The sequence below is a fragment of the Humulus lupulus genome, chromosome 2 (assembly GCF_963169125.1).
Source record: "Humulus lupulus chromosome 2, drHumLupu1.1, whole genome shotgun sequence".
NCBI classification, from domain to species: domain Eukaryota; kingdom Viridiplantae; phylum Streptophyta; class Magnoliopsida; order Rosales; family Cannabaceae; genus Humulus; species Humulus lupulus.
Window position 1 is genome coordinate 93,876,573 of NC_084794.1, and position 72,089 is coordinate 93,948,661.

The 72,089-nt window shown below is 39.0% G+C and overlaps 2 protein-coding genes across 2 annotated transcripts; both read right to left on the reverse strand.

Moving 5' to 3' along the window:
• Nucleotides 1–42,841: 42,841 nt before the first annotated feature.
• Nucleotides 42,842–46,201, reverse strand: LOC133816193 (protein EXPORTIN 1B-like). The gene is made up of 9 exons (XM_062248825.1): nt 46,165–46,201; nt 44,865–44,946; nt 44,689–44,771; nt 44,127–44,265; nt 43,940–44,008; nt 43,783–43,860; nt 43,578–43,640; nt 43,420–43,464; nt 42,842–43,057 (listed from the first exon to the last, which is right to left on the reverse strand). The coding sequence occupies exons 2-9, from the start codon at nt 44,934–44,936 to the stop codon at nt 42,956–42,958; spliced, it is 651 nt and encodes a 216-aa protein (XP_062104809.1). The 5' UTR covers nt 44,937–44,946; nt 46,165–46,201; the 3' UTR covers nt 42,842–42,955.
• A 37-nt stretch (nt 46,202–46,238) lies between these two features.
• LOC133816194 (large ribosomal subunit protein eL21x/eL21w-like) lies at nt 46,239–46,909 on the reverse strand. Its single transcript, XM_062248826.1, has 2 exons — nt 46,566–46,909; nt 46,239–46,354 (listed from the first exon to the last, which is right to left on the reverse strand). Exons 1-2 carry the CDS (start codon nt 46,894–46,896, stop codon nt 46,320–46,322), a joined length of 366 nt encoding a protein of 121 aa, XP_062104810.1. The 5' UTR covers nt 46,897–46,909; the 3' UTR covers nt 46,239–46,319.
• Nucleotides 46,910–72,089: the final 25,180 nt, after the last annotated feature.

A 72,089-nucleotide genomic window follows, 5' to 3' on the forward strand; every position in this document is an offset into this window, starting at 1 on the left:
GTTCAAGCAGTGTTCAACTGTTCGAATATTTTCCATATATTCTATGTGTTTCACGAGTAATTAACTGCTTGAACAGATTCGGTCAAGTAGCAAGTGACTAAGGATCTTTCAACCCTCGATCACCTGGGGGGCACATGGGGTATACTAGTATATAATTTAACACAGGCAATAAGAGCACGAGTTAATATATATGTTTTTAGGCTGACTTGTAAATTTTCGAAGTCCAAAAAGGCCAGTAAGCTAACTTGTTTGACAAAGCTTAAGTAACTTGGAATTTTTTAAAATTTCAAGTTAGAAGCAGATATTCGTGTGACAATAAACATTATGCTCATAAAATATTAGAGCAATAAGAGTGTGAGAAAGTATACTTAATATGGACTTATGAAATTTCTAGAATTTCTAAGTTAGAAAACTAAGTACTCATGCGAAGATATAAGGCATACACCAGAGTGACTTTACTATTCACAAAAAACTTATAAATTTTTAAGTCTAAAAAAGACTTGGAATGTTTTAAATTAACAAAGAAAAGTAAAGTATAAATGCCAACAACTCAGCTGTAAGAGAGAAATATCAATGCTGCTAAGCAACAATTGTCTTCACAATAATAAAGAGCAAACTACTAGCCGGGTACAAGGTTTAGCTGATCAGGTGCAAAGTTTTCCTGGTTGGGAGAGCAGATACAACTTCCCTGGTCGGCTAAGCATGTATGACCGATCGAGTAGGAAACTCTGTTGTTTAGCATGAATAACATCGATGAGTCTCTGTAGTGAATCAAACAAACACGAGCAAATGAATGCAAAGTAAAAATATTTACTACACAGTGAAAAATTTTCTTTGAGAAGAGAAGTCAATTTTTCCCAAGATTGATTGAGAGAAATCAATCTCTCAAAACATTTTTGGGAGATTCGAACAAGGTTCTTTGATGGTTTTTGGTAAGGAAAGTTTTAGGCATAGGCTTAAATGGCTATGCCATATGCCCAAGCAGATGCCGAGTGTGCCGAAGTAGGCCCCCGCGCGCGTCTGAGGGCTGCATCTGAGTAGCTGGTTTGCTTCCCCGCGTACGTCCGATCGGCTGGGGGGCTGCATCCGAAGGTTGGTGTCCGAAGGCTGGTGTCTGAATGGCGCGTGTCTGAGGGCTGGTGTCTGAAGCTGCATCCGATCGGATGTGGCTGTGTCCGAGCAGCATTCGTCCGAGTGGCTGGGGTGCACCTTCAAGGAACTGCCGCACGCATTCGAGGAGCTAGGACTTGGGCATCCGAGCGGATGCTGAGGCATCTGACCAGCCAGCGCCGAGGTGTCCGAGTGCATGTCCGAGGAGCATCAAGGTGTCTGAGGGGCATCAAGGTGACCGATCGGTGGGCATAAAAATTCAAGACTAAATCTTTTGCGTTTGAGCAGCTTGGGGCGTACCCATTGTCCGAGTGGTTAGAAAAAATAATGACCAACTGGCTATAAGGTCCAAAAGGACAAAAAATCTCAAGGGCATGGGGCACAAACATGTTTTCTTACTCATGGGATACTACGACAAGATCAAAAAATAGAATTTGAAGAAATCAAAAGACAAGTTCAATCGTGGGTTTACGTGAAAGTTATCGGTCGAATGGAAGCTTTTGGATGACCTCAAAAGCATTTTGCTATAAGAAAAGTTTATCATACGAGAAAATCGTATAATAAACTTGGGGGGCAAATGTTATCCCCAAAATTTGAAGACGATGATGTGGCAATAGAAATGACAAATGGCAAGGAATGGTGGGGTGGTCTAGCTTAGGAGTGACCCGATAAACAAGTGAAGAATTTTGAGTGGCCAGTCACATGTTTGTCTGCCCAGGCATGACCTTGTCCGACTAGTCACATGTTTGTCTGCCCAGGCATGACCTTGGCCGACCGGTCATGACCATGTCCGACCAGCCAAGTGCATGTCTGCCCAGCCAAGTGCATTTCTCCCTAGTTGGGTGCGTGTCTGCCCAGTGAAGGTTTGGCCGACCAGCCTGAATGTGATATGGATCGACTAGACAAAGCAGGGCTATGCAAGAGATCCCAGAAACGGCTTCAACAAGAATCGATCTTGGCTTGTGCGCGAATCTCTCAGTTTATCCCACGAATATAGTATATTGTTATATTTTGAATATTATTGTAAATTAAATATAATGAGAATAACAAAATATCCTGATTATGGGGGATATCATCTGTACGATCCTGAGCCTATAAATACAAGCCTTATGGCATCATAATGGGGACTTTTGATTCGACTTCTAATTTTCTAGAGAGAGAGTACTTGTATTTGAGAGAATTCTTGTATTCTTGTAATCTGCACTGAAGAAATTCAGTTGACTCAGGTTCATCTGATCTTGAGTGTAGATCTATAATCACAAATTTAAGTGGATTAGGCTATTACCAACACATTGGGGCTGAACCACTATAAAAATCGTCTGTGTCGTTTATTTCTCTTGAAGGTTTTTTTCATTTTTGACGTCTACACGTCGTTGGCCAAAAACGCGGTCAACACCAGCCAATCCAACCCATTCCCAACCCTACCTCTTGTAGGCATTCTGGAGTTGGCGGATAACGATGGGTACACAGAGATGGTGAAGATAGCGACTCTTCACGTTTAACTCAGCCCGAACAGCCACCTGAAGTGGTAGTTCTCAGGAACCAAGTTACCTCCCAACAGAGAAAGATGGAGGCACAAACAAGTAACATCATCACCTTATAAGAGGTGGTCAATACCATGAGGGCCACCTTGGTAGCCTAAGGATTGCAGGTGGACCCCCAAGTCAAAGTACCACCTATACAGCTAGCTGGTGTGCCATATGTACAACCAGAAGGAGTGCCACCTGTCCACCCAACCCATGTGGGGGAAGAAAGACCTAAGGCCACCCACAAGCAGAAGAGAGCTCGCCAAGCCTACGAGCGTCTTGAAATTCCTCCTCCGAGGGTGCATGATCCGGATGTAGTCTTTGGGGCCCGAGGAGATCCCAAGTCCCGCTTTGTTCACGGAGCCCAGGGCATCCCACTTAGGAGCGTTACGATAGACCGTGTTAGGCCACAGGAAAGAGAGCATGTAAGAACCATGTTTTGAGAAATTTAGTTTGGAAAGATTATTCATGTAGTTGTGTCTGGTTTTGTGTTTGTCGTGTCTATCTCATTTTGTAATTGAATAGTTTCAACACGTGTTTTTTTTTCCATCTAATTAGTTATACTGTTAGTTGTTAAACTTTGGGATATTAAGCCTGTTAATTTGCTCAGCTGTTAGTTTGTTAGAGAGCCAGTTAGCTGCTTTCCTTTATACAACCCTAATGCAAATATTGACTCTTATCTTTTTCTACTCGATATTCTCTTGTTTGTTTTCTGTGTATTGTTGCTCTGTTTTTCAGGTTGAAAAAGAAGAGCTTAGTCATTCATCAATGGAGTTTGAAATTCTGATATTGGAGGAGATTGTTAATTGAATCTAAAGAGAGTTCAGAAATACTTGAAGGGAGTTCAAAGTGAAGAATGCGTGGGATACTCAATAGTTGAAAAGCTAAGAATGTATCAATTTAGCAAATTGTATAATTTTACTTTCTATTTTGAGAGAAAGTTGTAATAACATTGTGTAAATTGATTCTTGATACTTAGTGATTTCCTCTAGACTTGGTACTAATGATTAGCCACCTTTGTGGTGGTGAACCTTGTAAAAATTTATTTTGTCGTTTAGTTTTATGTTATTAGTTTTGAATCAACTTAGCCAAACCAATCAAGAGTTTAACTGATCACTTAAGATAGTTAAGCCATTTTCAGAGCCCTTTGTGATCTAGCAGTCTCGGGGAAACCCAGGGTTGGGAGCAAATAGGAGAGAAGTATTTATGGAACGAGGACGCAATCTCAACATCTCAGTGAACAATGACTACATCGATTTTGATTTAAAAACAAAAGTAGGATTCCCCAAGGAAGGTTGCCATGGGCGTTCGCAGCCTAAATTGTGAGTAATCTCAATGCTCGCAAGAACAAGGTCGTGTTAGAGGACCTCCATGGAAGATACCCACAACTGGACATTCGGGATAACCTCAATGCTCGAAGAAAAGAAACAATGCTCAATCACGGGGCATATCCGGCACAAAGTTCCAACAACGACCCTCTCCAGTCAGAACTGGAGAGTTTGAAGAAAATAATGCTCAAAATGGCCAAGAGGCAGGGCAATAATTTAGACTCCAAGAACGAGGATGGAGAGCCATGTACCCAGCACATAGTAGAAGCCCCACTACCTAGAGGCTTCAAGATGCCCAACATCACCCCATATAGTTGGATGACGAATCCGTTCGACCATCTCTCTAAGTTCAACCAGTTGATGTCTATGTACCGCGTCTCCAAGGATGCCAGATGTTACTACTTCCTATTCACTATGATGGGAGCAGTCGATGAGTGGTTCAAAAAGCATAGGCCAGATTCAATCTATTCCTAGTCTTGATTTCCAGAGACAATTCATAGTGTAGTGCCCCAATTTCTTGAAACATTACATGGATGCATTTTTATAAAGTATTTAAATAAGAAGACGTGTCTTGAACTAAATAGCATAGACTTTACTAAAAATTCGATAACTAATACCCTTTAAAAACAAAAGAAACTCTAGAGTCTCATCTTTGAAAGTAAAAAAAAACTAGTCGCTCAATTTTTTGTACCAAAAACCTTAAGAAACTAAACAGAACGCCTCTTAAAAATAATAAAAGAAAACTGAAATAATAACATAATCCAAATAGGACCCACCCCTAAGGTCGTTAAATTCTGAACATGTATGCCATGCACTGGAGCTCTCCAACTCATTGTTGGACAACTAACTCTTTACATTTACCTACAACACAGAGTACTCATGAGCTAACGCCCAGTAAGAAGAGCTATGTAGGACACAACCCTTCAACCCAGACTAAAACAACTTATAAGCAAAACATTCTTATTCATGGAAACAATAATCATACATCATCTATTCATAAAACAAGACGTAACATAATTTGACATAATCACAATCAGAAAAATCATATCAAAACAAACTAACATAACATAACATAACATACCATACCGGAATCACTCTAGCCATAGACCAATACTATTCTAGTCAAGTGTGCAACCAAGCATGAAAATGCAAGCATGCATTTCAACATAGCACAAGCATGCAATTAATCGTAACGTAAACACAGAAATTACCATAGCATAAGCATGTCACGCAAAACATACAACTGTTGGTTTTTGATCATGTGATTGACAGTGCAGCAGAAGCATGAGATAACATTTAAATTAAATAATAACAATTATTAAAGTATAAGAACGAATCACTCTAAGAACCATAACTAGAATGAGATCTTTCTCATGCAACATGAATCTGAACAAAAAGAAAATTACAAATACCTTTTTGATGTAGAACATGCGTAGATCAAATAACGTCTTAGCCTCCTAACCCACCATCTTCCATACTATGGCTCGCACAAAGAGAAGGAGACCGGTGGATGTCTATAATATTTGGTAGGATACACAAGAACACACTTTTGAATCTCAACACATGAGAGAGTGTTCTTCTCACAATTCAGAGAGAACAAAGTTTTTTATTTTTTTTCTTTTGGAAAATAACGTGAAATGCATCTAATGTCTCATCTTCTCTCTTGATGTTATGTTCTATTTATATAACAATATAAAGATGACCTAGCCCTAATCTCACTGAAACTATGCGTGGGCCAAAGTCCATTTGGACTGTGGTTGGCACCAACTACAGGGCAATGGGCCCTGTGGTATTTTATCTCTATAAAATGCTATTTGTTGGGCATTTATGATATTATTTTATGAAGTATACAATTATAACACAAGATTAAATATGATTAAATTAATTTTCAATATAAAATAAAAAATAAAATTTCACAAAAGTATCAATATAATTTTATTTAAGATAAACATTATTTATAAATAATATTTTAAATATTATTTTACAAATGATATTAATTTGAGAGATTAAAAATAATAATATATTATATTTAATTATTTCCTTTTATTACCAAAATCTTACCTCTGTGTTATCGAGCTAGTACATGGACAGTATGGACCCGTAGTTCTTAGCTCCAATAATTTAATTAATTTCTCTAACTCTTAGTTCCATTAATTAATTTATTAACTATGAATTATTCCACTAGAATTTCATGGTTGAACTCTCAAAACTACAATTTTATATTATTAGAAGCTACAACTATAAAGTTGTCCATTGATTTAGTCATTTGCATGATTTATGACCCTCTGCTAGTTGTTCATAATTAAAGCTAGGTCTTAATATTGTGCCCTTATAGAATGAAATTTCTGTTCTCTAACAAAAATTGAGCGCTCTATGTGCAACCTCCTTATCAACACTAAAATGAACAACTAATATGCTTTCATTTAAGTAAAGAGCGGATTCCATATCTGTGAAGTATGTTCCCAGCCACTTGTAGTTCTATGACTCCAAGATATCAGGAATTTGGTTGTAGGAATATTGAACCTTACCCGATAAGCCAAAAGTCATAAAAGCACAAATAGGAGTTCATTACTCACTTCAGGATTGAGGTCAAGTCTCAAATGACCATCGATTGATGAATGTTGAACTTCTATACTTTAGCGGAGATTATCAAAAGTTATTTCTTTCATCGTGTCCCAGTCCAATAGAATCTATATTGTATACAGTACCTCTATCTTTTTGTGTCACTACACTTAACAGACTGGATAAACTGTCTTAAACAAAAGATAAACCGTACTCATAATCTTTATTAAATAAAACTCCAACTTTATTTAGCGATTACGAACAATTTTTATATTATTATCTTGAATTAAATCCCCTTGTATATATATCATTATACATATGCTTAATTCAAGAACACATCAATAATACTGGATCTTCATGATAAATGACATGTATAACTAAATATAAATATGAGCGCAAAATAGTAACTTTATCTAATAAACAGTAATCCTTCATACAAAAATACACTTTAAGGGCACAAATCCCAACAACAACATACATATACATATCACCAATACACATATCTCGTATAACTTAAAACATAATTATACTCGTGATATATAATCAACTATTCTTAAGTACGTCAATCGTACACCCTATGTGAAGGTGTCCATTATTCATACCTTAGGTCCAAGTAACAACAATAATTCTGTTCCCTTCTAGTTCTCTTACCGAGCCCTAGTCACAACATAGAGTGTCAAAATCTTAATTTTCATAACAAAACCAAAACTATATCACAAATACAGCCACACCCTTCCTAATGTTGATTCATACTCAAACTGTCCTCATAAAAGTCCCAAAACTATTCTACACAGAACCCATAACCAAAGACACCGAAATTAAAATCGAAATTTAAAACTAAACCAAACTCCCTTTCCTGGGTGAGTAGCGCGGTCGTGCCAGGGCTTGGGCGCAATTGTGCTCACTGAAAGTTTTGGCTTTCGGTACTTTTAGTGTAGTCGTGCTGGCCATGGGGGCAGTCGTGCTCGACGATTTCTTAAAAATTGCAAGTTGCGATTTTAACCCCAAATTTTCCAAAAACTCGAACTTAAACATCACCAAACCCAGATTTCAATATATAATAACTCCAGAATTGATAAACAACATTCCCAAACATATTTAATCAATAATTTATCATCAATTCATGCATTCATTCAAAGTTATCATAAATGCATGGTTAGGGTTCAAGAACCCTAACTTTATCTTCAACCTTTAGACAACCTACTCGCCATAACCCATATCTCATTACACAAGAATCAATCCCTAGCATGTTTCTATCATTGAATTACTATCTATATCTTCCCAAAAGCAATGATATTAATCATGATTTCTAGATCAAATTAAAAAAATAATTAATATCCCCAACCTAATTCTATAGAATAATTAAGTATTACCTTCAAGTTGATTCCTAGTCCTTCAACCTTCTAGACCTTAACTTCAGAGAGAATCCTTGGTTTGTTCTATGCATCGGTTGACAATAATATGATAGAGTTAACCTAATTTTCATCTTAGTTTGCATATATTAACCCTAAAACCAAAAGACTAATTTGCTCCTAATTCTAACCCTCTCATAATTAGGATCAAGTCCTTTTAGTAATTTCACACAAAACTAATAGTTTTTAATTTTCTTAATTAACTTATGACCCAAAAGTCATTTAAATTACACTATGCCCCCTAACTACACAATTTGTGACACTTTTGCCCTTACTACTTGAATGAATGATTGTTGTTGCTCATAAACATACACAATTTCATAAATTGCTCACATAGTATATTTCAAATCATAAACATAGTCAAATAAACACATAATCCTATAATCACATAAAATTACAAAAACACCCCTAATGGTTACCATATTACGAAAATGACCCTTTTAAATGAAACAAATATTACACACAACGACAAGGAAAGTTAGCTTTGAGGTCAACGCCTTGGCTAACATCAAAAAATGGCTGTTTGAAACCCTAAAAGCATATATTAAGCGCTTCAAGGAAGAGGATGCGAGGACTAAGAGAGTAGACGATGGTCAAAATCTTATGGCTTTACAAGCCGTTATCCGACCAGGTTTCGAACTATGGGACGACCTACAGAGACACGAATGCCATAGTAAGTTGTCTAGATAGGAGCTTTTGGAGGACCAGTCTCCATCCGAGCTCCTACCATGTTGTCAGCTACAAAGCCAAATTCCTTCCATTTATAGCATCTATAATGCCTCGAATTCTCCGATGTGGTTTAATGGCGGGATTACTAGGCCGGGAGGGCCATACCTGTTTAATTATGCCATTAAATGATGATATGCATGTATATGTGAATTATATTATAATATGATGTTAAATGCATGCATGTGGGTCCACATTATTATTACAGGGGTGTGATGGTAATTTGGTCCGTTTAGGGCATAATTGTATATTTGTATGCATGTCGGTGATATATTGTTGAGGCCACATTATAATGTGGGTTTGTTCGAGCTATTCAACATGAGACGATCTTGGAATATTGATTAGCAGTCTAGTCATAACAGGTTTAAGTTCGGGGCTCGGGATGAGTCTCGGGGTGATTTTAATGATTAGAGCGTTACTGGGAATTAAAGGGTAACGGGATATAAATTATTGGTGTTTGAGACTATCGAGAATAACGAGAATTGGAGAGCGTTAATTATGATTAACGAGATAGGTGGAGAATACCAATTTTGCCCTTGGAAGCCTTTGGAAACCCTTAATTGACAAAGGGGTATAATGGTCTTTTTACCCCTAGGATAAATATTAACTATTTTAGGTTGTGAAACAGAGGGAAAACAGAGTAAGTTCTTGAAGCTTTCCCGTACCTCTTTCTCCTTCATTTCCTTTGTGATTTTTGAGCCATTGTTGAGGATTCAAGCTTGGGAAGTAAGTCTTGGGAGTTTGGAAAAGTGTTCTACCATTCAATAGCATCCCAACCTGAGTTCGAGGTAATTTTTTAGCCACTAGTTCCCTGGTTTGCTCTGTTTTGGTTAAAGTTTTCAGCTTGTGATTTTGTTGTAGATAGTTGGAATTAATGGAAGTTTTGGTTGGGGTTTAACTTGGGTTTTGATGAGGGTATGATGTAGATCAAGTTTAGGGGTTGTATTGGATGTTTGGGTGGTGTTTTGGCTTGGTTTGGAAGGTTGGTTCCAAGGAAAATCGCAAGGGAGGAAAAACCAGGTATTGGCTGAACTGTAGGTTGGGCCGCGACATGGCCAGGGAGGGCCGCGGCTCATGATGGGTGCTGAAGGAGGCTGCCTCTATTTGAGGGGAAGGCCGCGGCATGGATAGGGAGGGTCGCGGCATGGATAGGGAGGGTCGTGGCCCTTAGTGGCATTTTGGCCAGAAATGAGTTTTTGGCTTGGGGATTCTAGCCTTAGGCCTCGGGATCGATCCTACTACCCAGTTTGGTAGGATTCAATGTCTCAGAGGCTAGGTTTTGGTTTGGGAACCCTTGTTATTCATTTTATTGATGGAATCCCATAATTTGTTATGACCAGGTAACCGCTAAGGGGCAAAAAGACAAGTCGTTCTTATATTAATTCTCGCTCGAACCTGAGGTAAGAAAACTGCATCCCAAATGTGACATGCATGGTTGTTCGTGAGGCACGTTGATTGTGTAAATGTGGACATGGATTGATTATTGAATGCTTAGCCAATCTTGCTCACTTGTGCATGGTACTGACTAATTAGTCAGATTTGGCAAGGGTGTCGGTATTAACTGTGAAGCTAGGAGTAATTAGTCAAGTTCGGCAGTGGTACTGGGCACTGGTCACACAGTGCTGACTTATAAGTCAGGAACGGCCTTTGCGTGATCAACGCAAGCCAATAAAGATTAGATCTAATTGATATCTGCATTGGATGACTCAAAGAGCATTAATTCTGGACCGACCTCAAGTTCGATGAATACTATAAGTGCTTGTGTGACTTACCCATCAGTCACTCATCTGTTAAGTAGAGACTTACCCATCAGTCTCTCATCTGTTAAAGCTAGTGACTTACCCAACAGTCACTCAACTGTTTAAGCTAGTGACTTATCCAGCAGTCACTCATCTGTTTAAATTAGTGACTTGCTTGTCGGCCACTCAATATGGTTTATCAGAACCTCAAGTGATATTCACTCATCTATTTGAGAGCTATAAGCTCTGTGTGATTATAATTATAATCAATTGTTAATATCTTTATACATTACTGTGTTTTCTTGCTGGGCCTCGGCTCATGGGTGATATGTGGTGTAGGTAAAGGGAAAGAAAAGCTCACCCAGCCTTGAGTGGAGAGCTTAGGTGGTGATGTGTACATATGCGGCCGCTTGACCACCACGGCCAAGGAGTTCTCAGAGGAAGTAGGGGGTTTACCCTATTTTTGCCGCTTAGGTCAGCGGGTTTGTAATTTTGAAACAGTAATGACCATTTTGAGTTGTAAATAACTTGTAAATGTTCTTGTGGGCCCATGAACAGTTTTATGTATTTAATAAAATATATCCTATCCTTTTTGTTGATTTTCCACCTTAGCCTGTTAATAACACCTAGATGCACGTTTTTAACTAAAGGACTCGAGTAGCGAGTCAAATTTCTGGTTCACCATAACTGTTCTGGGGTAACCAGGGCATTACAAATTGGTATCAGAGCATGCCAAGGTTAAGGTTCCTATAGACTGGCTGGGCATGTACACACATTACAGAAGTCAAGCTCGACTCATGGTTTGGTAACTATTTATGTAGTTATATGTATAGTTGCTTAAATATGGTATAAATGCTTTACCTGTATGCATGAGACACCATGTTAAACCTGTGCCCTAAAATATTATATCCTGAGAAAATGTGTGCTAATTAGTACTGAGATTGCTAGAACATACTCATTAGTATGGTTGATTGTGAATTATTATGTGATACATGCTAAGTGCTAAATGCTATAAACATGTATCTGCCTGTATAATTGAATGACTATGGAATATGATAATTATCTGCTTGATCTTGGACCGTAAGGCGGCAAGTGGTTTAGTTATTACTACCTGACTGGCCTTATTGATCATTGTTTCAGCAAGGTAACAGATAAGAATGAATCCAGGGCAGACATATACTTCAGCTGGCCAGAGTGATCATGTCCAGAATAATAATAGTCAGGGTCAGGAGAATGACCAGTCACAGATTCCACAGCCAGCTCCTGCAAACTGGCAGCAGTTGTTTAATGATTTACAGGCTACTGTGTTAAGACAGTGAGAGGAGCTTCGTCTCCTGAGACAGCAGCAAGCCCCTGCAGTGGCTAGTGTATCAAAGGCACCTCCTGTGTTGGTGCCAGCAGCAGAGCATCTGTCTGAGGTTGGGAATAAATGGGAACCTCTCTATGAAAGGTTCAGGAAGCAACAACCTCCAGTTTTTTAGGGCAGTGCAGATCCTGCCAAGGCAGAACAATGGATGAGTAGGATTACCACTATCCTTGACTTTATGAGGGTAACTGGTAATGAGAGGGTGGCATGTGCCACTTATATATTTCCAGAGGATGCCCGGATTTGGTGAGAAGTGATTACCCAGACCAAGAATGTAAATGCCCTGAGTTGGGAGGAGTTTCAAACTCTGTTTAATGAAAAATATTATAATGATGCTATCAGGGCGGCGAAGGCCGAGGAGTTTATTAGGCTACTTCAGGGAAGTTTGTCAGTCACTGAGTATGCCTTGAAATTTGATCGTTTGGCAAAGTTTGCCATGGAGCTGGTGCCCACTGATGGGACCAGAAGAGAGAGATACTTGTAGGGGCTACAGCCCAGATTAGCTCATGTTGTACGTATCACCACTGTGGCTGGTGTTACTACCTATGGACAGGTGGTTGAGAAGGCACTCACAGCTGAGAGTGCAGAGAACAAGATCTGGCGAGACAATGCAGCCAGAAAGGAGTTCAGGAGGACAGTTCCTCAATTTATGGGTTCTGGTAAGGGTATAGGCCCCAGTGATCAGAAGAGGAAGGTTCCTGACACCTTCCCAGTTCCAGGTCCTGATAGGTGGCCCCGTGGTATTTCTATGGGTCATCCAGGTGAGAGTGAAGCCTGGAAGAGTTGTCCTGAATTCCCTAGATCCAAGAGGCATCATTTGGGAGAGTGTAGGGCAAAGGCCTACTACTTGTGTGGAGAAGTAGGTCATTTTAAGAAGGATTTCCCTTAGGCAAGAAAAGAAGAACCCAGGAAAGCGGACAGCTCGGCCCCAGCCCGAGTGTTCGCGTTGACACAAGCAGAAGTTGAGGCTTCTCCCTCGGTTGTTACAGGTCAGCTTCTTAGTGCTGGAACCCCTTATAATGTCTTAATTGATTCTGGTGCTACACACTCTTTTGTTGCTAGTAGTATTATTGATAGATTGTGTAGACCTTGTGATTTTTATGCTGTGGGGTTTGGAACTTTGCTACCCACTGGAGAGTTAGTGGTATCCAGGAGATGGGTCAGATCTTTGCCAGTGACAGTGGAGGGCAGAGAGTTGTCAGTGGATTTGATAGAGTTGGTTATGACTGACTTCAATGTGATATTGGGAATGGACTGGTTGGCAAAGTATGGGGCAACCATTGATTGCAGAAGGAAGATGGTCACCTTTGAGCCTGAAGGTGAGGATCCTTTTGTGTTTGTTGGTACTGTGCATGGACCTCGTATTCCTATGATTTCTGTGTTGAGGGCTAGGGATTTATTGCAAACAGGTTGCATTTGATTCTTAGCCAGTGTGGTTGATACCACTCAGGTCATGCCAGTGAGACCAGAAGATACTAGACTTGTATGTGAGTTTCTGGATGTGTTTCCAGAAGATTTGTCAGGGTTTCCAGCACACAGGGAAATTCAGTTCGTTATAGAACTGGCACCAGGGACGGAGCCAGTGTCTAGAGCACCTTACAAAATGGCCCCAGTTGAGTGAAAATAATTAAAGGTGCAGTTGCAAGAACTGTTAGATTTGGGTTTTATCAGACCTAGTTTCTCACATTGGGGTGCGCCAGTTCTATTTGTAAAGAAGAAGGATGGTTCTCTGAGAATGTGTATTGATTACAGAGAACTGAATAAGTTGACAAACAAGAACAAGTATCCTTTTCCAAGGATAGATGATCTGTTTGATCAGTTGCAAGGTAAAAAGGTATTCTCAAAGATTGACCTTCATTCTGGTTATCATCAGTTGAGGGTCAAGGAAGGAGACATACCGAAGACTGCTTTTCGTACCAGGTATGGGCATTATGCGTTCCTAGTTATGTCTTTTGGATTGACTAATGCCCCTGCTGCTTTTATGGATCTGATGAACCGAGTGTTTAAAGATTTTCTGGACCAATTTGTGATTGTCTTCATTGATGATATTCTGGTGTACTCTCAGAGTGAGTCAGAGCATGAGCAGCATCTGAGGTTGGTTCTACAGAGACTGAGGGAACACAGACTGTTTGATCGTGGAGTTCATTAGGCTACTTCAGGGGAACTTATCAGTCACTGAGTATGCCTTGAAATTTGATCGTTTGGCAAAGTTTGCCATGGAGCTAGTGCCCACTAATGGGACTAGGAGAGAGAGATTTTTGTAGGGGCTACAGCCCAGATTAGCCCGTGATGTACGTATCACCACTGTGGCTGGGGTTACTACCTATGCATAGGTGGTTGAGAAGGCACTCACAGCTGAGAGTGCAGAGAATAGGATCTGGCGTGACAGTGCAGCCAGAAAGGATTTCAGGAGGACAGGTCCTCCATTTGTGGGTTTTGGTAGGGTATAGGCCCTAGTGATCAGAAGAGGAATGTTCCTGACACCTTCCCAGTTCCAGGTCCTGATAGGCGGCCCCGTGGTATTTCTATGGGTCGTCCAGGTGGTAGTGAAGCCTAGAAGTCTTATCCTGAGTGCCCTAGATGCAAGAGACATCACTTGGGAGAGTGTAGGGAAAAGGCCTGCTTCTCATGTGGAGTAGTGGGTCATCTTAAAAAGGATTTCCCTAAGGCAAGGAAAGAAGAACCCAGAAAGGCAGAAAGCTTGGCCCCAGCTCGAGTGTTCGCATTGACTCAAGCAGAAGCTGAGGCTTCTTCCTCAGTTGTTACAGGTCAGCTTCTTAGTGATGGAACCCCTTATATTGTGTTGATTTATTCTGGTGCTACACATTCTTTTGTTGCTAGTAGTATTATTGATAGACTGTGTAGACCCTGTGATTTCTATGTTGTGGGGTTTGGAACTTTGTTACCCACTGGAGAGTTAGTGGTATCCAGGAGATGGGTCAGATCTTTTCCAGTGACAGTAGAGGGCAGAGAGTTATCAGTGGATTTAATAGAGTTATCAGGGAGATATACCTAAGACTGCTTTCTGTACCATGTATGGGCATTATGAGTTCCTAGGTATGTCATTTGGGTTGACTAATGCCCCTGCTGCGTTTATGGATCTAATGAACAGATTGTTCAAGGATTATCTGGACTAGTTTTTGATCATATTCATCGATGATATTCTAGTATATTCCCAGTCTGAGTTAGAATATGAGTAGCATCTGAGGTTGGTTCTATAGAGACTGAGGGAACACAGACTGTTTGCTAAGTTCAAGAAATGTGAGTTCTGGTTGTCTCAGTTATCCTTTCTTGGGCACATTGTCAGTAAGGAGGGGATTAAAGTAGATCCAGCAAAGATTGAAGTGGTTAGAGATTGGCCAAGGCCAAAGAATGCTTCTGAGGTTAGAAGTTTCTTTGGATTGGTAGGTTATTATAGGCGGTTCGTGGAAGGGCTCTCAAAGATTGCTACTGCATTGACTGAGCTAACACGCAAGAGCCAGAAATTTGTGTGGTCAGATAAATGTGAGAACAACTTCCATGAATTGAAGCAGAGATTGATTACAGCTCCGATTCTGAGTCTTCCCACAGACCAGGAGAAGTTTGTGATTTATTGTGATGCTTCTCATCAGGGTTTGGGCTGTGTTTTGATGCAATCAGAAAAGGTAATTACTTATGCTTCTCGTCAGTTGAAGGAATATGAAAAGAGATATCCTACTCATGATTTAGAGTAGGTGGCTGTGGTTTTTGCTTTAAAGATATGGAGGCACTATCTCTATGGAATGAAGTGTGAGATCTATACAGACCACAAGAGCCTGAAATACTTCTTCTCCAAGAAAGACCTGAATATGAGGCAAAGGCGTTGGCTGGAGTTAGTAAAAGATTATGATTGTGAAATCCTGTATCATCCAGGAAAAGCCAACGTGGTAGCTGATGCTTTAAGCCGGAAGGGTCTGGGACAGATTCATGGTATGAGGCTGATAGCCAGAGAATTAGCAGATGATATGACCAGAGCTAGTATAGAGTTGATGGTGGGCCAGTTGGCTAATATTATGTTGTAGTCTACGCTGTTAGAGAGAATTAAGGAAGGTCGGCTGAGTGATCTACAACTGATCAAGGTCAGAGTGGATGTTCTGGCTAGAGCATCCAGAGATTATACAGTGTCTGAGTTAGGCTTGTTGAGATACAAGGGATGGATATGTGTTCCGTTAGACACTGCTTTGAGGCAAGAGATTATGGATGAATCTCATACTACACCTTACTCTTTGCATCCAGGCACCACGAAGATGTATCAGGATGTAAGATCGTTGTATTGGTGGCCGGGGATGAAGAGAGATGTAGTTGAGTATGTGGCGAAGTGCTTGACATGTCAACAGATCAAGGCTGAGAATCAGAGGCCGGCAAGGTTATTGCAGCCTCTGGATATCCTAGAGTGGAAGTGGGAAGACATCACGATGGATTTCGTGGTGGGCTTACCCAGAACTGTTGGTCAGCATTATTCTATTTGGGTGATAGTGGATCGCTACACCAAGTCAGCTCACTTTCTGCTAGTGAGGACTACATATACAGTTGACCAGTACGCAGATCTCTATGTGAGAGAGATCGTGTGCCTCCATGGAGCGCCTAGGTTGATCGTGTCAGATCGGGACCCTACTTTTATTTCCAAGTTCTGGGGAAGTTTGCAGAAGGCCATGGGGACACAGTTGAAGTTCAATACTGCTTATCATCGTCAGAAAAATGGGCAATCTGAGAGGATGATCCAGATATTGGAAGACATGCTGAGAGCATGTGTGCTGGACTTTGGTGGATCTTGGAGCAAGTATCTACCTTTGATAGAGTTCTCCTACAACAACAGTTATCAGTCTACCCTTGGAGTTGCACCTAATGAGATGTTGTATGGTAGGAAGTGCAGATCTCCCATTCATTGGGATGAGACAGGTGAAAGGAGATACTTAGGTCATGAGGCAGTTCAGAGGACCAGTGAGGCCATTGAGAAGATTAGAGCCCGGATGTCGCTTCTCAGAGTAGGCAGAAAAGCTATGCAGATCCCAATCGTAGGAACGTGGAGTTCCAAGTGGGAGACTATGTCTTCCTTAGAGTCTCGCCATGAAAATGGGTGAGAAGGTTTGGGAAGAAGGGCAAGCTGAGCCCCAGATTTGTAGGTCCATTTGAGATCCTCAAGAGGATTGGTCAAGTGGCTTACAGATTGGCTTTGTCTCCTGCGTTATCTGCCATGCATAATGTGTTCCATGTGTCAGCTCTTTGGAGATATGTAACTGATGTGAATCATATTTTGAGTTATGAAGATCTAGAGCTTGAGCCAGATCTCTCCTTTGAGGAGCAGCCAGTTCAGATACTTGACAGGAAAGATAAAGTCCTCAGGAATAAGACGATACCTTTGGTTAAGGTATTGTGGAGGAACAACAAGGTCGAGGAAGCGATCTGGGAGAGTCAGTATCCCGAGCTGCTTAGGTAAATTTCGAGGACGAAAATTCTGTAAGGAGGGGATAGTTGTAATGCCCCGAATCCTTCGAGGAGGTTTAATAGCAGGATTAGTAGGCCGGGAGGGCCATAACTGTTTAATTATGCCATTAAATGATAATATGCATGTTTATGTGAATTATATTATAATATGATGTTATATGCATGTATGTGGGTCCACATTTGAGTATTATGATATTTTGATAATTTGGCCTGTTAAGGGTATATTTGTATATTTGGGTGCATATTGTGATTTGTGAATGAGATTCCATTATTATGGAGATATATTCGAGCTATTTGGCATGAGATAGTCCTATATAATGGATTAGCGGTTTTGTCATAACGGGGTCAATTATTGGGTAATAAGAATGTTTATTTGATGATAAATTAGGAGTTATTGAGATCAGGATGGAATTCTGGAAGTTTTGACTATAATGTCCCCAGGGAGGTTTTTGGGACCCCGAGCACTAGGTTTTATTTGAGGTTACTTAAGCTTGAAGTAGCTTGCCAGATAGAACGTATGTTAGAAAGCCTCTCGTTCTCTTTCCGTTGTTCATTTTTACTGTTCAAAGCGTTTTCAAAGATATCTTGAGTTCTAGGAGTCGAAATCAAGTGATGATCAAGGCATAGCGATCCTAGGAAAGATTAGAAGCATCTTGATCGAAGGATTTGATGGAAAACAACCCAATCGAAGCTAATCTAAGTTTAAAGTTTTGAGTTTTTAGAGTTTCTATGCTTTGAATTGGATTTTGTGAACTGTTGAGTTTTGGTTTGATTGAGCCTTGGGTTTTGATGGTTTTGGACCATTGGGAAGCTTGGGAACTTTGATTTGATGATTTTGTAATGTTTAGGCATGATTTTGGAGGCCTTGGGTTGTTGGAGAATGAGTTTGGGCATGTTCTGGGTTGGGCGCCACGACCCGGTTCTTGGAGAGCCGCGACCCTAGCTCGAAGAAGCAGGTGACTGAGTTTGTGCCTGCTGGGCGTCGCGGCCCTATGTAGAGGGCGTTGCAACCCTTGCTTCAGAGGTGGCTGGGGGTCACAGCCCAAGGTGCCAGGGTCGTAGCCCTTGAGCAGGGTTGAGCCCGTTTGTGTGTTTTGACCCCGGGAACATAGTTTTAGGCCTCGGGATTGTTCCTACTACTTGGATTAGTTTGGATTGAAGTCTCGGAGGCTAGATATTGGTTTGGGAACCTATGTTGATCATTTTTATTGATGATGTCCCGTGTTTGGTTAGGACTAGGTGACCGCTAAAGGACTAAAAGTTGATCGTTCTCTGAGGTCATTCTTTTATTCATTCTATCTCGAATCTGAGGTAAGAAAACTGCACCCTGTGGATGTATGACATGGGTATTTGTTATTGAGGCATGTTGACTGATAAAAGTGGACATGGATTGCATATTAAATGCTAGTGAATGTTGCTTACTTGAATATGGCACTGACTAGTCAAGGACACTGACCTAAGAGTCAGAAACGGCATAAGCGTCCTGAACGCAGGGCCAAGTGAAGATTAGATCTAATCGATATCAGTATTGAATGGCTCTAAGTCATTAATGCTGGACCGACCCTAAGGTCGATGAAACTTATAAGCGCTTGGCTAGTCTAAGACTAGTTACTGAGAGCCAGGGCCTAAGGCCCAGGTGCCCGCTTATTACATGGCTAGGGAACGATGTTCCAGGGTTATGACTCTATGGTCATGAGGAAGGTTATGCTGGTGATCAATCACCATGCACCTATCCTGTTTAAGCTAATGAAAGGTTCACTTACCTGTTAAGCCCCGGTGACCCTATCGTCACAAGGTTGAAGGGAGCTATTCCCAATTTAGTGACTGTCACCTATCTGTTTTGGACTGATAGTCCTGAATGATTATTATGATCATTGTTGATATTATATCATGTTGTATCGTGTTTTCTTGCTGGGCCTCGGCTCATGAGTGCTATGTGGTGCAGGTAAAGGGAAAGAAAAGCTCACCCAGCCTTAAGTGGAGAGCTTAGGTGGTGATGTGTACATATGCGGCTGCTTGACCTCCACGGCCAAGGAGTTCTCAGAGGAGCTAGGGGGTTTACCCTATTTTGCCGCTTAGGTCGGCGGGTTTGTAAATTTGAAACAGTAGTGACCATTTTGAGTTATAAATCACTTGTAAATGTTTTGATAAGCTCATGAGCAGTTATATATTTAATAAAATATATCCTTTCCTTTTTATTGTTTTCAACCTTAACCTGTTAATAACACTTAGAGCACGTTTTTAACCAAAGGACTCGGGTAGCGGGTCAAATTTTCGGTTCACCGTAATTGTTCTGGGGTAACTAAGGCGTTACAATTTTAAGAAGAATACCTCTTTTATTTCGAAACAGTCTCAGCCTCAAGAACGGAAGAATATAGGAATTCAATGACGTGAATGTGCCAATACATTGAAGAAGAAAAAAGTGATGGCCCTTACTTGGAGTGATAGTGATAATGATAAGGATGGAAATTCCAGTGCAAATTCTGACCAGGAAAAGATCATGGTTGCGTTCATGCCTATGAGTGTCCTGGCTGATGATGTAGAAGATGGCATTCATTCAAGTTTCTTTCAAGCTGAAAGTCTTCATCAAAAAATGGCTTATGAAAAGATGTATGAACAATGATTACCTATGGTCCAAAAGGTGAAAATATTAGAGGAAAAGAATATGTTTCTCATTGCTAATAACAAGGGCTTATAGGCCAAAATAAAGGACTTGGATTATCAAGTTTACTCTACTAAGGAAGATCTGGAGCGTGCAAAACAAGCCTTGGCATTCATTCATCCTGGCACAACTCATTTGAATCAATCCCTGCACATTCAACAACCTTATGGAGATTACAAGGCTCTTGGATACAAGCTGCTATACAAAAAGGGAAACTATGTTCCTATGGTTGATCCCTCATCTTCATCCTCCTTCAAAAAGATTTCATTTATTAAGAAAGTGGAACCAACTTCAACTGATGCCTTTAATTCACTCATAGATGAGTTGGACTTATCAAAGGAACCAATTCAAGTCTCTTTTGAACTCTAGTCCAAATCTGCCAGTTCAAAATCTTGTATTGCACATGAGTGTGATATTCCTACAGAAGCACATGCTATGCCTACTCAAACAAAGAAGTTTGTTCCTGTATGTCATTTCTGTCATAGACAAGGTCATATTCACCCAAGGTGCTATCTACTTCAGTATTATCTGCGCAATATGATTGAACAAAGAGGAGGACCTGCAAGGTTTTCTAATGTACAAGGCCAACACTCTAGAGTCGAATGGAAACCTACAATAGGACACAACCACGACCATTCCACAGAGTCTGCTGCAGTGCACAGTTTAGTAGCCTTATCAACTTTGCTCACATTTCGAGATGATAAATGGTACTTTGATAGTGGTTGTTCGAAGCTTATGACTAGGAACAAAAATATGTTACTACCTTTTAAAGATACACAATGCGATTTAGTTACTTTTGGAGATGGCAATAGGGGAGTTATTCGAGGGAGGGCAAGTTAGTTATGACAGGGTTCCCTCCACTACAAGATGTCTTGTATGTTAAAGGCCTCAAAGAAATTTTTATTAGTGTTTCTCAACTATGTGACTCCAATAACACTATAAGTTTTTCTAAAACTCACTTTACAATTGTTTCATCTGATGGGTGCTAAATCTTGACAGGACAACGGTCCAGTGACAATTTCTATGTCCTTGATCACACAACACTACGTGACAGAACCTCCTTAGAGAAATCTGAATTGTGGCACTCCAGATTGGGTCATCTAAACTACAGAGATCTTAAAAGGATTATCAGGACTATGGTGGTTAGAGGCATACCAGAGTTCAAAGTCATTCGGGATAGAGTGTGTGGACCATGTAAGCTAGGCAAGCAAGTCAAGACCTTTCATCCTCCAATTCGAATGAGTGTCTCCTTTTGATCTCTACATGTTAAGTCTCATGTTATTCTAGATGATTTTCCTAGGTTGGGACATTATTAAAATCAAGGGGTTGGATTGGTACTGTTACTAAACTCAAAAAGCCATATCAGAGTCTGGTTAGAGAGTTTTATGCAGACTTAGATAGACACATATCTGAACACAATAATCCAGAGAAGTTTATGACTTACTATCGTGGCAATAAATTTTGCTTTACACCATCAAAAATAAGAAAGGCTCCAGATTTACCTTTTGTTGAGAAACCTAACTATGATCATGAATATGGTCCTAATTTGAACCTAATGGGGGCGTAGTTGACTGGACAGTCTGATTTTCAGTGGCTTGAGTCCAAGGGAGCTTTCTCAATAAATGCATTGACTAAATTCTATAGATTACTTCATAAGGTAGCTCTCACTAATTGGATTCATAATCCTCATGTTTCTATAGTAAATGTGTCTACTGGTCAATTTCTCTATGTAGTTAGTACAGGTGTTTCTATAGATCTATCTTGCCTAAGAATATATCAAGGATCGTTGTCTAAAGAGCACTCGATTATTTTTGCCTTATCCTTGTTTAATTCATTAGGTTGTATTGCCACATGATCCTCTATTTACTTGGCAAGAGGTTTATCTTCCCATTCCTATGGCTAACAAAAACTGGTCGCCATCTTCATCTTAGCCAGTTCCACCATCAGCTCCTCTTAAGTATCTATCTCTCAAAGGAGTTCCTGAATTTAGCTAGAGGTATTAGTTGTTTGATATGGTCACTCACACTTCGAATAAATTATCTTCATTCTATGTGCAGTATTTGGAAGACAAGAAAAGACATCTTGAGTTTGAAAAAACATGTCTCCTTCATTTTCTCACAGTTGAAATCCATGGTGTCTACGTTAGCTTCCTTAACTCAACCTGCTGCTTCTGATTTACCATCATCATCTAAGTATTACTCATATGCTAATCAATCAAAGGCTAATTTTCTTGTGCCTCAAGTTCCATCTCCTACTAGGACTGGTCAAGTTGAGAGTGTAGTTGTTGTTTAGAGGGAGTGTTCACACCTTGTCCAAACTCCTACTCCTATCCAGGGGGAGCCTATTCCAGTTGTTCAAGCATCTGCCGATCAAGAGAATTCTTCCAGTTCTAAAGCTACTCCTCATCGAGATTCTATGGAAAATCGTCTCAGGCGTTCTGATATTGTATTTCCATAGACTGGTCATTGATTATGATCGATGAAGGGGAGAAGGTCTATCATATTGGTGTTTGGTTCATGTTGTCTAGTTTCTATTTTCTTTCTTTGATGTTTAGTGTTGAAGTCTAGCCGTTGATTAGTATGTTAATGTTTGAACTATTCAGTCCATTGATCATAATTTTGCCATGGGGGAGAATGTAAGAACCATGCTTTGAGAACTTCAGTTTGGAAAAGTTATTCATGTAGTTGTGTCTGGTTTTGTGATAGTCGTGGCTATCTCATTTTGTAATTAAACAGTTTCAACACATGTGTTTTTAATACTAATTAGTTATACCGTTAGTTGTTAAACTTTGGGATGCTAAGTCTGTTAATTTGTTGAGCCATTAGTTTGTTAGATAGTCAGTTAGTTGCTTTCCTTTAAATAGATAACGAAACCGAAATGCAAATATTGACTCTTATCTTTTTCTACTCGATATTCTCTTATTTTTTTGTGTGTGGATTGTTGCTCTGTTTTTCAGGTTGAAAAAGAAAAGCTCAGTCATTCATCAATCGAGTCCAAAATTTTGAGATTGGAGGAGATTTTCAAACGAATATAAAGAGTGTTAGGAAATACTTTGAAGGGAGTTCAAAGTGAAGAATGAGTAGGATAATCAACAATTGAAAAGCTAAGAATGTATCAATTTAGCAAATTGCATTGTTTTAATTTCTATTTTGAGAGAAGATTGTAATAACATTGTGTAAATTGATTCTTGATACTTGGTGATTTCTTCTGGACTTGGTCCCAAGGATTAGCCATCTTTGGGTGGTGAACCTTGTAAAAATTGCTTGTGTTGTTTAGTTTTATGTTGTTATTTTTGAATAAACATAGCTAACCATTCAAGCGTAAAGCTAATCACTTAAGATAGTGAAGCTATTTTCAGACCCCTTTCTGCCCCAGCAACCTTGGAGAAATCCAGGGTTGTGAGCCAACAGGAGAGAAGTCTCTATGGACCGAGGATGCAATCTAAGCATCTTGGGGAACAATGACTTGTGATACAATCTCAATGCTCATAAGGAAGGTTGTTGTGGGCGCACGCAGCCTGACTGTCGATACAATCTCAATGCTCATAAGAACAGTGTCGTTCCTGAGGACCTCCACGAGAGATACCAACAATCGGACCACTGGGATAACCTCAATCCTTGAAGAAAAGAAGCAATGCCCGATCACGGGCCATATCCAACACAAAGTGCCAACAACGACCCTCTCTAGGCGAAACTGGAGAGTTTGAAGAAAATAATGCTCAAAATAGCCAAGAGGCAGGGCAATGATTTAGACTATCAGGACAAGGATAGAGAGCCATGTGCCCAGCATATAGTAGAAGTCCCATTGTCTAGAGGCTTCAAGATGCCCGACATCACCCCATATAGTGGGATGACAGATCCGTCTAACCATCACTAAGTTCAACTGGTTGATGTCCGTGCAACTGCCAGATGTCACTGCTTCCCGTTAACCTTGACGGGAGCAGCTGGTGAGTGGTTCATGAAGCACAGGCCAGGTTAAATTTATTCCTGGTCTAGTTATCCTTTGTGTTCCGAAGACAATTCATAGCGGCAAGGAAAGTTAGCTTTGAGATCAACACCTTGGCTAACATCAAACATTGTTCATTTGAAACCCTAAAAATGTATATTAAGCACTTCAAGGAAGAGGCTATGAGGACCAAGAGAGTAGATGATGCTCAGGAGCTTATGGCTTTACAAACTAATATTTGACCGGGTTCCCCACTATGGGATGACCTACAAAGACACGGATGCCATAGGTTTGACTATTTCATCTGTCCAGCCCAAGAATATATCGGTTGGGAAGATGCCCAGATATGAGCTTTTGGAGGACCTATCTGCTTTAGGGGCATCACCCTCGAATTATTTGGGGGCACCTCCGTAGAATCAAGGAAAAGTACATGTTCGCCTACGTTGAATGGGAGAGTGGGGACCATCTTAGGAGGATCCCATATCAAAGGGACGTCGAGGAGCTCGCAGAATATATACGAGCGAGCTCTCAATCATGATGGAAAAGTTTGTGCGCTGGTTCAGCTCCCAGCACAGATGGCCCGCTTGACGCACCAAGTCATCACATTAACCAAAGAAGATGCTCGAAGAGTGCATTTTCCCCACCACACATCCTTTGGGAATTGAGATCCTGATTGCCAACAAAATGGTTGTTCAGATCCTGGTGGAAAGCCAAAGCTCAGTGAACTTCCTATTCAAGAAAACCTTCGAAAGAATAGGATTGACAACGAATGATCTCACACCTTGCACTTCGACCTTGTATGGTTTCTTAGGCGAAATTTTGATCCCAATGGGACCAATAAAATTGCTAGTGACCCTGGGAGAAGTATCTAGATAGGCACTTAAATATAGCACATTTGTTGTAGTAGACTACTCCTTCGCTTACAATGCCATCATGGGCCGACCAACCTTGGTGGAGTTTGGAGGTGGGAATCGATGCAGTTTGCAGGGAAAAGAAAGAAGCCCATCAATGATACAATGTGTCCCTCAAACATCCAATAATGTTGATTTAGGCATCAACTCCTGAGCAACACCCTCTAGAGGAGATGGAGGTCCAGGCTGTCCTCGAAGGGCATGAGGAGCCTAACGATTTAGACCCTAGAGTCAGGGATGACATGGAAATAGAGCCCATGGAGGAGTTAGAAGTGATAATCCTTGATGAATCCAACTTAGAAAGGAAGACTAAGGTTGCAAGACACCTAAATGCGGAGGCCTAGGAAGCAATAATGGCTTTCCTCTGCCAGAACTGTAATGCCCTGTGTTTGGGGTACTTACTAGTAACAGGTTCGGACCGGTGAAAAATTATATGAATATTATTCTGATTAATAATATAGGCTTGAGAAGCCAAAATCATGTTGTTCATGATAACCATTAAGTGTGATTTGTGATTGTAGCCAAATTAGAAATTTTGGTCTCGGACTGACACGAAAACCCCAATCAATAAAATCTTGGATAAAATTATGTTGAAAAATTATGGAAAAAATAATATGGGCATAAAATTTATTTGAAAGTTATATTAAAGTCAAAATTTTTGACTTTGTAAGAAAAAAAATCTCTAGAAATGCATTTTTGTGAAAAATGCACATTTTTGCCAAAAAGGGAATTTTGGTTGATTAAATTATTTTGCGTAACAAATATTCGAGTGTGACCACTTAAATTAAATATCAAGGTCTATTTAATTTAATTACCCTAGGTTAAAATTTTAATTAGGTTAAGCAAGAAAAAAAATTACCACAATAGTAACTTTTTTGGGAAAATTACTATTATATTATGATTAATTAACTTAAGTTAGATTAATTAGGAAATGAATCAAAGGGTAATTAGGCTATGATGGGCGGCAGCTTGGAGGGGTAAAAGGATAATTTAATTCCCAAATTTTACCACCTATAAATAGTAAATAGTCAACTAAGTCTTAATTTCTCACATAAGTTTCTCTCTCAAGATTTATTTTCTCTCAAAATCATCTTCCTTATCTCTAGCTTGGCTGAGTACCCCATGTGCTCTTCTCTGAATTTTTTTCATCAATTTCTCACCTAAACACTCACATCACACCTCTTTCTTCTATACATATAGTCTTAGGGCATTGAGTGTTGAGTTTGAAGATAGAGAAAGTCTAGAAAAGCTAGAACAAATCAAAGGTAACAATCTTAACTCTACTTTCAAAGTTGAGTTTTTTTTTTTTAATCTTAAAAGAGTTTGCATGTGAGTATATAATTTTTTGTTGAATTATTGGGGAGTGAATAAATATAGAGGAAAGGTTATTCAAGGGTTTGAAGAGCTAGATGTCACTTAGAACACCAAGCCATCAAGAGGTATATGGTCACCTCCCATGAGTTTTATTCAATTTTTCTTGTTAAATATGCTATGACTAATTTATTTGATGCATATTATATTTTGAGATGGTAATAATATTTATCCACTGTTTGATCGTGCATGCCAAAATATTTGGATGATTGTTAGGGTTGGAATCCAACATTCCAAAAGCAAAACTAAAACTTTGTAAGAAAAATGTTTAAGCCTTGACTTCCAAAGGGTCAAACAAGTTGTATACTTATCTGTTTCTAGATTTTCTTGTTTGCATGTTTAAGTTTGAGATATGTAGATGTCAATAGGGCTTATAAATATGCAAAAAGGTTTTATAATGATCAAGATATGAGTTTTACAAAATTTATATATAATCTGGAAAATTATTTTTCAAAATTTGGGTAAACAACCGAATATGAGTGATATTTTCTATAGGAAAATAATTTAGTTTTTGACTGATTTTTGGAATGAACCTTATTTTGTTATTGGAAATTCAACTTGGAAAATTTCAAAGAAAAATAACAAATAGGGTGAGAATTATGAGTTTTCAAAGTTAGACAAAAATTCTTGAAAACTCAAAATATCTTTTAGACAGCCATGTTTGAAAATTTGTTTTATTAAGTAAAAATGGTTCAAATAACCTAATTTTTGGTATGACTATTTTCCACATATCCTTTTATAGGAATTATAATTTTTAGACCTAAATAACAAACCAAAGGGATTTTATTATTTTCTAAAGTTCACTAAAAGAATGAGTTTTTCTCTAGGCAGCATTGTAATAAGGTTTTTTAAAATAGTTTTCACCATGTAAAAATGTTTAATTTTTAATAAAATTTGGCAAGAGGTTTCTTGGAATAGCCAAGTATATATTTGAAAAGTATAAAGATCATTGGAGTTATAGTTTTTAAATAAATAAAATTTTAAACTAGGACACCTACAACTAAATTTTATAAAGTTTATACTTAAGAAAAAAATAATAGAAAATAATTTTAGGTGCTTGACTAAGTGTCGACGATTTTGTTACGGTAATCATTAGTATAGGTTTAACCTATTAAATAAATATGAATATTAGGAAATTAATATTTCATTAAGGTTTTATTTAATTGGTTCAAGAAAAATTTAGAAAAGGGTCTAATACCTAAATTTTTCCAAAACTTAAATTAAAATAATCTTTTTTAAAAAAATCAACTTTTTATTCCAAATTATTTTAATTAATCTAAAACTAATAAAAATTTGTTATAATTATTTCATAATTGTTTAATTCAAATTTATTCATCAATGTTTTAAAATAAAGTGATTTTATTAGAAATTATGTGATTTTATTGGTAAAAAGCAAAGAAAGGATAAAATTGGTTAAGCTAGGAGGCTTCCGAAACTAGTTTCTTGGACTAGGTTCGATAGTTAGAATGGAGTGAGAAATGTTGTAAAAAGATGACTTTCAAATAACTAGACTTGTTAAGAGAAGTTTTATCGAAAGTTTTAAATGCCGCTTAGAAGGCTAAACTAAGTAATAACCTTACTTAATAAATGTTAACAACTAAAATGCACCGATGGTTTATTTTTAACTTAATTTCCATAATTAATCCAAGTGTGCTGCATAAATTACGGTATCGGCTAAAAGGAGCGTATAGTTGTGTGTTGAAGCGGTTTTTCGCCAACAGGAGATGAAGAAATTTGAAATAGAGAGATTAGATTTATAATAAACCGAAAGTATGAACACACAAGATTTTACGTGGTTCAGTGGTTCAAATCCACATAGTTCACGAATCACTCATATTTTTGTTTAGGCACTCTTGGAGAAATTGTCTGTGATAATTTCTGCAGAGATTTAGCATACAAAATGTCGATTCCTTTTATTGTCAATTCCCTCTATATTTATAGGGAATTGTGGCGAGAAATATTAGGTAACCATACAATAAAAAGTAACTTACAAGATAGGGTAACTTACCACAAATAATTGAATACATAAATGCCCTAATTAAACCTATGGCTGTTATATTGGGCATTTGATACATAATGACTATAAACATTTATTATGCATGGAGAATCTTCAAGTCTGCTGGGATTTTTCCTTATGCGTGTCATTAGATTTCCGCGAGTTGGATGCGCTACTCGAACTGGATGTTATGGGAGCATGACGATCTGACTTGGATCATTCTTGGAGATTAATGAGGGCAATCTGGACACAATATATCAATATCTTTGTCACTGGCATTTCAAACTTGGTGGCACAACCTCTAGCTATTTGATCAGGAGTAAATGAAATGTCTCCAGAGTCTAATTTCCTTCATTTATTGCTTGCCAGATGTACCCTAAGCAAGATAATCGAGCTTGTATTTTCAGTGTACAACACCGTGGTTTAAGGATTTACGCTCGGAGCAAAATCCAAGTATGTCAACCTTTGACTTCTCTGGCTACAGCTTGAAACATACTAGTGTATTGATGGCTAGAAATAGGATATTGCACTAGTTGTGGGAATTGGCTCAATTAGAGACAATGACTGTAGCGACCCAAATTTGCTAATAAGACTTGGAGCCTTGATTAGTGTGCCTAGAGGGCAATAATTGTTATACTATGCTAATTTATGTGAATTTAATGAATATGTGATTAGAGTGCATGTTTAGGTGATTAAATATGCATGTAGGCCCCGTTTGATTGTTAGGGGCAAATTGGTAATTTTAACCTGTTGAGGGCATAAATGTAACATATGTGATATATGTGATAAAATGGTAATATATTTGTGATGCACGTTCTGAGATGGTCCTAGAGAGCCATTCTGCTTAAAGTCACAATGGGATTAAATACCTGGCTCGGGAGGAGCCTAGGGGTATTTTGGGAATATTATAACTTGAGATTGGGAATTTGTAAGTAATGGTTAGAGACATTTTGGTAACTTGGGTAACCATTAAGGATAGCTACTCTAGGTGAGAAAATGGTATATTTGTAAGGGATGGGAAAGGTCTAAGATGCCCTTGAGGTTTAGCTAGAAAGAGAGTTAGATGGAAGGGCAAAAAGGGCCTTTTGGCTGGGATTTAGATGAATTTGGCTAAGGAAAAATCATTCACATTACTTTATTCTAAGTATAATCTGAATATTGTGTTGGAGAGACTAGAGGAATCAAGAAGCTAGAAGGAAAGGTGGAAGAGGAAGAAAGCTGGGTATCTTGAGGTTTAGGAGGAGAATCAAGGCTGGCTTGAGGCAACTAAAACCAAACATAGGTCAAGATTGATCCAGAGGTAAGCTTCATCTCTGAATTTTGGTGTTCTTGCAAGTTCTTTTAGAGTTTGGGTTGAATTCTGAAAGTTGGGTTTTGGCTTAATAATTGAGGGAATTCAGCTTGGGAATCAAGGGGGATTAACTTGAAGCTGGAATTGGAGGAAGCTCAGAGTTGAATTTCTATTTGAGGTAAGAGTTTCATGCACCACTATTTTGTTGAGTTGCTGTGGTTTAAGTTTCTGGGTTGTTGGTTTAAGTTTTATAGAGTTTTAAACCAATTCTTGAATTATGGGTTTGGTTATGTGCCTAGGCTTGTTGCTGATGTTTCTGAGTTGTTAGATGGTTTATATGGGGTTTTGGATTGAATTTGAGACTTAGGTATGCATGGGTATTGATTTGGGAGTGTTTTGGCTCGGGGAAATGTTGGGAAAAAATCCAGAAATCTGGGTTCGCGAAGGGGCGTCGCGGCCCTGTTCTTCTGCGCCGCGGCGCTAGGCTGCAGCAAAGGACGAGGGCCATTCTGGGTGCCGCAGCCCTCTTAGGGTGGCGCCACAGCGCTAGGCCATTTCTGGGCATGGGAAAATGGTGGTTTTTAGGCTTTTTCCCAGGGGGCTCGGGGGACGCTTCCGCCACTTTGTGTGAGGTTCCGGGAGGTCCCGAGGGCTCGGGTTTGGTTCCAGGAAATGCTTTTGAAATAGTTAGTAATGGGGGTGGTATTTATGTGTTGTGACTAGGTTCTCGGAGAGGCTCGGATTAAAGGACCGTGCTCGAGGGTTCAGTGCTCAAGAAGCTCGGGACACAGGTAAGAGAACTGCTGTACCCATAGAGCAGGCCGAGGCCCCATAGTTGTGTTGCAGGGCACGACCCTATATGATTATGTGTTGGGTGTAGCCCATTGATTATGTAGTTTATGTTTAAGTTATGTTTAGATTGTGCTGTTGTAATGACCCACTGATCTAGACTAATTGGACCATTATCGAAACTATACATAAAAACTTACATTTTACGAAAATACCATAATTTATTGAGTAACTTGAAAATAAGAGTTATTTACAAAGAAACAGAATACTAAGAAGGATTTTGGGATCCCATTGTCTTTAAAACAAAATAAGATTTAAAATAAAAGACATTACATAATAATGCGGAAAATACATGTAAAACCATAAAAAAAACATAAAAGGAGACTACATCCTCGAATCGATAACGCTCGGATCCTTGACTCCATTCATCATCGATACACATCCTCCCAAGCATCACGAATCTTACCGCCTCTAAGCTTATTTTCCTGCACATAAACAGAAAGGAGTGAGCCTAATGCCCAGCAAGGAAAAACCTAACACATAGTCATATACACAATTTCATAAGAAAACATAAAGACTTAACATAATACATATAACATACACTTATTATAATGGCCATTATTACTTGGGGTCCCATAGACTAAACAAGCATATGCCCATGGGGTTAATGGGGTCCTACTAGCTAAGTAGGTCATATGCCCATAACCCATTTGGGGTCTTGTTAGTCATATGGGTCATATGCCCAAGCCTACATACACATATACATATCATAACACTTTTAATAACATAAACATATAGATAACATAAGCACATAACATATTAATTCTAGCCTATTTTCCTTACCAAAGTTACCGGGATAAAATGGACTGAGTTAGGACTTTTGGAACACTCCTAAAACCACAATGAACAAGGGTGAGTCTAAAGAAAGGAGATGAAATGAAAGAGAATAGGAAGACTAAACCATTAAACGAAAATATGCTTACCACCACTTAAGTGCTTAAGAACTTGGATTCCCTAACCAAAAATAAGAATAAGGTTAGGGGACTGAGTAGAAGGTTTTGAGAAAAGAAATAACATAGAATACAGAAAGGACTAGAGTTTTGGGTTTACCTCAAAGATTGCAAGATCAATCTAACATCCACCGAAATACTATAGCACTCACTTACTTCCCAAGTGTTTGATAAGCTTATGATGTTTAAGCTTATAGTTTTTCCCCAAACCAAGTATTTACACTCTCTCACTCACTTAACACTAGCAGCCTCTGAACTTAGAGCAAATGGTGAATAATGGCTGGGTACTAGGTCCTATTTATAGAGTTTGGGAATGAAAATATCTTGATTTTACTTGAATAAAAATAATGGCTTTTTAGGTGAAAATCATTTGAATAATCGTTCAGCAGAGGCTGAAGACTCGTTCAGAAGATGCTGGACTGTTGAAGGAGTTTGAATGGCTGAAGGGAAAAGAATTCAAATGTATTTGAATTCATGCTGGTGGAGGCGATATATCGCCCCCTATAGGCGATATATCGCCTGGACCTTTGTTCCCGAGGCGACCGTGCATCGATTCGTGTTTTCCGTATCTACGTGCTGCGACATATCGCCCCCTATAGCTGCGATATATCGGCATACGCAGAATATTTAAACACGAATTTACACATTTTTAGCTAAGTTTGAATGGACTAAACAGCCTTGACTAAGCCCTCAACGTGCTCAAAGCTGCTGACTGACCCTATACATTCAAACTTTTACCCTTATTTAATTTAATCCTCAAAAATACTAAATCCTTAATTACCATTCAAAACATGTGCTTAAAATCCTATTGGTTGATGTCTAAACCTTATAATATAATAATATATTCCTTAATATCAGACACATTAATCAAACCTTAGGTTATACTTAATATTCTTAAACTATAGGTTAAACTTAGAAAATCTATAAGTACTACTATGAGTGTCCAAATAACTCCCGGTCTGAACCAAAAATCCAAAGTAACAATGATAACACTAAACATACTATAATACTACTAAACAATTAGCTAAGTAAAGTTCTTGGACTCTACAGCTGTGTATGCATATATGTGAATGATCGGCTAGGGCCGGGAAAGGTGAAGGCCAGGAACGGTAAAGGCCGAGAACAGCAAGGGGCCGGGAGCAACGTTTAGCACGTGGAGTGCGAGTTGCCAGGGTAGGACCCAAGGGGATACTTGAGATATCCTTATGATGTAGACCACAACTCAGGGCCTGGTAAAGCGCTTGAGACGGTGTGGTTGTATGTGTTAGCTTGATGACAAACTGGTTATATGCTAGGTGGTTCATATGTATATGTTATATGTTTATGTGGAGTTTTCTTGTTGGGCTTCGGCTCACGGGTGCTCTGTGGTGCAGGTAAGGGCAAGGAGAAGGTGAATCGACCATGAGTATGGAGAGCGTGACGTGACGCGTACATGTCTGGTCTTACTGGCTGCCTCGGCCAGGGGTATTTTTGGGAGTTGTTTGTAAAGAACCCTATTTTGTCGTTTAGCCGACCTTGAGTATATTTTGAGTTGTAAATATTTGTAAACCGTATTTTGGATCACAAATGTTAAATGTTTTACGACTTTCAGTAAATGAGATTATTTTTCAAAGTATATGTCCTTGTTTATGATTTAATTACACGTTTACCTTAAAACCTCGATTAGCGAGTTAGAAGCACATTTTAAACTCACTTAGTAACGGCTCTAAGGAAGTAGGGCGTTACAATGACTAAGGGGTGCTTAGACCCTTTCTGGGATTGTGCAGTAGGTACCCCGCCTATGTTAGTAAAGTGCAGATGTTTCTGCCTTTGACATTCATTCAATCCAGTTCAAGTCAATGACAATATTTATCGGTCTGGTTCAAGTCTGTGACAATTATTATCAGTCGACAAGTCCGCGACAATTACTATTAGGTCCGGTTCAAGTCCGTGACATCTGGCTATGGGTTAAGCATACTCGTAAAACCTAGAAGTCCCAATGGGTCAATGTAACTCTGATTACACTCTTGATAGTACTTATACCCCAGGTACCATGAAGGTTACCCTGGTTGGGGATTTAGGGAAGCATTATTAGTCCTGAGAGCTGGGTCTCCACTATTTTTTGTTTTAAGGGGGCGCCCAAATGCCCCGAATTTATTCACAACTCCCAAGTTGGCTTTAGGATCTGTGTTATGAATATCGTTCCTATATATATCTGCTTGTTCTGGGATTTTTTTACGTGCATGGTTGATTTGAATATTTTCTAGTTATTAGGCATAACCATAAGTTTTCCATGATGCTTTGGCGTTCTTGAATTGTTTGTTTAGGGTCCAGATTTATCTAGAACCCTTATTCTGTAAGTGGTTTGATTTCTGATCAATAACTTGGTCATTGACTCCAATCTGCTTTTATAATTTCATATTGTAAGGTTGAACTTACTAAGCGTTTTCACTTACCTAGATGTTTCATGTTGTAGATAAGTGCAAGGGAAAAACGGAGTAGTGAGTGTCGAAGTCTGCTTGCATGAGTGTACATGTTGATGCAGTTTTTTGCCAACAAGGGATTAAGAAATCTTATCAGAGAGATTAAGCTTGCTAATAAACTGTAAATATAAACTCACAAAGTTTTAACGTGGTTCAGTGGTTAAAATCTACCTAGTCCACGAGTCACTTTTATTGTTGTTTAGGAACTCTCGAAGATATTGTTTATGACAATTTCAGCAGAGTTATGGCATACAAGATGTCGATCCCTTTTACTGTCAATTCTCCTTATTTATAGGGAATCATGGGGAAAATATTGGGTAACCGTACAATAAACGGTATCTTACAAAATTGGGTAACTCCCCCAATAAATGGATACATAAATACCCTAATTAAGTCTATTGTCGTTATATTGATTCTTTAAATATACAACGATTACATGCATTTATTGTGCATCTTGGGCATCTGTCTGTTGGAATTCTTCCATACGCACGTCCTTGAACTACCACGGGCTAGATACAAATCTTGAACTGGATGTGATTGGAGCAGGATGACTCGACTTAGATAATGCTAGGGCTTGATGAGTGTGATTTGGACACTAGACATTTGCGCCGATCTGGAGGATCCTGGGCTGTCCCAGACTCAGTGACACAATCTCGAGTTGTTTGATATGGAGTTAACGAAATATCTTCGAAGTCTTGTAACCATTATTTATTACGTGCCAGTTGTACCCTGAGCAAGATAATTGAGCTCGTATTTTTAGGGTACAACAGTACATGTTGCCTGACCTTTGGAGAATGTTTTGAGAAAATGTCTTTTAGGGCTAACATTGTTTATTGGTTATGTTTAAACCATTTATGTTTACTTCAAATGTTTAGGAATATAAGTAACTGGTTAGGTGTGAGCACATAACTTTTTATTTTTTAAAAAAAAAAATTGTGAATTTTTGGGACATGTTTATAATGAAAATGTTATTTTCCGCATTGTTTTTTTTTTGTCTTGTATTTTCGGTTCTTTACAAGAACCAATATGTGTTTTACATGCAGATATGACGGGGATTGACCCATACATCATCTGCCACGCCCTGAATGTGGATTGAAATGTTGCCCCGGTGCAATAAAAAAGAAGATTGCTTGACCCAAAAAGGGCAGAGGTTCTAAAAGCTGAAGTTAACAAGCTTCTCGGGAATGGCTTCATACGAGAGGCCCAATATCCCAAATGGTTGGAAAACTCAGTGCTGGTCCCTGAACCCAACGAGATCTGAAGGACATGAATCGACTTTATAACCTCAATAAGGCCTGCCCGAAGGACTATTTCCCATTGCTAAGGATTGATCAAATGGGGGACTCCACCTCCAGATACGAGTTACTAACATTTATGAATGCGTATTCCAGTTACAAACAACTTTCCATGCAAATTGCAGACTAGGAGCACACTAGCTTCCAGATAGATAAGGGCGTTTACTGTTACAAAGTGATGTCGTTTGGCTTTAACAATGCAGGGGCCACTTATTAGAGGTTAGTGAACAAGATGTTCAAGAATCAACTTGGTCAGAACATGGAAGTTTATCTAGATGACATGTTGGTCAAGTCCAAGACCTCCATGGAGCACGTGATAGACTTGGCGAAAGTTTTCTCAGTCCTCCATAGGCTTGGGATAAAGTTGAATCCATAGAAATGCACATTTCGTGTGGTGAAAGTTTTCTCAACCCTCCATAGCTCTCGATTAATCGAAACGAACCCTGAGAAGATCAAGGCGCTGATTGAGATGTCGTCCCCCAGGAAGCACAAGGACGTACAAAACTTGACTGGAAGGATAGTGGACCTCAGCCGCTTTGTATCAATGGCCATTGACAGGTGCATCCCCTTCTTCAATATCATCCAAGGAGGTCAACGATTCAAATGGACGGAGGAATGTGAGAAAGCTTTCCAATAGTACAAGGCACACATGGCTAATCCTCTAATATCATAAAAGCTGGTAGACGGAGAACCCTTGCTCCTCTACATGGATGTCACAAAGCATACCATTAGTGCCACATTAATATGCGAGGAAGGCCACTCCCAGCATCCAGCATATTATGTCAGTAAGAGACTTCTCAGAGCGGAGCCTAGACACATGCTCATTGAGAAACAAACCCTTTGTTTGATGATAGCTTCAAGGAAGCTCTGGCCCTACTTCCAAGCGCATCCCATAAAGGTGCTCACCAACCAGCCTTTGAGACAAGTCCTCCAAAAGCCAAATTCCTCTAGAAGACTCTTTAAATGGGCAATCAAACTTATCCAATTCGACATGTCGTACCACCCGAGGACCGCCATCAAAGGATAAGCTTTGGCAGACTTCATCACATAGTGCATAGGAATAACTTCACGGCCCGATGAAGCCTTTTCTCTTGGGCCAATATGGAAGTTTATGTGTATGGGTCATCCAATAAAAATGAATCTGGAGCAAGGCTAATCTTGGTATCACTCAAGGGGAAAAGGATTCATAGTGCTATAAGATTTTGGCTTGAAGCCTCGAAAATGAGGCTAAATATTAAGCCCTCCTAGACAAATTGCGAGTTGCAAGATAGCTTAAAGTTGAAGGACTCGAAATCTACAGTGATTCTCAACTGGTGGTGAATCATGTCCTTGGAGAGTATCAAGCATGAGGTACCAGGATGGCTGCCTACCTCGCCAAGGCCAAAGAAATACTACACAACTTCAAGAAATATACTATTCAACAAGTTCCACGGGAATAGAACTCCAATGTCGCTGCTCTATCCAAGGTTGCTACTACTAAGGATTTGGAGATGCTAAATGTGGTCCCAATAGATTACTTGGATTCACTAGGCATCGTAGAGCTTGAAGTGGATAGAATCCAGCCTCAGGATAGTTGGATTGAGCCCATCATGAAATACCTTGTCTTTGTAGAACTACTACAAGACAAAAGAATGGATCAGAAACTATGTTGGGAATACATGGTGTTATACTTCGCAAATTAACAATGAATAATGGGAATAATGCAATATTCCAAACTCTAAATGTTAATCAAGATCCAAATTCAAAGTATGAATGCAATTCTTGATAACTAAGAAACATGTTCATGATATGAATGTTAATCTTGAATATAAGAAACTAAATGATTAAATGATGATAAGATGAACATAGAAACATTTAATCACCAATATTAACAATGAAAACATAATAGAGTAACATAAAACAAAGTTAGGGTTAGATATATATAACCTTTGATTTAGAGCAACTTGAATCTTCAACTTGGGGAACTTCTAAAGCTTATACACAATAAGAATATTATTGTCCAAAAATTCTATTCCAAGCCTTCCCAATTGCTTGAAACTTCAACTAAGTAGAATGAGATTTGGGATTTAACAAGTCTTAAAACTCATGGAAGTCAAGCAAAGCTTGATGAGTTTCTTGGAGAAAACTTTGATCTTTGAGAGCTAGAGAGAGAGGTTAAAGAGAGAGTTGGAAAGTGTGATCAAGGCTCTACAACTATAATAACCCATATTTTAGTTTAGGCATCATCATTAGTCTAACTGATAGGCTTAGAGCATTTAAAAAAAATCATTTGGGGCATTTTACGTAAACTATACGGACACCCGTAATAGCCAGGCGACACGTCGCCTGGTCTGTCTCAGCTAGGGTTTTGAAGCCCTAGGCAACGTATCGCCTCCTAGGAGGGACACATTGTCGATGACTCTGATTTGGCACTCCAATACTTCACTCAAAACTCCTCCAAATGCTCCCAAACATTTTTGGAATGTTTGGATTCCTCATTGTATCACTTTAGACCCATAAAAGTCACTGTTAGATGCCTTCTACACAATCTCATATTTTCACTTCTCGTTAAGTTAAAACCATTAAGATTTTTGCACCTCAACGTTTAAACATCTAAACCAATATATTTAACCAATCTCAACATTACCCCACTTGGTTGAATATAATCCTATCTTCTTAGCTTAATATTTTTGGTGCATAAATAATGTATCTTCGATTTGAATTTTATCTTAGTGAAAGTATTACAAAGCCTTATCGAAGTCATTGGTGTATAAATGATTGAACCAAGTACTTCGTAATGATAAAATTGGTAACACCTCACACACCTCCACTTGACCATTCATTTTCCCACTCTTCTCGCTTAACACTCATATGGCCATGTGCTCATCCATTTCATGAACTTTCTAGGGAGAAACTCCAACTCCCATGAGAGGCGACACCACGTCTAAGTTGAAATAGGTGAAGTTCTTACATCATATTTGCTGGTTGAAGACAACTGAACAAGATTAGAGATGCTTTTTGCACACAACTGAACTTCATTAAAAGCCCTAGGCTTAACCCTCACTCGATAGCAACCAACACTAACCATCTTTGGATGGAACTCACGACTTTGTTAGTGTTGAAACTATTCACCTAATAACTTGTTCTTACCCATTGAACTCTTGCCCTTGATGTTCACTAGTTTGGATATGGGTTGCCATCATTGGTGAATATATTATTCTAGGAGTTTTAGTCGCATCCCTTTTGAAGTGTAACTTGCTAACCTCTTTGCAAGAGGTTTTGTAAATGGATCCGCTAAGTTATCACTTGTCTGAATATATGATATTGATATGATTCCTCCACGAATCAATTGTCTCACATACTCATGTCTTAGACTTCCCATTATATATGCCATTATAGGCTCTAGCCAGTGTGGTTTGACTATCACAAAGTATCGAGATCTTCGATACCTCATCTGCAGAAATTGGGATTTCCAACATAAGATCCCAAAGCCACTCAACATTTTTGCTGGTTATTGCTAGAGCTATAAACTCGACCTCCATGGTTGAGTGTGAAATACATGTTTGTTTCTTAGAACCCCAAGAAACAACCCCTCCTCCAAGCATAAACACCCAGCCACTTGTGGAGAGATTATTTCCCACACTCGATATCCAACTTGCATCGGAATATCCTACAAGTATCTTCAGGAACATTGAATATTCGAGGCCTATATGCTTGGTCCTTTTAAGGTACCCTAGAAATCTCTTAATTTCTTTCCAATGTTCTATACTTAGATTGCTATTAAACCTTGTAATGCCCTGGATAGGCAAGGCCGTTACACTGTGTGTTTTAAAAGGTATTAGACTCTCTAAACGAGTCATTTGGCCATAAATGTGTAACTAAACGTGATTAACGATTTAGGGTTAAAAATCACTACAAGAAAAAACAGTATTCATAACACTTAAAAACTGCTAACCGGGACTATTGATAGCACTTCTAAAAATACTAACATAGCCCCTGTTATTAAAAGTCCAGTCTTTTTTATAACAGTTTTTTAATGTTATGTTCGGTGTTATCTTAAACTATTCAATAACACATTTTTAGGTGCTATAATATTCAAATAATAACATTTAGATAGAGTTTTTGGTTATAAATTTGAAGTTTAATCTTGTACTTTTTTCATAACACTTTTCAACTGTTACATTTGATTATTTTAATAGCATTTTTAGTTTGTTATATTATATAAATCATAACGATTTGTTTCGCTTATAATATGTTTTTAAATCGTAACATATAGTAATAAAATTTTGTTACTTTAGTGTGGATAATATATTTTAAATTTTATTTTAATAAGTATACTTATATGGTTTTTTTTTAATTAAAAGATCTTCATTATTGTATTTTGATAAAAAAAAAAACAAAATTAATCATAAAATGTAATTCTCAATAAATTGATAAACCATAAGTATTACATTAAAAAATAACTAGTTCAAACCATGAATGTGTCTACTTCATAAGATATTAGTTCTAACTTAAGTTTGAAAGCATAACATAATAAAGTTTTATAATCTTGAACATTTTTTACTTCAAACTATAGTTTGGATGATGTTGTTGCTGCTGCTAATGCTATTGTTGCTGTTGTTGTAGCTGTTCTTCAGATTGTTGTGCTTGACTATGAACCCCAGATGGCGTACTAGTCCTTCGAGGGAACTTGTTCAAACTCTCTGAAAAATAAATAGAGAAAGATAAGCAGCCAGGTTTGGAGAGCTGATGCCACAAACCTAACATACAATTAGCCCCATTTAAATCATTACTGACTATAATCAACATGAACAAAACAGAATTCAGAAATCCAAATATAAATAAGCATAATAGAAAACAAAATGAAGATTAAAACAAAGCTTGGGAACAACTGCAAGATGAAAACTAAAATAAATAAATAATATAACAAGTGAATGCAAAGCCAATCCCATAACTATCATATAAACTATAACTTACCAAAGCTATAAATAAGAAAAGAGAATACAATGCAAATAAAATCAAACTTGTCAAACAACTTGCTGCCATTAAGAGAATACAGTGAATGTATATCAATATGTTTCAGTATATTTGTATTTTACTGTTTTAACAAGTTAATAATGAGTTCATACAACCCTGTAAAGATAAGGCAGTAGAAGAGGTATAGAAGAAATTTCTGCTTGAGTTTCACATACAATAAATTTAGTATTCTAACACTTAAATTGTGTCTCAAGTTAGCATAATATTATAACAAAAATAAAAGTAAGAGAAGTAATAAAATAGAATAACAAATTTAAGAAACATGAAAAATTTAAATTCTCATTTCACAGACAAAAGGATCTCTAGCTCTCATATTATGTCATGGTGTCAGCCAAGGGTGATGAGGGTGCATCTAACCTTGTAAGAACCCTAGGAACTCCACTAGTATCCCTTGTTATCTGCAAACACCAATATAAAGGTTCAGGACATAGTTGGTACATACCCTTTCAGATATTTCAAAATCTAATGCCGGCATAAGAGAAGAGCAGCAAGAGCATATCCTCAAAAAAGGAACAAAAAGAAAATTAAAAAAAATTATAAATGATCCTACCTACTGAAGTAAAGAAAGTAAACACATATATTTAAAACTATTTGAAGAACAAGACACAAAGGAAATGAAGAAACAATTACATCATGTACACACCTGTAGTAGTACAGTTTTAAACAAAGTTGCTTGCCATGTTGAAAATTATTTTCCAATTCAAATATAAAGGAAAACACAGATTCAAGCTTCATAAAAACTCATACACAAATTCAAAACATACTGAGTTTATAAAGAGAGCCAATATAAATATTAAAACTTGGTAATTTTCAATACCGAACGGTGTCGAGAAGAGAGGAATGGGCATCTGAAATGAGGATTGAGTCAAAACAGAGGGGCTTTCCACCTCACGTGCCATCTATTACTCTCCAATCAAGCAAACCACTCATTCTGAAGAACAAAAAAACTCAATCTGAATACTTTATTTTTTATGCTTATAGTGTCTCAAACCAAAGAATACAAAATGGATTATATTACTAAGCCAATGATACAGGAGAAGACAAACCAGAAAACAAAACTAGGCTGCATAGCACACCATTATCAGAAACAAAATTCCCAAAACTAGCAGCATGTATAGCATGTTGGAAACAGTAAACACAACTAGGATAAACAAACAAACTATATACAGAAACATAAAACACAAAAACTCTAAATCTAAAACCAATATAAAAAACAGAATACCCAAAGATGATGCCTAAGAATAATGGTACAAGTTTAATCATAAATGTGATAATAGACAAATAACAGGGACTTTAATTTAAATTACAACATCACCAAAAGATGAAATAAGACTTAGCAGGCTCTCATTAAGATCTCTTTTGAATAATAAACAAACTATTATTTTGGCATAATGAAGATTGAAAAAGAAAACAGGGACATATGCATAACCAAGAGTGGCTCTACTGATGAGCCCAAGAAGCAAAGAACCTTGAAACAGCATGCTTGGAACCTGCACGAGGTCTCCCGTGGCATCAGGATTAGATGAAAGCAACAGACCAACAACAAACATTGAAAAGGACAATGCAGCACCTGTAATGACACCTTAGAACAAATAATAAAACTTATCTCAAACTAACACTTAAACAATTAAACAAACTGTTATGAACAAAAACGAATTAAGAACAAGAAATTTTCAAACAAGTTCTTCAACATGCAGCAAGAACCAACACTTTCACAACATTTGTGCTCTCAAAAGTTTCTCTCTTAACACATAAAGCTATTTGCTCTTTCTTGTATTCTTGCTCAGCTAAATGGACAAAAATACTAGCAAACTAAAGCATGAAGAAAAAAATAACAACTTTTCCTCAAAATTGGGTTAAAAGATGAGCAATATTTGCTGACAAGCCAATATTGCAAAACATGAAAAATGATCACCAATCACATAAATTTGACTTTCTTATAACAACACATTTATAAAAACCTCATTTCTCTTACAGGTTATGTATGCAAGTCACCCTTTTGAAAAGATGGTAGAAGGCTAACTTGGACTAAAACAAGATACAGATGGCTTGAGAATGCCCAAAGAGGGTGATATGATATCTTTTATGAACACTTAATAGAAAGCAAGGAAAAAACACTGAGCAAGATACTTACCACTGAAACTGAAGTTACAAGGTCATACATCATTATCCCTGCATCTGCTAGAGCTACACTAGTGCATGAAATCACAACAGGAAAATCACCTACAACCAAAAAAGGATAAAGCCAAAGAGCATGCTAATTACCTTGCTTTCTTGTATACTGAACAGGAGCTAAATTCTGACACGGAAAGACCAAATTGCACAAGAACATAATAAATGAATCTTTACATTTCTTGCTCTTCTTATAGTACTGCACAATGTGGCTCATCAAAACAATAACTTACAAGTGCAACAAAAAGAATCTTTGGTGCACAAGTAAAAATTCAAATCATGTATCAATAAGACATTATAAATAAACTATCACAGGTACTTAGTAATTGTACTTTATGAAAACTAAAATGTGAGAAAGGAGGCATCATACTGTGCCTAAGCATAACATGAGTTTGGAAACTCAAAACAATTATCAAACCCATAAATGTTGTAGAATAATCTCACTAAAGTCAAACCCGTCGAATAAACCACCGTCGCAAGCACCGTTGCACCCATGAGTGAGCCACGCCGTAGACCCATGAGTCAAGCCTCCCTGCACACGACCCAAGCCGTGGGCCTCCACCACCTTGTTACACACCTGCAACAAACAGAGAGAAAGAAAGAAAGATTGAACGATATAGTAGCTCAGAGAGAAAGATAGAGCGAGAGAGAGATACCGTTGAAGAATGATGTCGTCGCATTGTCCCTCTCCAAAGCTAGTTTCCGAGAGAAGCCCCTGCACACTTCCATTCACCTGTCGACCATGTGAAAGAAATAGAGGGAGAAGAACAGAGAGAAAAGAGATCGAGAGAGAGTCGGAACGGTTAGGGCAGAGAGGTACCATATGAAATTTTGGTAAGATATTCAACACCCATGACCAAAGCAGCTATGTTCTCTCCAGGAGTTTCCAGCACACGAATGTGAGACTACACAAGGATAGAACGATGTAAATGTTGCAATGTATTTAAACAGCAAATTCAAATCTTTGAGATTTGACAAGGAAACAATGTGATTGTATATTATCTTATTAAATCCCTTAAGCAGTGAATGTTGCAATGTATTTAAACAACAACTTCAAATCTTTGATATTTGACAAGGAAACAATGTGATTCCATATTATCTTATTAAATCCCTTAAGCAGTGCCTTATTGACACATTAAGCCTGTTCTACAACTAAATGAACCATAACTTACAGCCATAAGAGGATGGCCATTGAGATATAAATATAACAAAACGTGGTAAATACTAAGATCAAGAAAGTATAAAGGGAAAAAAGAAAAAAACTTGCCTTATAAAATGAAGTGAAAAACAAAGCCAAATTCTGAATAAAAGCCTGCAGAATAGGTAAGTTAAAAAACAAAAGACATTGCCAGAAATAAACAATTATTGAGCGAATACATAAAAAATGGTCTTCATTAAATTTTGAAGCGCCAAAAACAACTTTACCTGCTCTTCGCAGGAACCAATTGCATAAGCCTCAGGAATGTTTGTATTAAGAGGAATCATGGTCTGACCAAAAGGAAGAAAAAAAAATATTAATAGTAACACAGGAACAAGACATACAATTAAATAAAAGAAAAAACTGGACAATGATGTGATGAGTAAGCCAACCAAAGATAGTACTACAATAAGCATTTCATTTCGGACCTACCTGTAACAGTTTCATGAATATGGTGTACATCTTAACGTACTGGGCATTGTAGAAATCTCCAAAATTAAGTGCTGCAACCTAAACACCAGTGCAGTGAACTATGAGAGCCAGGCACAGTTTTGAAGCAACTCTTAACTAAATTAGCATACAAACACACCTCTGTCAAACATTGAAGAGTGAGATTCCGATACGATGGCATGGGGAAAAAATTCAGCAGCGTTTCAAGCTGTTACATAAACAAACACAATCATAATTTTGCTCAAATGTACTTACTCTTTTAAGGAAGTTATTAAGTATTAAATTCAAAGGCAATACAACAACCATCTATCAAGCAAAGCACATACCAATGGAGACTCAAATATATATCCCAGGGGAATCCATGAGAGAAATGCGTGCAATGCGGAGAGTGTTGCACGTATAAGCTCAATTCTTTGAGAGGCTGATAGTACATATAAGCATAGCTCATGAATGAGTTGAAATTCACTGCAACAACTAATCACATTATGTGTGAGAGATTGGAAAAATGCATAAACATATCATTACGGTAACATGTGACATGCCAATTAGAAAATAAAAGCCAAATATATGATGACTATGAACTGGCAGTACGTGCTATCAGTAGTCCAAGATAAGTGATCAGATCACTTGACTTTGTGGTGGCAGTTCACCCGGAAGACATTGTATCAAAATATGTGTATAATAGTGAATAAAAATAACTTAAAAAGTGCATAATGACTTCTCATCAAAGGATATCTAAAAGAACTGTCCTTAATATATATATAATTATAAGCAAATGATAAGTCTACAGAAGGAAAAAAAAAAAAGAGCACTCATGAAACATTACAATATAAAACATGAAATGCATCCCAAAATGAAATAAAAAAAAAAAAAACATAAATTATATACCTGTTCAATGATTGTTTAAGCTCCTTTATCTTACTTTGAGTCATCTCTCCTCTTGAGAAATCAAACACCTCTTCACTTAGAAGCTGAAGAAAACATTATCAAGTAATTAGTGCCAACTAATTCTCAATAGTTTAAGAGAGAGAGAGAAACCTTCAATATATCCATGCAATTCTCACAAATTGTTTCACTAGTTTTAGCAGCTGAAACAAGATCAGGAATAAAGCTTTGCCATCTTGCTGGCCAATCATGCTTCAAAATCTGTACATTAAACATAGAGGAAGAAAATTAGGGTTGATTATAGAACTTCAAACAGAGATACAACTCACCAAACAAAGTAGAAAAAACCAATTTGTCAAAATGAGAAAGTTGCAGGTGGGGAAGGGAACACAAAACTAGAAAGAAATGTATTTAATTTTTTGATTTTATAGAACTTCTTGCAATAAAATAATCTCGTGGCCTTGAAATGTATAAAGAAACAGAAAATCAAACTAGACCCAAATTTTAATATGTTTTACATGATTTGGGATTTGCTTTTCTATGATGTAACTAGCTAGCAAGAAAAATGATAGTAGTTTACTACTACTACTACTACTAATTTCAAGTAAATTTAAAAAGTTTGTATTATCACAGAGAAAACTAATCCAAAATACAAGTTAGATCCTTTACGAAATAGGTGGTGGATTTCTTGATGGATTCCTAGCTAAAATACCCACCAATCAAGTAATTTAAGAAATGGGATTTCTTGATGGCATCCAATCAAACAACCTAATAGCTTTATCAACTTCTCCATGTTTAGAAAACCCATAATTATAGAACTCTAAAATATAACATCTAACTTAGAACTTTCATTAAACAGTTTTCTTGCTTCACTCAGAAACACACAAAAACAAAAATCATTAGCACATACTACAAATATGCAATCTGAATTCCAAAGTAAAAATCTTAGTCAAATGAAACTCATAAAATAGTTGGGAAACAGCCAAACTAGTCTTAAAATCAACTACGATGGCAACAAATCATTCTGATGCTATGCAAAGCCAACATCTTTGAGCTAGATGATAGTTAATAAGTAGAAAATTAATTTTCATATACTTGACAGTTTCAATCAAATCTCATCAGTCTCTCAGTGTTTTTCTTACACAGAAACTGAGATAAAAATTATCTAGATGTGATTAAAAATAAGAAAAGGATTCCTTAAAAAAAAAAATAACTTACCATGCCTTTCATTAAGATCACTAATAGTTGTCTTTTTGTCTAATTCTAATCAAGAGTCCAGTATTACAGTATATCTATAGACAATGAAGCTCAAGGAGGAGGTTTAAGCTCAGTATTATAGTATATCTATATTCGCTCAACTCTATAGACAGATGTAACTCATAAAAGTATATCTCAGAAACAGTATTACATGTATATACCTGAGCGAATATAGAGTTGACTTCAGAAATTTATTAAAAAAAAATCTTAATAAATGAAGACCTGATGCCGTGAGATACTGAGGTGTTGTGCCTACTGCATGCTGCCATCTGGCTTTTGTGAAGCTTTGAAGTGTCCTTCCGAATTGATGCCATGACTAGTGAGGTGAGCTGCCTTGAAGACCTGGTGTCATGAGAATGCCTCTTGCTTTTTGTCTTTCATAAACCGAAAATCTTGGACTCTTGGAATATTTCTGTACACAACAAAAATAGCACAGAAAATTTTTAAAACAAAATTGTACTTAGAATAGTATTCAAAATATGAAAACTAACAACGGCTTCGAGTACTTGAACTAATTAAGGAAACGTTTCCATTGGTAGTCTTGAAAACAAAATCAAAACCAGACAAGAACAGAACAGAACATTGAGAAGAAAAAATAATACATAAAAAGATCTAATAACCACCCTTGAGATCGTTGACAACATCATAAGGAATGGGGGTGACAGTTTCCAACTGAGCTCCTTCGACCATGAAACCTGGCTTGGGACCCTCTGGCTGCCTCTTGGTGCTGATGGCCTCACCCTTCAACTTGGCCTCGGCCTTGAGCTTATCGTTCCTTAACTTTCTGTTTCTGAACTCCTCAGTGCATCTAGAGGGCTGGACATGCTCCACACGAACACGAATCCTCTTCTTAATGATGCGGTTCCCAACCTGCTTGTTAACCTCCAAGCCAATAGCACGCTTGGTTATGTTCCAGACACGCCCAGTTCGGCCATGGTAGAACTTGTCGGGCATACCCTTGTGAATGGCGCCGTTAAACTTTCAAATCCATAAATCAACACCAAAAAAAAATCAAAATTGACAAGCTCAGTTATCTTAGTTTACATATAAATCATACTTCATATATCATAAATTAAAAAAATGGGTTAAAGTTACCTTACTTCACATAATGGACAGACTCGGTTGCCCATCGCCCTTGGAGGAAAGGCCTCTGGTTCGCGCTAGGGAGAAGAAAGGGTCAAAGCACTTTGGGGAGCATCTGCTTCGCCCCTTATTGCGTCTTTTCATCATCGTCCCAAAACCCTTTCTTGGGACCCTTCATCATTGATCCTTAGCACCCACATCTGAAAGAGAATGAGAGAAAGAGGTCGGTGAACGATGCTTCCAAACCAGAGAGAGCGAAAGAAATAGTCAATGTGAGTGGGATGAACGAGAGATTGAGAGAAGGCAAGAGATTGTAGTGTGTGTGGCTATTTTTAGAGGGAGAGAAAAAGAGACAGAGGGGAACACGGTTAGGGTTGATTTGTGAAGAAGAAGATACAAGAGAGAGAGAGAGATAGGCTAATAGAATATTAGAGGGGGAGATGGAAAAGCTAGTGGCAGGCTGTAAAATTTTACTGTACCGAGCGCGCCTGATTTTTCTATTTAACCATAGCATTTTTTAAAAATTGTCATTTTTAGGTGTTATGTTAGGCTAAAATTCTTGTAGTAAATTTTGGTAAAAAAGGAATAACCATTTCATTAAAAAATATTTACGTTCATACATGGGATCCCAACATAACATTTAAAAAAGGTCTATTATAGTTCAAAAGTTACAACTAGCCGACCTAAGCGGCAAAATAGGGTTTAACCCTAGTTCCTATGAGAAACCACCGACTGTGGTGGTCGAGCAGCTGCATATGTACACATCGCCATCGAAGCACCCGTGAGCCAAGGTTCAGCAGGAAAAGTTAAACATGCTCATAAACTGTTAATAATATATTACTGAACCATAGTAAGCATGCCTAGCAGTAATAACCTTACTCATGCATGCATTATATGCAAATAAGTGACTACACTGTCACACAGGGGCCTGCTGCCCTAACTAGATGACTAATAAGTCATACCGGGGCCATGCCCTAGGATATGGGACTAATAAGTCACCCCGGGGCCCATCGCCCTATCCTTTGTATAACCACGACCAGTGTACCTAGCGCTTAATTTTCCACGACTATTGGGTCGGACAAGCGTATAATGCGCTCTTGATTAGGCCTAATCGTATCGACTAGCGTTCAACACACTATTGATGCCCTTGACTAGTGCTCAGCGCGCTATTGCCGTTCTTGACTTATAAGTCAAGCCTTTCAACCAGCGCTCAACGCGCTATTGTCGTCCTTGAATTATAAGTCAAGCCTTTCTAACAAGGTAATGCATACATGCATATATCATTTAACAATTATCCAGAACCAAAGCATTCAAGCATGCTTGATCAAACAATCACATAAAATAATTATAATCATGCATATTTACAGGGGTCTGAGCCCTAATCCTATCCATATTTAATAGTCGGGCCACACCCTAACCATAACTGTATTTAACAAAGGGGCCAAGCCCTAATCATATCCATATTTAACAATCAAGGCAAGCCCTAATCACAACTATATTTAATAACGAGGCCAGACCCTAATCACATACATCATGTATTGGGTACAATTTTCTTACCTTTGGTCAAAGCACAAGTAAAAAATGAACGACCCTCGAGCATGATCCGTTCCTGAGCCCTACTGGTGTCCTAGTCACAACCAAAATAAATGATATTAATCAATATCAAGTAAATATAGGCTTTTGGACCAAGTCCTAGCCTTCGGGACCTCGAATCCTACTAAATTGGGTAGTAGAATCCTTCCCGAACCCTTAGGTTTGAGTTCCCGTCACTCAAAACTCAACTTGGCCAAAACTGCCTATGCGTGCCGCTGCGCCTCCCATTATGGGTCGCGATGCGCCTCCAATCCGAGGACTCCCCCTACCTCTTCCCTAGGGACACGTGCCGCGACTTGACCCTAAGGGTTGAAGTGCGCCTACACCAAAGAGAACCCCCTGCGCCCTGGGTTCACACGAGTTGCGGCGCCCCAAGAATAGGGTCGCGGCGCAACCCTATGAACCCAATTTTTCCTCAGCCAAACCTTACCAAAAATCACCCCAAACAAAACCCAAAATCATAACTTGATCCCAAAATAACATCAACATCTTACCAGCATCAAAACCCAACCTTAGTTCACTCAAAACCCCCCAACAAATCTCTAATTCAACACCTTGAACCTCAAGCTTAGGAACACTATAAAACCAAGGCAGAATTAAATCAGAATAGATATTGTAGCCTTACCTTAGTTGTGTAATTCCAGCTTTAAGTTGCTCCTAACTAAGTCCCCAGCTTCAAGCCTCAACTTTCCAAGCTAACTCCCTAAAAAAATCAAAACTTCACCCAAGGGATGTGAGGGAGAGAGAGTAACGAGAGAGAGAGAAAGAGAGTGTGAGAGCTGAGAGAGAGTGTTTATATTTTTGGATTCCCCCAACTTCTGGATTAGCTGAGTGTATCCCATCCTTAGGCTAGAAATGACCAAATTACCCTCTAGTCAAACTTAGATCCTTTAGTGGCCTTAAGGGCAAAGTGGTCCTTTACCACCACTTTTTACTAATCTCCAAATTATCTCATAATTTCTCAATTAATTCTAATATCCCCAACGCTCATCAAATAATTTTCCCATTACCCGATAATCCCTGGTCATGCACTAAATTACTGAATTACCCCTAGGCTCACCCCCGAGCCATGTATTTGACCCTGTTATGACCAAACTGCTAACTTGCTCCCTAGGATTGCCTCATGCTGAATAACCCAAATATATCCACATAATAATGTGGTCTCAACATATAACGCATATATATTCAAATATGCCCTCAACATGCCAAAATTACTAAAATACCCTTCTAATAAGAAACGATCCCATAAGCATGCTTAATGCCCCTAAACATGCAAATACAATCATATTATAATATAAATCACATAATTCATATAAGCATGCATATCATTACATAATAATTCCATTAAATCACTTATTGCCCTCCTGGCCCTCTAATCAAGGCACTTAGTCTTATTAGGGAAATTAGGACTTTACACCTACTTAGCTTACTAACCGCATATGCAATATCCGCTTTTGTACAATGAGTGGCATACATTAGATTCCCAAATGCACTTGCATACTCAAGTTGAACCACCGCTCTACCACTATTCTTTTCAAGCTTTATGCTTGAATCAAATGGTGCATTTGCCACTTTGATTTTGAGATGACTAAACTTGTCAAGCACTTTCTCAACACAGTGTTCTTGACTTAAGGCATAAGCCCCACTATTTCTTCACACTTTTATACCAAAGAAGGTATCAACCTCTCCAAGGCCTTTCATCTTGAAAGTGGAAGATAGAAACCTCTTCATTTCTATTATGCCTTTCATATCATTACCCACAATTAAAATATAGACACACCAAGATGACATAGTCATCATAAGTCTTAGAGTATAAGCACATGTACGCATTATTGTGTCTAAACCCATCCGAAATTATGGCTTTATCAAATTTCTCATGCCATTTTTTTGGTGCTTGCTTTAAACCATATAATGATTTAACAAGCCTACACACATTATGTTCATTTCCTCTTAGAACAAAACCCTCTGATTGTTCCATATAAATCTCCTTATCGAGATCTCCATTTAGGAATGTCGTTTTGACATCCACTTGATGCACATAAATGTTATATATTGACGATAAGGCAAATAGTACTCTTATTGTGGTTGACCTAGAAAACGGTGCATACGTGTCAAAATAATCGATTCCTTCCTTTTGTTTAAACCCTTTAGCTACTAGTCTTGCCTTGAAGGTTTGTAATGTGCCATCAGTGTGATATTTCCTCCGAAATACCCACTTGCACCCAATTGGTTTTGAACCTTGTGGAAGGTCTACCAATTCCCAAGTGTGGTTTGAAATAATTGAATCCATCTCATCATTTATTGCCTCTTTCCAAAAAGTGGAGTCTCTTGAAGACATTTCTTCTTGGAATGTTTTGGGATCACCCTCAACTTAAAAATCCAAAGGAAATTTCCATGTGGCTTCTTTAAGATTTCCCTCTACTAGGTAGAGTGACTTCATTGGAGATGTCTCATTTGATTCCAACTCTTTAAGACTTTGGCTTCTCCGAGGAAATATAGGCTGCTCATAAACCTTTGGATCTTTCTCTTTAAGATATTTTCCAACACTTATGGGTTCTTGAGAATTGCTATCTGAATATAAAATATTCTCAAAAAGCCCCACTTCTCTTGATTCAATTATCACATTAGACTCCAAGTCTAATAGCCTATAGGCCTTGCTATTTGAGGCATAGCCAACAAATGCACACTTTATGGCCCTTGGACCCAATTTGGTCCTTTAGGCTCCGTGCTCTTGCAATAAGCAAGACACCCCCACACTTTAAGATAGCCCATGTTAGGTTACTTTCCTCTCCATAACTCATACGGAGATACATTGTTCTTTTTCATAGGAATTCAATTCAAGATATGACACACAGCAAGCAAAACTTCACCCCACAAACTATAACACAATTTAGCATGTAAAAACATAGAGTTAATCATAACAATATAAGTCTTATTCTTTCTTTCAGCTATTCCATTTTGTTGTGGAGTGTATGGTGAAGTGCATTCATGTGTAATGCCATGTTGTTAACAAAACACATTGAAATCATTTGAAAAGTATTCACCACCTCTATCACTTCTAAGAGTCTTCATTTTCCTTTCCAATTGATTTTATACTATAGCTTTATAGATTTTAAATTCATTAAATGCCTCACCCTTACTCTTAAGCAAATACACATAAGTATATCTATTTCCTCCTCAAGTCAATATGCCATTCAATTCAAATAAATTGTTGTGTATTAAATCTAGGAAGTTTCAACATCTGTCAATACTTGAAAAATGTTTCTTTACCATTTTAGATTTAACACATAATTCACATTTATCATGCTCATTCACATCACAATTAATCAATCCACATCTAACAACTCTTTTAATTGTGTAATAACCTATATGAACAAGTCCATTATGCCACAAAGTATTAGAATTGGAATTATCCACATTGCAAGATTTAGATGCCATATCATTATTGTCACTATCAAGAGTACAAAGTTTTATCATTCCATCATATGAATAACCCTTACCCACAAAAGTGCCCAATTTAGTGAAAGAGAGTATATTGAATTCAAACTTAATTTGTATACTGGATTTACTCAATAGACTTCCACTCATAATGTTTCTAGTCATATCGAGAACATAGAAAACATTAGTTAGGGTCACTTTCTTTCCATTAGTGAAGAACACATCAAGCAGCCATTTCCAAGTACCTTTCATCTCTTTTCATTTCCCATTTGGACATCAAGTCCCACCTTTGCACTTTCAAAGGTTTTGAAAAGAGTTTTATCATAGGTTGGATGAATGATGGCATAAGTATTATGCCACCATCCTTGTACCTTTTCTTGGGTTGCATTAACTTCACTCAAGGTTGCAATGATCTCAACATCAAATGCATTGGCCTTGGTATCTTTACTTAGGTTTGCAATGATCTCAACATCAAATGCATTGACCTTACTTTCTTCACTTTCTTTTGCAATGATCTCATCATCAATTGCATTGACATGTTCATCTTCTCTTAAGGTTGCATTAGTCTCATCGTGACATGAATGAACCATGTCAATTCTCTTTCGGGTTATCATACATTCCTCATTTAATGCATTATACTCTCAATTATGGTTACAATGCATTTCTCATTAAATCCATTAAATTTAATGAAAGTCACAAAGATCTCATCATCAATTAAAGTGACCAAATTAAATTTATTTAAAAGTGCAATGATCTCAACATCAATTGCCTTAACCCTAATCTTATAATGGTTAATTTTACAATTACCGTATCTCACATGTTGATCAGTAACTTTAAAACAAAACAAGTATAAAAATATCTCTTGAATTTTTAATTTACATTTACCATTGTACTCTTAACATAATCAATAATCTCAAACTAACAAAAATATGGCAGCAAACACATTTCATCCAAATTCTTGAAATCTACATATTTAGAAATAAGGAATTTGATGATACAAATCTCCTGAAGTATGTAATCCCATTAAGTTGTCTCATCCTTTGTTGGTGAAGACTTTGAATCCATATCCACATTCATGTAGAGCATATCCAAATAAAAATTTCTTTAATCTTTCATTGCTATGTGTTCAATACAAATCAAATCTTGAAACAAGGATCTGAAGGTTATAGAAGATGGACCGATTCCCCTCGTTGTTGATTCTGCAAAACACAAAAATGAAATTAATTAGAAATAGAGATTTTGATTGTTGGGAATATATGTCTTTAAACTTTTCAAATTAATAGTGAATAATGGGAATACTACAATATTCTAAACCCTAGATATTAATCAAGATCCAAATTCAAAGTATGAATGCAATTCTTGATAATCAAGGAAACATGTTCATGATATGAATGTTATTCTTGAATATAAGAAACTAAATGATTAAATGATGATAAGATCAACATAGAAACATTTAATCATCAATACTAACAATGAAAACACAATAGAGTAACATAAAAAAAAGTTAGGGTTAGATAAATATAACGTTTGATTTAGAGCAACTTGAATCTCCAACTTGGGGAACTTTTAAGACTTATACATAATAAGAATATTGTTGTCCGAAATCTCTATTCCAAGCCTTCCCAATTGCTTGAAGCTTCAACTAAGGATAATGAGATTTGGGATTTAACAAGCCTTAAAACTCATGCAAGTCAAGCAATTCTTGATGAGTTCTTGGAGAAAAATTTGATCTTTTAGAGCTAGAGAGAGAGAGTTGGAAAGTGTGATCAAGGCTTTACAACTATAATAACCCATATTTTAGTGTATGCATCATCATTAGTCTAACCAATAGTATTATGGCATTTAAAATACATCATTTGGAGCATTTTACGTAAACTGTACAAACACCTGTAACAGCCAGGCAACGCGTCGTCGTACGAGCAGGCGATGTATCACCTATTTTGTCTCAGCTAGAGTTTTGAAGTTGCAATGCATCTAATTTGGCACTCCAAGACTTGTCTTAAAATATCTCCAAATGCTCCCAAACTTTTTGGGAATGTTTGGATACATCATTTTATCACTTTAGACCCATAAAGGTCACTTTTAGATGCCTTCTACACAATCTCATGTTTTCACTTCTCCTTATGTAAAAATTGTTAAGTGTTTTGTACCTCAACGTGTAAACATCATAATTATTATATTTAACCAATGTCAACAAGCTACTCTATCAAGCTCATCGGTATGTTATCATGGACAACAAATTATATAGGCGTGGATACTAATTGCCACTACTCCGGTGTGTATCTGTGTAGGAAGCAAGACTCATCCTCTAAGAAGTGCACGAAGGCTTCTACGAAGACCATGATGGGGGGCAAAGTCTTATTGAAAATATTCTAAGACAAGGATATTTCTGGCTCACGATGAACAATGACTCACTGGAGTATGTCAAAAGATATGAAAAATTTCAGCGGTATGCTAACATCCCTTGAGCTCCTCCTAATGAGCTCACTCAGATGACAAGTCCATGGTCTTTTATAGTCTGGGGCATTGACTTAAAAGGTTCCCTGCCCATGGGAAAAGGAGGAGTATAATATGCGATTGTGGCAGTTGACTACTTCACGAAGTGGATTTAAGCTGAGCCTCTCACTACCATCACCTCCAAGAAGGCATTGGACTTCGTCATCAAGAACATCGTTTGTAGCTACGAGTTTCCAAGGAGGATAGTCTCCTACAATGGCCTACAATTCGATAGTGATGTGTTCATTGAGTTTTGCGAAAGTCATGGAGTCACCAACAACATCTCCTCCGTAGCTCATCGACAAGAAAATGGAAAAGTGGAAGCAGTCAACAAGATGCTTAAAGTCACTTCGAAGAAAAGGCTCATACAGGCGAAAGGTGCTTGGCCCGAGGAGTTACTGAAGGTACTATAAAGTTATCGCACCACTACTTGGACATCCACGAGCCACTTTCCCTTCTCCATGGTCTACAGGTATGAATCCATGCTCCTAGTTGAAGCAACCATCTCCATACACTGACGAACAACATATGACCCGACAACCAATCATAGTTTACTTCAGGAATCATTGGACCTAGTTGAAGAGTTCCAAGAAAGAGTTCAACAGAAGGTGGCCAAGTAACTCATTTCTAACGTGAAGGATCGAAAGTTTGAGGTGTTGGAAATTTATGGCTCACACTTTCTAGTCCAACAATGAATAATGGGAATTAATTCAACATTTCAAACCCTAGAGGCTAATCAAGAACCATATTCAAAGTATGAATACAAATCTTGATAATTAAATAACCATATTCAAAGTATGAAGGAAAATCTTGAAAATTAAAGATTAAATAATTATAATATGAATCTAGAATAAAAACAACACAAATAAGATAAAGTGATAGAATGGACCTTTGAGTTGTAGAACCTTAGTTACATAAAATCACAATTCTATGATTTTATGTAAATCAATGGATGTAACGAAGGCTTGACACAAATTGAGATTTGTAGTCCAAAAATTGCTATTCCTAGCCCCTCCTTAGAGATTGCTTGAAGCTACTACAAGTGGAATAAGATTAGGATTTACAAGACTTGAATGTTCAAACTAGTCAAGCTTTCTTGATGAAGCTCTTGGAGAAAACTAGTAATCTTGAGAGTTAGATAGAGAAGGTTTTAGAGAGAGGGAGAGGTGAGTGATAAATTCACCACAACTCAAATGACCCCTTTAAATAGTATAGGAACCCTCATTAGATTAAACCAATGAGTTTAGCTCATTTTAGTTTGAATTTTGGAGCCAAGACCACGTCACTGTATGGTCCTGTAAGGACCGCCCATGCAACATGTTGCCTGCACCCCTGGCGAAGCATTGCCTGGTAGGCGATACATCGCCTGTATAGTGATTTCAGTACCCGGAGACGTGTTGCCTCCCAAAGGAAATGCAACACAGGTCTCTCTGACTTGGCACCGAAAAACGTTCCTCAAAACAACCCTAAATGCCTCCAAATTTTATGGGTACTCTTATACACTCAAAAGAAACACTTTCGACCCAAAAAGATAATTTATAGATGCCTATACCACAAGTCAACTCTCACATGTTGAGTTTAGTGAAACCGTTATGATTTTTGCACCTCTCCTTGCCTAACCAATTTCACTATGTATTTAACCAATCAAAACAATCCCCACTTGGTTAAATACATCATCTTCCTCTAGGCCAACCGATATTAGTTCATTAAATAAAGTACTTTTTGGATTTTAACTTTAAATTAGTGAAAACACTACAAATCTTCTATCGAAATGTTAAGGTATTCTTAGAATAATGAACCCAACATTCCTAGTTGTTTACTGAGTTTTTCGAAAACTATAAATATATTATAAAATAAGAGCTAGTAAGAATGGATGAGAGATGAACAATCACAATTTTTATGTGGTTGGGGCATTACTGAGCTTGAGTCCATGAGTCACTAGTACTAGGCTTTAGAGTGTTTTGACAATGGAGGTTTTCTGCAAGTTCAGCATCGTTTTGCTTACAAGAGAAATTCTTGTATCCTTGCTGCAATGCACAACTAACCTTATTTATAGGCAATCAAGTAGCGTGGTCCGAACTAATCCGGGCCAAATAAGTATGTAATTACAATTTGCTCGCTAACGAAGCCATAATACAAAGAATGTAACATAATTAGATGTTGTTAATCTAGGCCCATTGGGCCGGCTTTGGCACGTTCAAGCCATACAAATGCCTTTTGTGCATTAGCATGGACTAATCTGCGTGGGCTACTAAGGGGATCCTGGGGACAGGATCTTTCAGGGTAGTGGCAGTGCTATTTCTTAGGAATAGTGTACGTTTCGTGCGTACCCCATTCTACAGGTTAGTTAGGGGTAACCTCTAGATTTCTTGGGGACATGTCAACATCAAGGAAAACCAGGCTTGTACTATGCAGATATATGGTCCAGGTTTATTTACCAATATCCAGGATCATTTACCTAAGTTTTGGTTCATTTACGAGGACCCAGGTTCCTTTACCAAGGAGGATATCTTGTTGACGATGTCTTCTCCTGGATTTGTCTCCTGGAGTGAATTGTCCGCCATCAAAATTTACATCCCATAGGATGTAGAATGAGAGTGTTCAGGGATATGATGCGGGCCTGCACCTTAGTTGTGGCCCTTTCGCTATGCTTACGCTACTTACCTGTTATCGGGCTTAGTATGGCCTGGGCCATCTGGATTTCCTTATTCATTCTTCACTAGGTCCAGGTTGGGCCCGGACCTCTTTTGAGAGCCCATGGACCCGTTCGGCCCTGGCACGAGTCATAGGTGGAAAATATGGATAACTTTTACCCCCAAGTCTTCATTCGTCTTCATAGGTGGAAAATATGGATAGCTTGGGCCGGACTACTCCGGGCTAAATAAGGACGTAATTATAATTTTCTCGCTAACGGAGCCATAATACAAAGAATGTAACATAATTAGATATTGTTAATCTGGGCCCATCGGGCCGGCTTTGGCGCAGTCAAGCCATACAACTGCCCTTTGTTCATTAGCATGGACTAATCTGCGTGGGCTACTAAGGGGATCTTGGGGACAGGATTTTTTAGAGCAGTGGCAGTATTGTTTCCTAGGAACAGTGTACATTCCGTGCGTACCCCATTCTACAGGTTAGTTAGGGAGATCAACATCCAGATTTCTTGGGGACACGCCAGCATCAAGGAAAACTAGGCTTGTACTATCCGGATATATGGTCCGGGTTCATTTACCAATATCCATGATCGTTTACCTAAGTTGTGGTTCGTTTACCAGGACCCAAGTTCATTTACCAAGGTCGATATCTTGTTGACGATGTCTTCTCCTAGATCCCACTTGATGGGAACCGTCTCCTGGAGTGAATTTTCTGCCATCCCAATTTACATCCCAGAGGATGTAGATTGAGAGTGGTCAGGGAGATGATGCGGGCCTACACCTTAGTTCTGGCCCTCTCACTATGCTTGCGCTAATTGTCTGTCATTAGGCTCAGTATGGTCTGGACCATTAGGATTTCCTTATTCATTGTTCATTGGGTCCAGGATGGGTCCAGACCTCTTCTGAGCTCCCATGGACCCGTTCGACCCTGCCACATGTCATAGGTGGAAAATATGGATAACGTTTACCCCCCCAATTCTTCATCCATGTTTGCATGGTGGAGACTTGCATTCCTTCTCTCAGATCAATCACAAGTATCCTAGTTCGTTTACTTAAGTCTTGGTTCATTTACAAGGATTCAGGTTTGTTTACTTGGGGGCCATTTGGTCTATCCCATCTTTTCGAACTTCCAACATTCTAGACACGTGTTTCAAGGTTGATGGTGTGTCTGTACCACTCATGCCTTAGAAATCTAGAGAGAATCTTTTGATTACCTAGGTGACAGATGGGTGTCAGCGCATGTCTCAAAGCGTCCGTCTATACGATAAAGGTGCTTTGGGTACTCGAGTGGGTTGTTTAATGCTTCTGCACTATCTGGAGCCGTTGGATTGGGATAGTTTTGGGATTTTCAATGTGGACCATTGGATGAGGTAGGCGCAGATCGTGGATTGATAAATCCACAATTTATTACTCAATTGGGCTTATTGATGCCCATGCATTATCCGAGACCGTCGGATGGGGATAATCTTGGGATCCTCATCGTGGACCGTTAGATTGAATAGTGAATTTTCATCCTATAAATACCTCGATAGGCTTATTTCTACATTTTACTCATCCCAAATTCTCAATCTAGAAAGCAAAGAGCAAGAGATTTGTATGTTCGAAATTTTCGACGAGATTCTCCGGCGATTAATATTTCTTCGTGCTCATTTGTTTCTGATGGAGCCCTTTTCCACTCAACAAGCAGACGATTTTATCCCTGTCCATCCGTCTCGGAGTGCTGACGAGCTGCTACATCATCTCCTTAGGTTCAAGACTGAAATCTTGTCAACATTGTCGTCTGAAACTCAACGAATCCCAAATCCAATACCTCATAGTAAGTTTTTTGGTCACTTTCTTATTTCTTTTGATCATTTTTACTGTTGTGTTGTTTTCATGATCGTAGTGTTGTTAGGGTTGCGACCACCGTGTATGGTGGTTCTTATTAGTGGTAGTGGTAGTGGTAGAGATGTACAATAGGGTTTCTAGATGACACCTCATTCCATAATTAGTTTGATTTGTGAAGCAGGCTTGATTGTCCTGAACCACTGAAATCAGATGCCTCAAAGTCGTTCGAGTGAATTAGTTTATTAGCAAATGCCCTTGTCCTTTAGTTCCCGACTTATGTTCCTGGGTTCTCTATTGATCCTGGATCTAGGTCTTGAGGGGACTTCTCCAAGCAATTTTAGGAGAATCCCCGCACCTAAACAGTTTTCTTAAATTTTGGTGCTAACTGCTTGGTTTTCACTTTTCTTGTTGCTTCTAGGACTTTGATCATGGGTCGCGATGTTACTTTGTATACAGAAGATATTGTCCAAGCGAGCCCCGTAGTCCTGGAGGAGCACAAGCTTCCCACTGGCACCATGTGGGAAATGGACGGGGAAAAGAATGAGTTTCGGAACTACCAGATGCTGAATGAGATGGAGAAGGCCCTTGGAGTAGAGTCGACTCCAAGGCTCTTTTACAATAGATTGTCCAAGAGATAAAAGAAAGCTCATAATAGAATGGGCATGTTCGGGGCCTGGAGCATAGGCCACATCAGTGCGGGAGCTACTCTCCCGCTCCACGACTATTTCACGCAATTCCTCAATTTCATAGGGATTGCGCCTTTCCAGCTTCTGCCTCAAGTATATAAGTTGCTTATGGGATGGCATATATTCTGCGCTTCAAAGGAGATCCTCACACCCACCCCTGCAGAGGAGCTGTAATTTTACAAGTTGGAGCGGCAACTTAATTATAAGGAGAAGACGCGAGATGGGTTTTATAAGTTGAAAGTATGTGGCCTTAGTCCGGCTCCATTCAACATGTGGAAACATCCCCCAGATATCAAGCACTATTGGTTCATGACATCTGGGTTCCTCCTAGAGAAGAACCCACCCTTGTGCTGGACTTTCAATGCATGGGTAAGTCGTCCTTCTTCAGTTTTCATCTAGCCCTTTATTTAGTTTATTGGAAACTCACGTTCCTGTGAACAGGTCCGTATAATCAAACTTAGATCACTAAGTCGATCTTGGATCGAAAAAATTCTTATGCCACTCTTAGTGCCGAGGATCTGGATGTGGGACGCTTCGTGACAACGGAGAACCTTCGGCTGGTCAAGCTAATTGCTGGCCACCAATCAATAGATGCTCCTAGCTTCGAGGGTTGCAATGCGAAAGGGATCTTTCCCTAAGAGAGGAGCTAGCCCTTAATCACATTGAGGAAGTGGAGGTCGCGATCAAGGCGGATGCGGAGAAGATGAGAAAGGAGCAGGCGCGCTATGTGGAGAGGGCCGAGTCCGAGGAGACGGACGCCCTTCTCAAGGGGAGGCATCCCAACATTGGCACTCCCATGGCTAGCATTTTGGGGCAAGGTAAAACGCCTTCGATTTTAACTTATGCCCCCCATATTGAGGGCTTCGTGAGGAATAGGCAATGGTACCAGGATTATCTGGCCGGGACCATTAGCAACGTGGGGCTTCCTTGCCCCATTATATGGACATGCTGACCCTCATGCATTCGTTCTGGTTCTTCTAGTATGGTAGCTTTTTAGACCCGTATTACATGGGGGATCAAATTCATGCTTTTGCACTATGGGAGTTAGATTAGGCCCAATCCATGGATAAGGGTCTATTCCCGGAGGACTTAGACTTGCACGTTTCTTTTATATTTGTGTGTCGCCCCCATTCCTTTATGTTACTAATCTTTTCTTTCATATTCCCATCTCAGGTGACCCGAACATGTCTAATCCATTGGCGAAAATGAAGGAGATGATCGAGGTCAGGGCTGCTGCGACCAGGGCCTCAGTAAGGAAAACTGCCAAGGACCTGACCAAAAAGAAAGTAATCGAGCTAATACTCAGGGACTCACAACCAAATTTGGGAGCTTCTAAAGGAATTCAAGCTACAACATTGGTCCCACCAACGCCGAATGAGCAGAATCCCCCCCCCCCCCCAATTCACTCATCTCGAGGATATTAATTTGGAGTAGGAGCCTTCAGAAGGAGGTGGAAGGAGTAAGAGGAAAATGAACACTTTTTCCATAGAGTCCTCAAAGTGGGCCAAGAAGTCCAAGGCCAAGGATTTCTCCCTGGCCAAGGAGCATTCCTCTGGTGAAAGCCTCTTTGTCACGCAGGAGCACCCGGAGACTGTCAAGCTGCCCATCAATCTAACCATTCCTAGGGATGAGGACTTGATTCCAAGAGGAGAGGATGACGATGGTGTCCCGGGCTTGGGATGAAGGATGTGATATGCGGGATGAGGTGGCCTTGGCCCGGGCTTTGATTGTTTACCAGAAGGTAGATTTCGTCGATCGTCTAGAGGCCTTCGACACCCCCAGCAAATCGTGGATCAGGTGGCAGCCGAGATTGGGTTCCAGCCTAAGCTGGGGTTGGACACGACCCTGCTTGTTGCGGACTTGATGGCCCAGGTAGGGACTACCATGTCCACCCTTCCGCTCAAGCGTTACGCCACATTGGTTAAGAGGGACACACTCTTTATTTCCCAAGATATACGTCATCAGGCCACTGCGGTAAGCCATACGTCTGTCTTGGTTTCTTTTCTTTTCTTTATTTCCCAGGATATAAAGTCACAATGAGATTTATACTTGACTCGGAGTGAGTCAAGGGGTATTTATTACATTACTGGATATTGGGTAATGGGAAGAAATATTTGATGATAAATTGGGAGTTAGTAAGATGAGGGGGAAATTCTAGGAGTTTTGACTATTTTACCCCCGGGGGAATTTTCGGGACCCCGGGCATTAGGATTTGCTTGAGGCTACTTAAGCTTGAAGTAACCCGTTAGAAACATAAAAAGAACATTAAGAACGTTCTCTCTTCCTCTCATTCCCTTTTAAACAACCGATCACATTTTTGAAGGAAACTTGAGTTGTAGGACTCGGATTCAAGCGAGGATTGAGGCATAGCAATTCTAGGGAAGATTAGATTCTTATTAGCCAGAGGATTGAGCTGGGAAATGATATAATCGGAGGCAATCCAAGTTTTAAGTTCTAAGATTTTTAATTTTTTAAGCTTTTATTTGATTTTATGTTTTGATGAGTTTTTGGATGAATTGAAGCTTGGGTTTTATTGGTTTTGGGACATTAGGATGTTTGGGAACTTTAATTTTGAGATTTGGATAGATTGGGGTTGAATTTGGATCTTTGAAGCTCGAAGAACACAAAGTTGAAACGCAGAATTTCTGGTTTGGGCACTGTAGCGCTAGGTTGGTATTGCTACAACTCTAGGTGCTCTGTTTTGAGGGTTTTGATTCTGCTTGTAGCGCTACATAGTCTTCAAAATGGATTTTTTTGGTACTTTTTGGGGTTTTGGCCCAAGGGCTCGGGGGATGATTTCGCCACCCTGTTTGGTGAGATTGGAGGTCCCAAGAGCGCGCGATTGGTCCTGAGATCGGGTTTTGGAACTTGAAATCATTGAAACACCATTTATGGTTGTGACTAGGTTATCGCTAGGGGCTTGGAAACATGATCGTGCTCGAGGGTTATTCATTGGTAACATGTGCTTGGACCAAAGGTAAGAAAACTATGCATGAGATACATGAGATTAGGAAAGATATGAATATTGAATATGGAATTGATCAGAGAATGAGTCTCTGTAAATGTGCATGATCATAATTATGCTAGTGAATGTTGAGTAAGCATGTTGAATGCCCTGTATTTGGATATTTGACATATGATATATGCCTGGTTGCATTGCTTACTTGTGAGTGGAACTGACTCCATAGTCAGAATTGGCAATGGTGTTAGTATTGACTGTGAAGCTATGACTCATTAGTCAAGTTCGGCAGTAGTACTGAGCATTGGTCGTATGGAATTGACCTATGAGTCAAGAGCGGCATAAGCATAATGAACGTAAAGATAAAAAGATTAGTTATAATCAACATAAGCATTGAATGAATCATCATGAGAATTAATTCTTGATCGACCTCAAGTTCGATGAAAACTAAAAGCGCTTATCTAGCCTATATGCTAGTCACTTAGAGCCAGGGACAAAAGGCTCAGGTGACCGCATCGTCACATGGCTATGGGTGCAGATCCCAAGTTCGTGACTCACTCATTTGTCGGTTATCTGATTAGGGTGCAGAGCCCAAATTGTGACTCTTTAGTCACCTATCTTATTAGGGTGTGGAGCCCAAAGTGTGACTCACTTATCTTATTTGGTCTACAAGCCCTAGTATGATTACCAAAATCATAAAGTGTTATTCAAATATCTGATTAGGGTGCAGAGCCCAAGTGCATGACTTAATTATCACTTATCTGAGTCACTTATTCGAAGATGGACACATTAGCCATCTATTCTCAATATGACTTGATAGTCATCTTTACAATGGGCAGGGCCCACAATCATTATTTGGACTTATTTGCATGCAGGAATAGGGCTATTATTGCTAGGCATGCCTATGATGATTTAGTAACATGTTATTACTGTTCATGAGCATATTGAGTTTTCTTGCTGAGCTTCAGCTCACGGGTGCTATGTGGTGCAGGTAAAGGCAAAAGAAAGGTGGACCATCCTTGATTTGGAGAGCTTAGGTGACGATGTTTACATATGCGGCTGCTCAACTGCCACGACCGAGGGTTTAAAGAGGAACTAGGGTTAGACCCTATTTTGTCGCTTAGGTCGGCTGGTTGTAAATATTTTATTGTAATTAACCTTTAAATTATATTTTGGGATCCCAACGTATACATCTTTGGCCAAAATTTTTATCCCTAAATCATTAATCACACTTAGTTACACGATTATGACCAAATGGCTCGGTTAGCGAGTTTAGCACTATTTAAAATGCACAATGTAATGGTCCCTGGGTAGTAGGGTGTTACAAACTTGGTATCAGAGTGATCCAAGGTTAAGGGATCCTGAAGACAAGCAGGGTATGTATTATAATTTAATATAATGTTTGATTGATTAAATAAGTGTTACAAAAAGTGATTATTTAATCTAGTGGGGGAATGTTATATTATTTCATATAATATAATGTTAGATTAAATAATGTGACAAAATGTGATTTGTCACACCTTGTAACATATTATTGAGAGTCACAAAAATTAGACACATGTGTGTGCCCAAATGTGACATATTTTGGAGTTACAAAATCAATTACAAATTTGTAACTCCTAAATATTATCAAATAATGTGTATATTATATGCTACACATTTGAGATTGGATTTCACAAAGCCATGATGAAATATGGCTGTTGGAGACATGTTTTTAACTCCCAATAGGTGTTTGGAGGTTACAAAATCATGTGGGAAAGGATTTGGGACGTTTTGGAACATTTTGGAAAAACGACTTTTTTGTGCTGAAAATGGCATGTGGTCGCGGCCTGGGGGACAGAAGCCAGTGGCCACGGCCACTGAAAAGTCCTGGCCGCAGCCATTGAGGCTAACAGCCTATTTGGTTTTTCAGTTTTTCCAAATTGAACGGTTCTAACATCCCAAATAACTCCCAAATCTCCATTTTAATTCCATAAACATCCAATTAAACATTGGTAACAGCCATGGGGGTTGGTGGAATTTGAAATTCAAAGGGGTTTCTTGAACTCTATAAATAGGAGCCTAATGCTCACTTGTAAGACACACCATTTTCCATCCACAAAGCACTTGGTTGGAAAATACACCATAGAGGCTTGTTAATTCCAGAGAGCTATTTCCTTGAGAGATCCCTTAGTGCTTAGAGAATAGGGGGAAAAAAGCTTTTGGACAAAGGTTTTGAACCTTGTTCAAGTTGGTGATCCCCACTACTCTACACTTTGGTAGTGTGAGAGTTTGTTTTTTCATTGATCTTTTCATTCTGTTATTCTTCTTGTATTATTAGTGTATTGAGTTTGTAATCCTCTACTTCTATTTTTATTTACATATTTATTGGTGTCTTTTGTTTTAGGTTTTTAGTTCTTATAATTCTCTTCCTTCTCTGATTTTTATTTACTTGTATTTTGAGCAATTGAGTTGTAATATTTATTTAATCAATTACCTTGTCTATTGTATTCTTTGCATAGAGTTTTATTTTGGTTTTTCCACTTTTCCATTGAGCAATAAAATATATTCACTAATAGCATGTACACTCATCATTAAAGATAGCTTCACTCAGGGTATGGTAACTATTTCTGTAGTTATGTGTTTAACTGGTTAAATAGAATGTAAATGCTTTACCTGCATATTGTATTAGGGAGCATGAGATTCTGATAGAGCCTGGCTCTTGACTATTAATATGATTATATGATTACCTGCTCCGTGATTATATGTATGTTATATTTGCATGCTGGAGTTGGAGCATGGTGTGAATGTTGGAAGAGCAGGGGTTATGATTGATGTATGAATGTCGTGGGCATGTTTTTAGCACTGCAGTGGTTTGTGATTGTAGTGTGATAAGATTGTTCCTGTGGGGAAGGCTTTTGATATGCTCATCATGTTTAATGGGTCAAGTTATTGACTGAATATTCAATCAGTAGATATGTATCCAAGGCAGATAATGAGACCCGGTGATGGTTATACAGGGGTTGGGGATCATAGCTAGGGTTTGAGTTCCTCACCTGCCCCTTAGAATTTCCAGCAAGTGTTTACAGATATGCAATTAAGATTGCAGAGTCAAGAGGAAGAGATTAGGTGTTTGAAGCAATAGCAGAATCTGTTAGGGAACACTTCTTCCTTTGTTATGCCAGGAGTGGCACCAGTTTTGGCTCAGCCTAGGGTTGAGAACAGGTGGGAATTTCTCTGTGGAAGATTACCCTCTAGTCTTTAAGGGAGGCCTATATCTATTCAGAGCTGAGCAATGGATGGGCATGATCAATTCCATTCTCGATAGTATGGGGGTGGTAGGTCACGATAGGGTGGTCTGTGCTACATATGTATTGCGGGATGATGCCCGAACGTGGTGGGAAGTAGTATCCTAGACACGAGATACAACTGTGATGGATTGGAAAGAATTTTGGCAACTGTTTAATGAAATATATTACTGTGATGCAGTCAAGACTACTAAGATGAATGAGTTTCTAAACCTGGTTCAGGGAAATACAACAGTAACCAAGTATGTTAATAGATTTGATGGATTGGCCAAGTTTACTTCTAATATGGTACCCACAGATGTAGCTCGGAAGGAAAGTTTTATCCAAGGATTGAATCGGAGAATAGCTCAGAGCACTAGAGTTTCCCCAATGCATGAAATCTCTACCTACGCTCAGGTGGTAGAGAAGGCTCTTACTGTTGAGAACACAAGAAATTAGATTGAGAAGAAGAGTGCTGGAGAGCACGGAGCTCAAACAGTGATACCTCTGTTTATTGGTTTGAGCAAGAATAAGAACTGGAGGACTTACCCAGAATGCAGTCGGTGTAAGAGGTGTCATCTGGGAGAATGTCGAGCAAAGACATGTTTCTTATGTGGAATGATTGGGCATTTCAATAAGTATTTCCTAAGGGGATGGAAGGATGAGCCAAAAAGGGTGGACAACTCAACTCTACCTCAAGTGTTTATTCCGATGCAGTCAGAGACTGAGACTGAGATTGAGACTAGTTCCTCAGTGGTGGCAGGTCAGCTTTCTAGTTCTGGTTTTTGTATTATGCTGACTAGCTTTGGTGCCATGTTGTTCTTTGCTTGTTGCATCTAGAGAGGCATATACTTGTTATGCAGATTACATGGTTATGTTGAGAGGGGTTAGGTTATGGTGAGAAGGTACTCATTAGTTTTTTTGATAGAGTTGGTTATGACTGACTTTAGTATGATTCTGAATATGGATTGGTTAACCAAGTATGGGGGCAAAGATAGCTTGTAAGGAAAGGATAGTAATCCTTGAGTTTGAGGGTGAAAAACCTTGTAGTGTTGGCACTGTGCATGGATTTTTTATGCTGATGACATTTTATTTAGAGCTAGAAATATATTGCAGGAGGATGCATAGAACTCCTAGCTAGTGTGGTGGATACCACTTAGGTTGTGCCAGTGGGATCAAGACAGACTGGATTAGTCTGTAAGTTTTAGATATGTTTCCAAGGGATTGTCAGAATTACATTTACATAAAGAGATAAAATTGTGATTAGGTTGGTGCTAGAGAAGGAATCAGGTCTAGGTTACTGTACTGAACGGCTTCAGCAAAGTTGTAAGAACTAAAGACTCAGTTATTGAGTAAGATGGTATTCTCTAAGGTGGATCTTTGATCTGGTTATTACCAGCTAAAGATCAAGAAAAAGGATATGCATAAGACTGTTTTTATATTAGTTATGGGGACTGGGAGTGTTGAGTTATGTTTTGATGGATCAGATGAATAGAGTATTTAGAGATTATCTAAATTGGAATTTTCGTCTTCTTGATCGACGCTGTTGTGATATACTCTCAGTTAGAGATTTGCCAAGGTCAAGGAATGCCTTAGAGATCAGGAGTTTCCTTGGACGGGTAGGATATTACATGTACTTTGTGGAAGTGTTCTAAGTCTTCTTATAGATCAGAACCAGTTTGTAGGTTGTTATGACACCTCAGTGGCAGGGAAAAGTGATTGCTTAAGCATCATGTTATTTGAAGAGTGTGACCAGAACTAGAGCAGAGTTACTGGTGGGCCAGTTGGCCAACATTATGTGTGAGTTACTCTTTCATAAAGGATCAAAGGAAAACAATTGAGTGAACCATAGATGGGAAGAATTGAGGGCAATGCCTTATCTAGATTAGCTAAGGATTATGTAGTGTCAGGTATGAGTTTATTGTGGTAAAAAGCGATTGGGCTTGGGATCCTATGAAAACTAGAATTAAATGAGGGATTCTGGATGAATCTCATACTGCTCTCTTATTCTCTTCATCCAAGCATCATGAAGATGTACCAAAATATGAAAGCTTTATAGTAATGGCTTGGGATGGAGAGGGATATAATGGAATACATGACAAAGTTCTTAACCTGTTATCAGGTTGAGACAAGGTATCAAAAACCAGTAAGGCTATTGTAGCCTTTGAGTATTCTATAGTGGAAATAAGGAAACATTGCGATAGGTTTCGTGGTGGGGCTGCCCATGATAGTGGGTCAGCATGAGTTGTTTTGGGTCATTATGGACCAGTATTTAAAGTGAGCCCACTTCTATCAGTAAGGACGAGTAATACAATGGATCATTATATAGACCTCTATGTGAGAAAGGTAGTACGCCTTCATGGAATTCAAAGTCTATCTTGTTAGATGAAGACTCTATTATTACTTCCAAGTTTTGAGGAAGATTGCAGAAGGCAATGAGTATATAGATGGAATTTAATATAGTTTATTATCCACAGACTAATGATAATTCAAAGAGAGAGAGAGTTATCCAATTATTGGAAAGGCACCTTATGAGACGTTGTACGGAGGAGCATGTATATCGCCCATTCATTTGGATGAGATGTTATAACTGGATCCTGAGGTAGTTCAGGAGACCATTAAGGTTATTGAAAAGGTTAGAGCTGGGATGCTCACTTCTCAGAGTAAATGGAAAAGTTATGTTGATTTGAAATGCAGAAACATGGAGTTCCAAGTGGAAGACTGTATCTTCCTTAGAATATCACCACGGATAGGGGTGAAGAGGTAAGGGCAAGTTGAGCCCTAGATTAGTAAGACTGTTTGAATCCTGGATAGGACCGGTCACTTTGCCTTTGGATTGGCCTTATCTTTGGCACCGTCAGCTGTATACAGTGTATTTTATGTTTCCATGTTGAGGATTGAGGCATAGCGATTCTAAGGAAGATTAGATGCTTATTAGTCGGAGGATTTAGCTGGGAAATGACATAATCGCAGGTAATCCAAGTTTTTAGTTCTACGTTTTTAAAGTGATAAGCTTTGATTAGAGTTTATGTTTTAATGAGTTTTTGGATGAATTGAAGCTTGAGTTTTGTTGGTTTTGGAAGATTAGGATGTTTGGGAACTTTAATTTTGAGATTTGGATAGATTAAGGACGAATTTGGAGCTTTGAAGCTCAAAGAACTAGAAGAACACGAAGCTGAAACCCAAAATTTCTAGTTTGGGCGCTGTAGCGCTAGGTTGGCAGCACTATAGCTCTAGGTGCTCTGTTTTGGGGGGTTTTGATTCTGCTTGTAGCGCTGTAGCACCCATAGGTAGTGCTGTAGTGCTACACAGTCTTCAGAATGGGGTTTTTTTGGTACATTTTGGGGTTTTGACCCGAGGGCTCGGGGGATGATTTCACCACCCTATTTGGTGAGATTGGAGGTCCCGAGAGCGCGGGCTTGGTCTTGAGATTGGGTTTTGGAACTTGAACTCATTTAAACACCATTTATGGTTGTGACTAGGTTATCATTAGGGGCTTGGAAACAGGATCGTGCTCGAGGGTTGTTCATTGGTAACCTGTGCTTGTACCAAAGGTAGAAAACTGCACTCAGTATGTGATGCATGAGATACATGAGATTAGGGCATGATATGAATATTGAATATGGAATTTATTAGAGCATGAGTATCTGTAAATGTGCATTGTGGATGCTCAATATTCCATGCTTGTAAAATACTCCAAGGCACATACTAAGGTTCCATAAAGGCCTGAATACATGTCTGAGCCGCGAGACCATCGGGCCATCGTCATCTTGCAATTGCCTACTCTCGGAGCACCTAGCGAGGCCACGTCTTGCGCAAGTGCATCTCGCGAGGCCCTGCCTTGCACCACCTCTTGGCGCACCCGGCGAGGAGACATCTCTTGTGGCTGCCCTGAATGGCCTTGCGACAGGCTTGCCGGACACTTAGGGAGGCCACGCCTACGTGCACCTGACAGCCTCGCGAAGGGAGGCGTCTCGCGCCTCACGCGCTCGCCAAGGTAGCGCCTCGCGTGGCTGCCCCAGATTGCCTCGCGAATGGAGGCGTATCGCGCCCCGCGCACTCGGCAAGGCAGTGCCTCGTGTGGCTGCCCCAGATGGCCTCGCGACAGGCTTGCTGCACACTTAGGGAGGCCACGCCTGCGTGCACCTGATAGCCTCGCGAAGGGAGGCGTCTTGCGCCTCGCGTGCTCGGCAAGGTAGCACCTCACGTGGCTGCCCCAGATGGCCTCACGCATGGAGGCGTCTCGCGCCCCGCGCACTCGGCAAGGCAGCACCTCGCGTGGCTGCCCTAGATGGCCTCGCGACAAGCTTGTCGCACACTTAGGGAGGCCACGCCTACGTGCACCTGGCAGCCTCGCGAATGGGGGCATCTCGCGCCTCGTGCACTCGGCAAGGTAGCGCCTCGCTTGGTTGGCCCGGATGGCCTCACGACCACAGGCGTCTCGCGCCCCGCGCACTCTGCAAGGCGGCGCCTCGCGTGGCTGCCCCGGATGGCCTTGCGAGGCGGTGTCACACACACGCCTATGGGCGCTTCACACAACCAACCCAAGGGCTCCTCCTCGCCCATGACACCTCAAGTGGAGGTCTCCTATGAAGATCTATCAGGACTCCATCATTTAGAGGTAAAAGCCCAAGTATGATTCAAAAGGATCATGCTAGTACAGTGATGTATGGGGTACGACCTTTAAGATCCCGTGTGCCTGATCCAAGCACTTATGCCAGACAAGTAGTGGGAGCACTAGGAGAGAGGACATAGCCTGCATGCTCCCAACCAGATGTCATAATCGACACCACTACCACCTGCACCACTCCTCTGACATTTGTACGGTCGAGTAGTGGAGATATCCTCATGGTACCTGGCCATGTACTAGTATTAACACCACTACCCCTGAAACCACTCTCTTGACAGTGTACTTGTGTACTACTTGGTCCTCTGGACCAGCATGTAACCAGGGCCATTAGAGCCCACTATAAAATAAACCCCAATTCCACATGGAAGGGGGTTGGAAAATTTACTGTAGCAAGTGCACCATAGTGAATACAAACAGATTTCACCATTGTTCTTCTGCAATTGTTCTTGGAGTTTATACTTAGATTTCTAAAGCTTTTCTTTTGATAATCTTTTCTTTTGATAATCTTTTCTTTGCACTTTTTCTAACCTAACTTAGTTGACGAGTTCTCACCGTCAACATGCATGATCATAATTATGCTAGTGAATGTTGAGTAAGCATGTTGAATGCTCTGTATTTGGATATTTGACATATGATATATGCCTGGTTGCATTGCTTACTCGTGAATGGAACTAACTCCATAGTCAGAATCGGCAATGGTGTTAGTATTGACTGTGAAGTTGTGACTCATTAGTCAAGTTCGGCAGTAGTACTGAGCACTGGTCGTATGGAATTGACCTATGAGTCAAGAGTGGCATAAGCGTAATTAATGCAGAACTGAAAAGATTAGATCTAATCAACATAAGCATTGAATGAATCATCATGAGCATTAATGCTTGACCGACCTCAAGTTCAATGAAAACTAAAAGCGCTTGTCTAGCCTAAACGCTAGTTACTTAGAGCCAGGGACAAAAGGCTCAGGAAACCGCATCGTCACATGGCTAAGGGTGCAAAGTCCAAGTTCATGACTCACTCATTTGTCACTTATCTAATTAGGGTACAGAGCCCAAAGTGTGACTCTTTAGTCACCTATCTAATTAGGGTGTGGATCCCAAAGTGTGACTCACTCATCTGATTTGGGCTACAAGCCCCAGTATGATTACCAAAATCATAAAGTGTTATTCACTCATCTGATTAGGGTGCTAAGCCCAAGTGCATGACTTAATTGTCACTTATCTGAGTCACTTATTCTAAGATGGACACATTAGCCATCTATTCTCAATATGACTTGATAATCATCTATACAAAGGGCAGGGCCCATAAGTCATCTATACCAAGGGCAGGGCCCATAAGTCATCTATACAAAGGGCAGGGCCCACAATCATTATTTGGACTTATTTACATGCAGGAATAGAGTTATTATTGCTAGGCATGCCTATTATGATTTAGTAACATGTTATTACTATTACTGAGCATATTAAATTTTCTTGTTGCGCTTTGACTCACGGGTGATATGCGGTGCAGGTAAAGGCAAAAGAA

Coding starts and splice junctions, on each gene's coding strand:
- LOC133816193 (XM_062248825.1), bottom strand. CDS start 44,936: ATGATTGGCCAGCAAGATGGCAAAGCTTTATTCCTGATCTTGTTTCAG. Junction 44,266..44,688: donor CTTAAACAATCATTGAACAG/GTATATAATTTA, acceptor TAGTTGTTGCAG/TGAATTTCAACTCATTCATG. Junction 43,465..43,577: donor TTGGTTCCTGCGAAGAGCAG/GTAAAGTTGTTT, acceptor CCTATTCTGCAG/GCTTTTATTCAGAATTTGGC.
- LOC133816194 (XM_062248826.1), bottom strand. CDS start 46,896: ATGCCCGACAAGTTCTACCATGGCCGAACTGGGCGTGTCTGGAACATA. Junction 46,355..46,565: donor TGTTGTCAACGATCTCAAGG/GTGGTTATTAGA, acceptor TGTTGTGTACAG/AAATATTCCAAGAGTCCAAG.